Source organism: Malaclemys terrapin, chromosome 1, assembly GCF_027887155.1.
Source record: "Malaclemys terrapin pileata isolate rMalTer1 chromosome 1, rMalTer1.hap1, whole genome shotgun sequence".
Classification (NCBI taxonomy): domain Eukaryota; kingdom Metazoa; phylum Chordata; order Testudines; family Emydidae; genus Malaclemys; species Malaclemys terrapin.
Genome location: NC_071505.1, coordinates 297514724 through 297586607, shown reverse-complemented (window position 1 = coordinate 297586607; position 71884 = coordinate 297514724). Strand labels below are relative to the sequence as shown.

Genomic DNA, 71884 nt, shown 5'->3' with positions numbered 1-71884 from the left:
TGGTGGATCACAAGGGACGTTTCACCAATATCAACGTGGGATGGCCGGGAAGGGTTCATGACGCTCGCGTCTTCAGGAACATTATTCTGTTTAAATGGCTGCAGCAAGGGATTTACTTCACAGACCAGAAAATAACTGTTGGGGATGTTGACATGCCTTTAGTTATCCTTGGGGATCCAGCCTACCCCTTAATGCCAGGGCTCATGAAGCCATACACAGGCAGCCTGGACAGTAGTCAGGAGCTGTTCAACTATAGGCTGAGCAAGTGCAGAATGGTGGTAGAATGTGCATTTGGACATTTAAAGGGTCGCTGGCGCACTTTACTGATTCGCTCAGACCTCAGCCAAACCAATATTCCCATTGTTATTGCTGCTTGCTGTGTGCTCCACAATCTCTGTGAGAGTAAGGGGGAGACGTTTATGGCGGGGTGGGAGGTTGAGGCAAATCGCCTGGCCACTGATTACGCGCAGCCAGACACCAGGGCGATTAGAAGAGTACACCAGGAAGCGCTGCGCATCAGAGAAGCTTTGAAAACCAGTTTCATGACTGGCCAGGCTATGGTGTGAGAGTTCTGTTTGTTTCTCCTTGATGAAAACCTGTCCCCTTGATTGACTCATTCCCTGTAAGCCACCCACCCTCCCCCTTTCGATCACAGCTTGCTTTCAAAGGAAATAAAGTCACTATCATTTAAAAACCATGTATTCTTTATTAATTGATTATAAAAATAGGGAGAGAACTGACAAGGTAGCCCAGGTGGGGTGTGGGAGGAGGGGAGGAGGGAAGAAAAAGGCTACTTCAAAACTTGTTGAATGACAGCCTTTTGCTTGGGCTGTCCACTGGGGTGGAGTGGCAGGGTGCACGGAGCCTCCACCCCACCCCCCCCCCGCGTTCTTGGGCGTCTGGGTGAGGAGACTATGGAACTTGGGGAGGGCGGTTAAACAGGGGCTGCAGTGGCACTCTGTGATCCTGCTACTGTTCCTGAAGCTCCACCAGACGCCGGAGCATGTCCGTTTGATCCACAGTAGCCCCAGCATTGCATCCTGAATCCTCTGATCTTCCTGCCACCACCTCTCATCTCGAGCATCCCTCCTGTCCTCAGGTTCGTCCCTCCTGTCCTCACGTTCATCCCTCCTGTCCTCACGTTCACTGGCTACTTTCCTGTACTGTGATACTGTGTCCTTCCACTCATTCAGATGAGATCTTTCATTGCGGGTCAACTGCATGATCTCAGAACATTTCATCTCTTGTGCATTTTTTTCGCTGCCTTATCTGAGATAGCATTCGGGACGGAGGAGGGAGGCTTGAAAAAATTGCAGCTGCGGGAGGAAAAAAGGGAGAGAAGTATTTAAAAAGATACATTTTACAGAACAATGGGTATACTCTTTCATGGTGAATAACACTATTCACATTACATAGCACATGTGATTTCGGTACAAGGTCGCATTTTGCATCTTAATATTGAGTACCTGCGGCTTTGGTGTTAGAGATCACAGACGCAGGGCCGGGCAACACAATTCGGCTTGCATGCGGCCATGGTAAGCCATTGTCTTTTGGCTTCTGCAACCTTCATAAAAGCAGCGGCCTCCTTTCCCATACCAAGCAAAGCCCGTTGAGTGCTGCGGTTTTCATGTTAACATGCAGCAGCAGAAACCAAACTAACCCCACCGCAATCCAATTCTCTGGGTTGATTGCTTTACCCCTCCCCCCACCGCGTGGCTGGTATCAGGGAAGATCCCTGCTAGCCAAATGCGAACAGCTCAGCGCCAATACCCCCCCCCGCTCCCCGCCCCCACCGCCCCCACCCCCGCTTGGCTAACTGCAGGGAAGGATTTCTTTTCAGCCACAGGCAAACAGCCCAGTAGCCCCCTTAATTAAATTCCTGTATTTCAAGCGGGTTACCGTGAACGGTATCACTCTCCTGAGGATAACACAGCGAGATAAAGAACAGATGTTGCTTGAATGCCAGCAAACACTGGGACCATACGCTGCCAGGCTTTGTCATGCAATAATACCAGATTACTTGCTACTAGCATGGCGTGGTAAAGTATCCTACCATGGAGGACGGAATAAGGCTGCACTGCCCAGAAACCTTCTGGAAAGGCTTTTGGAGTACCTCCAGGAGAGCTTCATGGAGATGTCCTTGGAGGATTTCTGCTCCATCCCCAGACAGACTTTTCCAGTAGCCTGTATTGGCCGCGAATCCATCCCAAGTCCTCAGGGCAAATTAATCATTAAAAAACGCTTGCTTTTAAACCATGTTTTATATTTACAAAGTTACACTCACCAGAGGTCCCTTCTATGGCTTCATGGTCCGGGATACCGCCTTGGGAGGGTTGGGAGGCTACTTCAGTCAGGCTGAGAAAAAGATCCTGGCTGTTGGGGAGAACGGTGTGCTGTGTGCTCCCCACAAGCTCGTCCTCCTCCTCCTCATCATCTTCCCCGTCCGCAAAATCCTCAGGCATAGCTGAGAGTAATCCCTCATCGGAATCCACGGTCAGGGGTGGGGTAGTGGTGGCGGCCCCCCCGCTAGAATTGCATGCAACTCAGCATAGAAGCGGCATGTCTGAGGCTCTGCCCTGGACCATCCGTTTGCTTCTTTGGTTTTCTGGTACACTTGTCTGAGCTCCTTAACTTTCACGCGGCACGGTAGCGAGTCCCTGTTGTGGCCTCTCTTCATCATGCCCTGGGAGATTTTTTCAAATGTTTTGGCATTTCGTCTTTTGGAACGTAGTTCTGCTAGAACGGAATCGTCTTCCCATATAGCGATCAGATCCAGTACCTCCTGTATGGTCCATGCTGGAGCTCTTTTTCGATTCTCGGACTACATGGTTACCTGTGCTGATGAGCTCTGCATGGTCACCTGTGCTGATCAGCTCTCCACACTGGGCAAACAGGAAATGAAATTTAAAAGTTCGCGGGGCTTTTCCTGTCTACCTGGCCAGTGCATCCGAGTTCAGATTGCTGTCCAGAGTGGTCACAATGGTGCACTGTGGGATAGCTCCCAGAGGCCAATACCATCGAATTGCATCCACACTAACCCTAATTTGAACCGGCAATGTCGATTTCAGCGCTACTTTCCTCATCAGGGAGGAGTACAGAAATCAATTTTAAGAGCCCTTTATGTTGAAGTAAATGGCTTCATTGCATGGATGGGTGCAGGGTTAATTCGATTTAACGCTTCTAAATTCGACCTAAACTCATAGTGTAGACCAGGCCTTAGGAGAGATGTAAAGTTACTTCCAGGGAGGTTGGGAGTAGGTCTTTATTTATAATTCTATGCTGGGGTTTTGTTAGAGGATTCCAGGGGAGGGTCCTGTGAGTCCTGGCCCTGAAACAAGGTGGAATCTAGAGACGTTGCAGGGGACAAGGCCTGAGAAAGACTGGGTAGGAAGGAGCCCAGGGAAACAGCAGCAAGGAGTGGAACTGAGCAGACCTTGGCTGCTAGTTATTGGGTCCTGGGCTGGAATCCAGTGTAGTGGGAGGGCCTACCAGCCTCCGAGAAAGTGATATGAAGCCCCTGAGAAGGGGATATGGACCAATGGATAGCCCTGAGAGAAGGCCGTGAGGATCACAGGGCCTGGAGTTGGGGCTGAAGACATTTTGGTGAGGACATTGGAACTGTTTATTTTGTTGGCCTCTTGTTACCCTGGAAGAAATCTATTAAATTGTGACCTGGGCAGCAGGCCAAGTTAAGAGAAGACAGACCACTGCAGTGCTGGAGCAACTGTCACAGGGAATGCTAGACTGGGAGGAAGTCGCTATGCTTATCCAGGAGGAGGCGCTCCACTGGTGAGTGAATTCCTTTACAGATACCAATCTAGGAATAGAGTCCTAAATTCTATTTGTGACTGCACCACAAAATCCTGTGTGGCCTTAACCTCTCTCAACCTCTTTGTGCCTTAGTTTCCTCATCTGTAAAATGGTGATAATACTTCCATAACTGACAGGGGTTACATTTATTAATGTCTGTAAAATGCTTTGAGACCTTTGGCTGGAAGATGCAATATACTGTGTGTATAAAGTACCATTTTTCTTCTTTTGAATCGGCTGTTGGTTCTCTACAAAGCAATCTACAAACATGTTATTTACTTATCCATTAGCAAGAACAATGGTATACACATTGTGACAGTGTACCCCATAAGGGTTTGTGGGGGTGGGGGTGCTTATAAATGTATGTATGACATAACTGGAATATGTTTTATGCTGCCGGTGCCATGTAACATATCTCCGTAAAGGTTATGGTCTACTATATCTATTCATCCTATTTGTATACATATATCATTTTCTACTTGAGGTTAAGAATATGGGCTGTATACTTGCTTGGTTTCTAAGTAAGCTTTGTGAGGCATTTGGTCAGTTTCTTTAGGAAAGAATTCACAAGGTTAAGTACCTGATCAGGAAACACTTGGAGAACAATGCATCTTGGAATGCTCCAATCCACATAAGAAGTCTTCCTGGAGACATACAAGATACCATGTGGACAATGGCTTCGGCCTGTAAAGACTGAGTCATGCAGGGACATGTGACTTGCCCAGGTGACTCCAGAACTCTATCTTGGAGCTGGACTTTGCATAGGAGGGGGGTCTCCACCCACGAGAGAGTCTATTTAAACCTGTGGGAGACTTCTCCATTTTGTCTTCAGCTGGCTAAAGAAGGAGCCTCCCATCCCCCCAAGATACTTGAAGGAAACTGGAACAAAGGACAGTAACTACAGGGGGTGTGAGTGATTGCTGGACCCAGGCTAAAAGAAGATTAGCCTGTAAAAGGGAGCATTCTGGAACTAGTGAGGATCTTATCTGTATTTAGTTTAATTAAACATAGATTTGAGCATTTTATTTTATTTTGCTTGGTGACTTACTTTGTTCTGTCTGTTACTACTTGGAACCACTTAAATCCTATTTTCCGTATTTAATAAAATCACTTTTTACCTAGTAATTTACTCAGAGTGTGTATTAATACCTGGGGGAGCAAACAGCTGTGCATATCTCTCTCTCAGTGTTACAGAGGGCGAACAATTTATGAGTTTGCCCTGCATAAGCTTTATGCAGAGTAAAACGGATTTATCTGGGTTTAGACCCCATTGGGAGTTGGGCATCTGAGTGCTAAAGACAAGCACACTTCTGTGAGCTGTTTTCAGGTAAACTTGCAACTTTGGGACAAGTGATTCAGACCTGGGTCTGTGCTGGAGCAGACAGAGTGTATGGCTCAGCAAGACAGGGTGCGGGAGTCCTGAGTTGGCAGGGAAAACAGGAATAAAAGTAGTCTTGGCACATTGGATGGCAACTGCCAAGGGGGTTTCTGTGATCCAACCTGTCACACACATATTCCCTCTCTCCATACTATACCCCCAGGATCGCAGATCGTTCTATAATATTCATATTCACAACAAATTGTCTTGTTAATTCATTACATCTCTATCAACCCTTGGCTGAGCTTGTCCCAGCTCTGCTCAAGGAACTGTTGCCCATCTGTTGGTTGATAGGAAAGGTCATTCTCCTTCAGGGCCAGCTCCAAGTTTTTTGCCGCTCCAAGCAAAAAAAATGTCCCGCGCACCCCCCGCCCCCGCCCCAACTCCGCCCCTTCTCCGCCCCATTCCAACCCCTTCCCCAAATCCCCGGCCCCACCTCCTCCCCCAGGCACGCTGCATTTGCCCTCCTACCCAGTCCTCCCAGGCAAGCCTGGGAGGGAGGATGGAGAAGCGGAGCGGTGGCGCGCTCGGGGGAGGAGGCGGAGGTGAGCTGAGGGGGGGAGCGGTTCCTCTGCTTCCCCCAGGGTTATTTCCTGCCGCCCTCCCCACGCCCCCCACCACCTCAGCTTACCTCCGCTCCGCCTGCTGCCCTGAGCACGCCACCGCCGCTCTGCTTCTCCCTCCTCCCTCCCAGGCTTGCGCAAAACAGCTGATTTGCACGGCAAGCCTGGGAGGGAGGGGGGAGAAGCGGAGCGGTGGCGCGCTTGGGGAAGCAGGCGGCAGTGGAGCGGAGGTGAGCTGGGGGGGAGCGGTTCCTCTGCGCCCCCTCCCCCCCCGGCTTACTTTCTGCAGCCCTCCCCGTGCCCTCCACCGCTGCAGCTCACCTCCGCTCAGGGCCGGCTCCCTAAGCAAAAAAAAAAAAAAAGGAGCCGGAGTGCTGCCCCTTGGAAAGTGCCGCCCCAAGCACATGCTTGGAGTGCTGGTGCCTAGAGCCGGCCTGGTCTCCTTGTCTGTTCAAGTTTCAATTATTTCACTGCCTTGATAACTTCCCTTAAATATTGTGGTTGGCTCTGGCATTTAAAACTAAATAAAGCCATGACATACCACACTGGTGTAAAGAAGAATGCGCTGGAGGAAAAACAAGTGCCAGATGCTATTGGCCACTGTGTGAATGCAGACAGACCTTTTACAAAACTAAACGTAGTTAAAAAAATATTACAGGGGATAAATGGGGTGTATATGTCCATGTAACTGTGATGACTTTGTTTTCTCTGTGCAGCTCCTTTACACTTCTGAGGGCTTGTCTACATGGCGCGGAAAGCCAGGGTGTGAATCTATAGCTTGCACTAGCTGGCTGCGTGCAGTATGTCAAAGCACATTATGGAACTTTTAGCGGCAGCAGGGTCCATATGGACAGTTTAGTGAATGGCAAGCTAGCGTGCTGTAGATTCTCAGTCTGGCTTGCCATGCACTAAATAGCTGTGTAGACGAGTCCTAAGGTATCTGTGAGGCAGGGGTGAAAGTAACTTAAAGGACTTACCAGTCCTGAGTGGGGGGCGGGGCCTCATCCAGAAGGGGGCAGGGCTTCAATCAGAAGAGGCGGGGCCTTTAACTCCCCGGGCCCTTTAAATTGAGATTTAAAGGGGCCGGAGCTCCGGCTGCGGAAGCGGTGGCTGGGAGCCCCAGGCGCTTTAAATTGCTGCCAGAGCCCCGCTGCTGTAGCCCTGGGACTCCGGCGGCAATTTAAAGGGCCCATGGCTCTGGCTGCTGTGGGGAGCCCTGGGCCCTTTCAATCACCACCAGAGCCCTGTTGCCGAAGCCCCGGGCCCTTTAAATTGCTGCTGGAGCCCCAGGTCCCTGTTGCTGCTGCTACCCTTGGCCTCCAGCAGCGGGGCTCTGGCAACTATTTAAAGGGCCTGGGGCTCCAGCCGCTGCCAGGACTCCCGGGCCGTTTAAATTGCCGGCCTGGGGAAGCTGCCTCCTACTGGTACGGTCAGCTGGTACTGGCTCTTGCCGGTAAGCCGTACCAGACCTACCGGCTTACTTTCACCTTTGCTGTGTGTCAGCATTGATACTGCATGGAACAAACTGCTTAGGCAAGTCATGGAAGCTCCTTCACTGGAGGTTTTCAAAAAGAGGCTGGATACCCATCTGTCTTGGATGGTTTAGACAGAATGAATTCTGCATCATGGCAGGAGATTAGACTAGATGACCCTTGAGGTTCCTACTCATCCTATGGTTCTATGAGCATCTTAACAAAAGAGACACAAACTGTGCTCCCTCGGAGACTTTACCTTTATTCTTTCTTGTTTCCTTTAATCTGCAATAAAAGTCAGTCGGACTGAAAATTTGTGGATTGCTCCTTTAGTACAGAAAAAGACGACGGGGGGGGAAATGTTACCAGCAGGGTGAACAGCTAAATAACAGCTTTTCAACTCACATTAAATTTCAGAGCTCTCAGCCCATCCCAAACTGAGGCACTGGAAATGGGGCATGCATATGAAAAATAATAACTTTATTTGAAAAACACCCCCTCGCCCACACCAAAATGCTCTGCTAGCTGTACCATAGTGTCATAAAAGCATTATAAAACACATAAACAATTAGAACAAATAGCTGTGTTTTCATCTGCACCAATGAAATACTACACTTGACAATTTCAGCATATTCTTCAAGGGAGCAGTGGAGCAGGGAGGGACAGAGGGGATGCCTTAGTTATTACAGGATGTTGTCCTTACCCCATGTCATGCTGGTCTGCTTCCAAAACATTACCTCTATGATCTGATAAATCATTATATGCACATCTCCAATTACGGTTAATGGAAGCAATTGCTTCTAATAGCATAGGCAGTAGAGTATGCTGAATAATATGCCCTCATAATACGTTGGCTGTACTGTGCATACTAACTGGCTACAAGCCACGTTTTTCTATTAGTAAAAAAAGAAGACGCAGACTAACAAATATAGTTCTCAGTTGATCAAAGTTGTCTTGCTGGTCAGTGATGCTCTGTGTGCTTTATGTATTGCAAAATGTAAGTACCAAAACGCAAAGTAGGTTATTTTATAACAGTTCTTTATTTTTTGTACTGCTGTGTCTATCGCAATGTTTCCGAAGAACTTGTTTGAACTGCCTTTTATTGTGATAAAGGCCCAGTTTAGCCCAGGACTTAGACACGTGTATAAGTCCAACTCTATGCAGCAAGCGCTCAGGCCTGCAGAGCAGGCTGCCCTGATCCAGTGAAGCACTGAAGCCCACACTTAACTTGGAATTGACATAAATGGGTCTTAAGAACGCACCGTACAGCAAAGCGCAAACTTCAGGGTTTTGCTAAATCGGGCCAAAGATTTGCTAAACTTCCCAAAATCATAATACATCCAGAAATCCCCCTTCTGTAAATCATCCTCTTCATTCAATTAGCAAGAAGCTGAAGCTCTTCAAAAAATCAAAGTATAATTTCTTAATGTATTTTTCTCTTTATTAACCTCTAATACACTCCACTTTAAAAAGGCAAAGCTAGGTTAAATGTTTTTCTCTGATGTTATTAATAAAAATGTTACAATTACACCTTCAAATGTAATGACACATCATCTGACTTTTCCGCAGCGCTGTTGGTCATCTTATTTGTCATGTTTCGTGACAGATTGGACTATTTCCATACCTGCTATTTCACATCAGTCACAGTCCTGCCTCTCAGTTTTTGCTGTTCCATATATTTGACTGACACACAGACTCGTATAATTTATTTATTTCGTCACTTTCTTTTCTTGTTTGACACGCAACCTTTGTCTGTTCTAATTAGTCTTTACTATTCTCCATGCTTTATAGCTCCCACAAGTTAGCTCTGTACATGCGTCAGGAATGCTTTTCAAAGACAATGTTGCCATTTAAAAATGGGCAAGTGTTCTCACAAGCTATTTATTTCTCTTGCTAAAGGATTTATGCTGATCTGGCACTAATGATTTAGGCCCTTTATCATTCCCTGCAGAAGTAGTTCAAACTGTCAGCCAGGTGCTGGAAGGCTCACCCTCCTTTGACTCTATCTGCCTCCTCTAGCAATACTAAATAGCAGTCAGTAACTCCCACGTTCTTCCTGTCCTTATATATAGGGTTGTGACATTCTACAGTGAATTTCTTGCCAATTAATGGTGCGGGGAGGAGGAGGGAAAGGCGCCTTGTGCATTATATGCAGATATGACTTTTAGGTTTCTTGGCCACTCACTTGTTTGGTAGCTTGGCCCTTGGCATCCTTTTGGCGTGCTCTCTTTCCAGTGCATGAGGAGAGGAACAAGCCAAAGCAAAATGCTGCCATCTTCCACCTGTGTGACCACAGAGACAGATGGATGGTTTGTGTGCAATGTCCTGATGGTGCAGACAGCCCCTCCAAGTCAGAGGAGGAGGCAATGGAAAGGGCAAGCAGAGCCTTCATCTGTACCAGATGGCATGGTACCTTCTTCATTGCCTATGTCCAGGCTCCCTGTCCCACTGCCCTACCTTCTCAGTGTGTCCTGCAAACCCCTGGAGCAGCAGTAGCTGAGCAGTGAGGGTGGGAAAAGGAGGGGGAGACCCTCCTCCAGCAGCCTCACACCCCTGCTCCTCTCTTGTCCATTCCTCTCCCCCTTCCACTCCCTCCAAGCAGCAAAGAGAAGGCCCCAGGGAAGGTCACAGAAGGGAGGGGAGAAGCCGGAAGTGGAGCAAGCCCTGAGCTGCTGGCCTGGACACAGTCTGGAAGGCTCCACTCCCTGTTTTCCCCTTTCTTCTCCTGTGCAACATGGGGCATCCCCGACTGCTCTATCTGACTTCCCCCTCACTGCTCTCAGAGGGGAGGAGAGGAGTGGCAGTAATGACCTCCAGGGGGCAGCAGCCATTGCATTGGCATAGGGCGAGACAGGGGGACTTGAATTCATTGTCTACTGGGGTGGGAGTTTCTCAATATAGCTGGCCCCTGTAAATGAAGCAGGTCCAGCCCCTTCCCCCCGTGCCAGAACAGGTGCTCCCAGTTTGGCCAAGTGAGAGGGTGGGATAGCACCTGGGAGAATCTGAGGGGGAGGAAAGCTGATGAGAGACTGTCAGGAGGTGGGAGGAGGTCTCCGGGAAAAGCTGCAGAGAGCTCGCTGCAGGCACTCCCTGGACAGAGGAAGGAATTACCAGGAAGCCAGGGTAGGGGTGGCTTGCTAACCCAGAGAGCCATGGCCAGAGAAGGCAGGAGGGAGCTGAAGGCTGAGAGCAGCAGAGGGAGATGCCTGTTGGCACTCAGAAGGCCAGAGGGGACTGAAGGCTGGGAGTGAAGCATGGTGAGGGATCCTGGAGCCATCCTGGAGTGCTGGGCCATGGTGCTAAGGGACTCCAGAAAGGAGCTGGGGTGGAGTGCTGCTGGACCCTAGAGCTGTACTGGAGAGCTGGGGTGGGGTGCTGAGGGATGCTGGGGGACTCTACCTTTACTTGATATATTGTCTGGACTATAGTTATGAGACTTGGGCTATGGATTATGTGCTGGGGCTTTCTTTTGGACTAGCTTAACCCCCATTCGCACACAGAAAGAGTCTTTGAGCTATTTCGGGGGACAGTGAAGGAGGGAAAATGAGGCAGGTGTGCCTGTCATACCACAACAGGAGGGCAATTCTAGGTGGGGATGCCCTATGGGAGGTGGCCTAACCTGAATTAATTGCATTGGGGGCAGCCTGGGAAGAAACTATCCCTAAATCCTTCTTCTAGTGCCCAGAGAAACCCAGGCACAGCCCTTCTCCTCAAACCCCCCAGTCCCTGAGCAACCTGTCGGGACACCACCCCTCCATCTGGTTGCCAAACTTGTTATTGAACTCATACAGTGAAAAACCATTATCATTGCCAATTATGGCCTGACACGCAACAGAACAAGGGTACCCCAGACTTTGGCCATTTGTCATGCTTTGACTGTTTGTCATGCCTTTGGTGGCTTGTGTCACACATTGGCAGACTTGCAGATTAAGATGTCCGGTGTCCATCCCTCCCCAGTCTGCTCAGACTCTCCCTATGGCAAACTTTGGGTGCAAATGAAAGGACCTCCACTTCCTGAACCTTCTTCCATTGCAGAGCAAAATGAATGGTTTGCATGGGCCTTTGAGGCTATGAAAAAATATACGAGGTGTTATCCTCAACTTCCACAAGGATTTCTCTGCCTTAGCTCTTGTTTCTCCAGAAGTCAGGAGATGATCATTATGGCTCCCACCAGGAAGATGATCTGGATTTGCATGTGTCATAATCTTCTCTCCCAGATCCCTCAATCCCACCCATGCTTAATACATTGAACACTGCCAGAGACCTTTAATGCACACCCACAATTACATCACAGGGGTGCAAAACTTCATGGCTTGTTTTAAACTTAAAGCAAGAGAGGCCCCTGGATCCAGTGTGTGCAGTTCAAACACTCTCCCATTAGTCTCTGTTACATACCAACAGATCTATTCAAAATGCATGCGCTTTGGTAAGCAATCAAACACTTCTTGGCTATATTCTGTGTTATTTCATTAATGGCACTGTTGCCAAATAACCCCTGTTTTGTTTATAAAAGTTCTCAAGTGTATGGGGTGTTTCCCTGAACCTACTGTGATGTTACAGTAGCATGTTCTGAGGACTGATTCCCTACCTCCTTAATTACCCTTTCTTATAGCTGTACAAGCAAGCCCAAGAGGATATTTGCATTAGAGTGAAGTTGGAATAACTCCGCGGCAGTCCATGTCTCTGCTCCATTTCTTATCCATGTGCATTTGGTTAAATCAATGGATGTGCTCTGGGTTTGAACTGGTGTGAGATTGGAATGTGGAGGGGGGTGGCACAGCAGCTGCTACAGAAACTGACCACTGCCAGAGGACTGCTCAGTGCAGGTTTAGATCAGATCTGCACCGTCCGAAGGGAGCTGCGAATTGAGCCCGGTGTGTTGTGCTTTCCTAAGGTTCCATAGCGCCTGGCTGGATCCCTTCTACAACATAAGCACTGTAAGGTTGGCATTCTAGCATCTTCATATGCTGAATTTAGGAAGGAGATGGCTCCAAATCCTTTTTCCTATTTAATCCTTTTGGGGAGTCAGGGGCAGGGGGGAGACATGCTTTTAACATCTTTATTCCGTCTGGTATATATTCAGTTTCTCACCATGAGCTATGACCCACCTGCATCAGATCAGCAGACCTGCTTTTGAAAGAGAGAGAGAACATTTTTCTTACCTGCTAACTGTCATGGCCGTTGATCTGGTCCCATTCAGTATTCATTGCAGGGGTGCTGAATACAGCTGAACTTTCTTTCTTATGGCATTTCTTTTACTCACGCTCATAAAAAAAAAAAACCCTCAGAAATTGCCTGAATTAGGGGTTAAATTCACCGACCACAAGGCTTATGTATCATCTGAGTTCTACTTAAACCCCAAGCCTTGGGTGGGCCCTATGTACCACAGGGATTTCCCTACATCCCCCCTGAACTCCCTCATCATCCCCACCCACGCAGTGGTCAAATCAACCAAGGTGAAGACCATAACAAAAACCAAGAATATACCAACACGTCATCTGGTTCAAGTGGTGTATCTACTTCTGAACAGCGCGAGGCACACATGTAGCTACCTACTGAAGAAACAGTGTTTCCACAACCTAAAGGCAGTTCCTGATGTTTGTTGGTCAAACTTTTCCCATTTATTGAAGTTACGAAAGATGACAACTATTGCACCACTTGCAAAAAAGCTTATGAAGAAGGAAAGCTTCCTACTGCTACAATTGGTAAAACTGGAGGAGCTTGGTTTGCCAGATTGATCACCAACAAAGCCAATACTGACAAACTACATGAAAAGGCTGCAAAACCCCAAGCCTCTAGACTGCATCGACATCAAAGCCTTATAAGCCAGTCACTGTCAAAGCCAATTTTAAAAGTACTTTATGAGGTTGTTAAGAATGCTGGAGACACAACAAAGTTTATGCAAACAAACATGGCTGTCACATCTATACTGTTTAAGCAAGAGATGCCACACACTACAAACTGGAAGACAACTTGTTAACCCTGAAGTTGGACACTGGTTCCAAACAAGACTGGCAAACGCTCACTATCTTTCTGCAAGAAACTCAACTGACTGGTTAGAAGCATGCAGTGCAAAAGTGAAAGACTCAGCAGTTGAAAAAGTGAAGAACTCTTTCATCACATTCAAAAAAATTGCATACATGGCTGATGAATGTATCGATGCAAATGGGCATCAAGTATTAAGTCAGTGTGTAAAATATCTTGATGTCAGTGGGAGGCCAGTAGATGCAGTAGTCTGCTCTACTGCAGTAGTCCACTCTACTCTGCGCTGAGATAGCCTCATTTGGAGTATTGTGTCCAGTTCTGGGCACCACATTTCAGGAAAGATGTGGAAAAATTGGAGAAAATCCAGAGGAGAGTGACAAAAATGATTAAAGGTCTAGAAAACATAAGCTGTGAGGGAAGATTGAAAAAATTGGGTTTGTTTAGTCTGGAGAAGAGAAGACTGAGAGGGGACATGATAACAGTTTTCAAGTACATAAAAGATTTTCACAAGGAAGAGAGAGAAAAATTGTTCTTGTTAATCTCTGAGGATAGGGTAAGAAGCAATCGGTTTAAATTGCAGCAAAGGCAGTTTAGGTTGGGCATTAAGAAAAACTTCCTAACTGCCAGGGTAGGTAAGCAGCAGAAGAAATTTCCTAGAGAGGTTGTAGAATCTATCATTGGAGGTTTTTAAGAGCAGGTTAGACAAATACCTGTCAGGGATGGTCTAGATAATACTTAGTCCTGCCTTGAGTGCAGGGGACTAGACTAGAAGAACTCTCAAGGTCCCTTCCAGTCCTACAATTCTATGATCTACTCAACTAGCAATAGTACAAGTTGCTGAATCTTCAAAAGACATTTTAAAAGCCATAAATGTAATGGTTCTTTATACTCTTTTTTTTTTTTTCAAAAAGAGTCCAAAAAGAGCGAACATCTTGGAAAAAATATAAGATGCTCTGGGACTGAATTTCAAATTAGTCCAACCTGGGAAAACCCACTGGCTTTCCCATGAGTGATCCTTGGTTGATGTCTTAAAATTACTGCAACAATTATTGCTGGCTTTGGAAAGTATCTACCAAGATGGGACTGATCTAAGTAGTGAGGCTGGTGGACTACTTTTGTTACTATGTTTAGAGAAAACAATTGCCATTCTCTCTTTTGTAAATCTACCGTTGAAACCATTTGGGTCATTAAACAATGCGATCCAGGCATCTGCTACAACAGTAGTAGATCTTTGTAGTAGATCTTTGTCCAGCAATAGAAGCTACACCTGGATCAATCAGAGATATCCATTGAAAATGTACTGGAAGAAGCAAGGACATCAGTCCAGAAGTTGACTAATGAAGGCACTTAAGTGAAGAGGACAAGAAGTGTTAACCCAGCTGCAAAAATACACACTTGATTCTTACAAATCTACAAAAAATGACTTCTGGATTCTGCTCACCCTCTAAGTAGCTTTTATAGATGCCTGTCTTATAAAACACCAACAGTTGAGTGGAGTGAGGCATTGCCAGCAATGGGGCTGCCATGTGATCAGGACAGAATAGAGAATTTGAACACAGAGTGGACTGTCATATGATGAATGAATGAAGATTTGACTTCAAGTTCTTTTTTATCATCACTAGTGGCTCAACCCAATCTTTGTGTTCTGTTTCCTGGAATGAAAGAAGTAGGAATTCAGCTCTTGCTACTCCCGGTCATAACAGCTACAGGCAAGTGTTCTTTTTCATCATTGAATAGAATTTAGTGTTCTGAAAGAAGTCGCCTTCTGCCTGATCCTGTGAATGAACTAATGAACATATCCACTGAAGGACTGGAAGTACTGGGCATGCGAGAAGCCACCAAAGATGAACGCACTGCATTTGAGAAGTTCATTAACAGTTGTGCAAAATTACAACAAGAAACTGCAAAGGATGTAAACACAGTGCTTCACTGAAGGCTTGAGTAGCCAACTTTAATTTGTGTGATGATTTTAAAACATGAGTTAAATCTAATAAAATGGTCGTGACACATTTTTCAGATTTTACTATGGTTCCATACAGCCCACCTTTCCATCACAGTCTCATATTTTGGCCCTCACCCCCTTCTAAATTTAAACACCCCTGCCCCTTCCTGGGGAAAATGTCTGTGAAAACAGCCAATCAAGCCTATCCCCTTCTCAAGCCATAGGCTTACAAGGGCCAGTCCAAATGCCCCCTGAAATCCATGCATATTTTAAGCTAAATGTTTTTTAAGGGGAGCTACTAGAGGTTTGAAAGCATATTGGTGTATCCTTTTCTCCTACTAAACTTCTGGCTTTTCTGCACTGTGTTGTGTAACTCCTTAAGTAGCACAACCATTGTATTATAATGACAGCACTATCACCGATAACACTCTACTTGGCTATATGAGAAAAAATGAATAGGATCTTTCTTAAAAGCATTTCATGTACTTCAGGTTCTTCGTAAGGAAAAACATGTCTAATTTTAGTTTAAATGGATGTTAATTTGACATGCTGATTTGAATAATAGAGATAAATTCCCATGTTTTTTTTTTTTTTACATTAAAATATATGAAATGACAGGTGCCTTTTGAATATTCTTATCTTCTGAAGGATTTTTTTTCTTTTTGCAGTATCTAATGATACAGCTCTAAAATGTATAATAGGGAACGCTCCTGAATTTGCAGGATGTTAGACTGGATGGTCTAATGGGGCATTTCCCATATATTATTTATGACTATAATAGGAGGTTGCAAAACATTCCTACTTTGGTTGAGCCAGTTAATGAGAAGGTTTTCATGGGGTAGGTATTCATAAGGAGTTGTGTATTCATGTATTTCTAAGACAAGCCTTTGTGTACAATTTGTTCTGAATACAATAAAACAGGAGAGTCTAGCTCACCCTTCAGCAGATCACAAATGTAAAAACTGTATTTGAAGGTGTGCTTGACTTATACTGTATACATACCTAACAAATGCAGGTGTCTCCAAATTCTTTAGCAAGAATTGTAAAGGACTCTCTCATTATGGTGTAAACCTTTTAAACATAAAACACTGTCTAAACCTCAAACATGTTACTAAAGCTACCACAACGGATGCACACGTAACAACTTTGACTCTTAGTGTTTACCAGGTTGACTCTGATTAACGTTTTTCACAGTCTGCCTTTGTCCCTCTCCCCTTTTCATCTCACCTCTAGCTGCAACAACAAGGGACAAATACAGAAGATTTATTTCTGTATCAACTTCCATGGCTCTGAATTTGGTGAGTTTGGAGAAGAGCATTTTGTTTCCTCTTCAAAAATAGTCTGTGAGATCCGAAAGAGCAAGAGAACAAGGTCTGTATTATGGTAGTCATGTCTTTCCTGAAACCTGGACATCCCCAGAGTTCTGTTCAGAGTTTCTTTTCTTGCCTTTGTTGCAGACAGGGATACAGACATTGACTACATATTGCACCCAATGGTTATCTAGGATTTTCTATAAGGAGCTCATGAGGAATGAATTCCCAGGAGAGGATAGTGCTCCCTGTTTTGTGTCAGACAATGGCAGCTCTGAAGCTAGATATGATCCAGGGCTATGTATGTAGCCTTTCTTCCCACTCCCTGACATTCATGCTCCCTCCCACTACTGTCTTATTTCTCCCTTTCAGACTGACCCACTCCCACCTCTTTCTCCAACTGACATCTTTTTCCTACTATTGTTGGGTTCCTTGCTCCCTCCCAATTTTCAACAGATCATCTTCCCATGTCGTGATTCAGGGGTGAGACCCAGACAGATGGAGCTGGAGTCCCGGAAGAAAGTAAAGGATGACCAACAATGACCTATCCACATCAGACTCCAGAGACCAATGAGGAGGAAGATCAAAAGCATAATGTTGGGAAAGAGCAAGAGTTTTCTCATCGCTGACTTTAGCACAATGTCTCTTAAATATAAAGAGGGGGCCTAAAACACCACTGCCTTACTCCACTGACTCGAATTACACTGGTGGAGCAGCAGTGACTGACAGATTTATAATTATGATGATCTAGAACTCAGCTGGTAAATTCTCTTTCTCTGGTGTGTTAGCACCTACTGAACATCAACCTCCTGCTTTACAGGTGAGAGGTTTGGAAACTGGGGTGGTGCATGACAGCTTCAGGCCATCTACCAATGCACAAGATCCCAGAGCAATAAATAATGTAATGACAACCTAAATGCAATCATCTTAAAGCAAATGACACTGTAAAATAGTTCTACTGAAATTCGATTAGGCTTTTATCAGGTTTCTGGGGTCAAAGAGGCTATTTCAGAAGGGTAATCAAAGCAAAGAGGGTAACTGACTAATTCCACAGCTGCTTCATCATATGTGACTTTTCAAATATTGGTTTTGAATCCAGCAGAATAATTTACACCTTGTTTTCATTCCCTCGGGCTACCCACTTCCTCTAAGAATATCTGGGCCATGACTCCCAGGAGCATTGATAGCTACAGCTAGCAGTAATTGTTCTCCTCTCAGAGGGCCAAATGCCCCCTCCCAGATAGATTTTTCATCTTCTTGGAGGGCTTTTTCATCTTCTCGTAGGGCTTCCTCATCCTCCCAGAAAGCTCTTTCTTCTTCTAGGAGGGCTTTTTCATCTGCCCAGAGAGCCTTTTCTTCTGCCCACAGGACCTTGTCCTCATCCAGGAGAACCTTGTCCTTTTCCCAGAGGAACTGATCCTCCTTCCAGAAAGCCTTATCCTTCTTCCAGAAAGCATTATACCCCTTCCAGAAGTCCCTGTACCCCTCCCAGAAGGCTTTTGCTTCTTCCCGGAAAGTCTTTTCTGCCTCCCGAAAGGCATTTTCCTCCTCCCAGATGGGGTTTTCCTCCTCCCAGAAGGCCTGGATCGCCGTCCTGAAGGCCCTGATCTTCTCCCGAAAGGCATTCATCTTCTCCCAAAAAGCCTTGATTTCCTCCCAAAAAACTTTCTCATCCCACAGCTTCTTGATGAGCTGCTTCTGGCGGGAGGTGTAGGACATCTAGAGGCAATGGCAGTTTTATTCATTCACTTGCCAACCTTGATGAAAGCTCTCGTCTCTTACGGAACCTTGTGAGGGCAAGGTATGGTCCAAGCCCAGTCCAGCCTGTCACATCCTATAGCCCATCAGATAGAGAAGTGTCAAGATGTCAGCAATGACTATCGTAATTGGAATTGCTCAAACATATGCAGTAATTGTGTAAATCGGGGGGGTTGAAATATGGCTCCACCAGAAATACAGATGTTTACAAAGTGAAAAGCCTTCTCTTTGGACGGCACTTATATAGCATCAATTAGTGCAGTATTTGGGCAGGGATCCTGTAGCTCATTGTAGGTGTAACATCTGGACCAAGATTTTCCAAAGTGATTTTCAAAAATGATTTTGGGTGCCTCTGTTTTTTGAGTGCCCAACTTGAAATCTTGGCAGGGACCTGGGGTTCCTGAAAGTGCTGAGCACTCACCCTCCAAAAATTAGGCCCCTTGCAGGTCACTTGAAGTAGGCCTCTCAAAATGGAGGCACACAGAATCACTAATTACCCAACCAATGGAGAGAGAAAACAATCTGGTTTTCTATTGACTAGCGCTGCCTCATAATTCCTGAATTGAGAGAAAAGCTAATTACTTATTTGTACTGTTATATTTATTATGAATTATTGTACAATGCCTCAGGCTCCAGAGCAGGGTGCTTTATAAATAAAATATCTTTTTATTATTTGATTATGCACGATTTCCTCTACCCTTTGCTGGAAACTTAGGAGAGGCTCCAGGGATAGCAGGGGCAGTGCAGGGAATGGTGCCTTCTCTTGCCAATGGTGATTATCAAGGAGATGGGAAGTGTGTGATACCTTAAACCCCCTTCTTCCTTGATTTCCCCTCTCCTTATGTGAGATCTAGGTGTTTAAGGGACTTACCAGGATAGTACCCAGTAGGTCCTTCCAATAGCCTTTGATGTGGATGTGGGAATCTATGGGGATGGTCTTCTAACATCATCCATTCCACTCCTGCCATCCACTCCCCATCCCACTGCTACCAGTGATCACTGGGGCGAGTGGGGGCAGAGTGAATGAAAGAAGCCACTTCTAGACTCTCTCACGGCCATTAGGATGAGCTGTGTGTCTAGCAGCCCCACAGTTGGAGAGAACCACCGCCGGGAGTCCTGTGTGGATGAAGAGGAACTATTGGTTCTCCTGGTCTCACCTACTCCTCTGATACTGCTTTGCTACTCCTCTGGCCTTCTCCTGAGAAGGAAGATTAACCATTCACTGGCATAGCAAAAGCTGGGAGGCTGTGAATGTGCTGCCTGGAGTGGGGAAGAGAAGGGGGGGATAGAAGTGATGTTCCACTGCATCCTTGCAGGGCTCCTAGCAGCACACCTCAATCCCCACTCCCTGCGAGCCTCTCAGTAGTCACTGAAACAACAGCGATTTCTCAACAAAGGTGATTGCTGGCAGTGGCTCCTCTGCACCCACCCCTCCTGTGGGACTCCTGGGGAGGCAAGTCCTTTTCATCTAGGAGACCAGTAAGTAGCATCTCCTCCTTTCCCACCCTCTGGGATCCCTGTTGGTGGCAGTCAGTGGGATAAAGAAAGTTCAATCCCATTTATCTCCATACTAACAAGAAGCTGCCTGAAAACAAAGGGGAGAGGGCGCTAGACCTGACCGCAACATATGCTCTATGCTGGGGAGAGGAAGGGATCCTTGGAGGAGCGGCAGTGACAGATCAGTCCCAACTCTTTGGGAGACTTTTGAAGAGCAATGACATAGCAGCACCAGGAGGTGAATTTTGCCATTCCATGCACTGCAGCTGCTTTGGCCTGGTCCTTCCCTGAGGGTCCAGGAAGGAAGGATTCAGAAGCAGTTAGCAAACAGACGACAGGATTGTTTGAGTCTTTTAAATAAAAGACCCACACTTACTCACACCCTACCTTGCCTCTGAGTGAGTGTCAGCACTCGTTCCATTTGTTCATACTCACACCCTTACCATGCTTTAACTTTTATCTCTCAGGAGGAACCTTTTCCTCCCACATCTCTTCCTCTCTTCCAGCAGAGGATTGGAGGAATCCAAAGGACACGATTCCCCTACCTCAGGATAAAAGTAATTCACACAGAGCTTTTAATGGGAGTTATTGTATCATGTAGAGGGAGAATCAGATACTGTATTAAAGGAGAAGGATTTAATTCTGAGTTTCTTACACTTAACAGTCTAATCACCAGTAGACTGATGGCAGCCAATAAGGAGCTCAAATATAGCCAGTCTTCTTTCAGATTAAGTATCTCACATTTGATATTTCTATTACTAGGCAGCAGGTTTAAAACAAACAAAAGGAAGTATTTTTTCACACAACGCACAGTCAACCTGTGGAACTTCTTGCCAGAGGATGTTGTGAAGGCCAAGACCATAACAGGGTTCAAAAAAGAACTGGATAAATTCATGGAGGATAGATCTATCAATGGCTATTAGCCAGGATGGGTAGGGATGGTGTCCCTAGCTTCTGACAGGATACTGGGCTTGATGGATGTTTGGTCTGAACCTATATGGCCGTTCTTATGTTCTTCTCTCTTCTTTAGTTCTCAGTGTCTCACCTCCTGGACTGCATACTTTTCCCTCTCCTTTTCTCTTTCTTGCCCTACCTCCAACCAACAGGAGCAGAGTGAAAATGGTATCTGCCTTGTTAGTTTCACTTTGCTGGTCCTGTTGGGCCACTAGAGAAGTGCTATGTGCAGAGCAATACATTCATTATCCTGCTCTACCCAGCATGTTCATTTCCAGTGTTTTCTGGCCTGCCACAAATCAGGGATAATTGAGGTAATCGGCTCTTGGCAATTGGTTTTGGCACATTTACTTACCTAATTTTGCCTGAGCTATAAAAACAATTGCATGAGACACGCTTCTATAGTCCAGCTAAGTGAGGCACATAACCAATGTCTCACTGTATTTAATGCAACCTGATGAACTGATTTTTACCTCATGCATGTATAATTTGTTAAATGGTAGAAAGCAAAGACAAATCAGACATCTTCTGGTTGCTTAGTTCTACCTCTAGGGAAGTCATAAAGAAGGGTTTTACTGATGCTTCAAGAGCAAGGCCTAAAATAGACAATGAATATACAGTGGGGATCTTTTCCAAATCAGATCTGGTGCTTAGAAGACCAAATTAGTAAGCCATCAGTCCCCACTTGGAACCTCCCTCTCCATGACATGCATGTAAAATGCAAAGAAAGGGCTTGAAAGCTCTTTTTGAAAGGCTCAGTGAAAAACAATTTCATTTCTTCTTATATCATGTTGCTGGACCACCCTTACAAAAATGCAGGCGTAACTTTTTTCATTTTGTACATCATAATTATCAAATAGAAAATATGACTAAATTATATCATTTTGTTCCACAAATCTGCAAACACTATTTCTATTAGGTAAAAGTAACAGTTGTTGGGTCATTGCTGATCTCTCTAGATGTGTAGTAATGGCTGACATCTTTGATGACAATCTGAGTTTAGCCTTTGACATGCAGAGGCCTTATGGATAGATTGATAAAATAATTTCTTTACCCAAAGAGATTTTTTTTCTTGATGGTGTGAACATCTCTAGACTTCAGGAAGTCAGACTCCAGGGAAACATAGTAATTCTGCTTAATAACAATACATGTACTACCAAAACCATAACATTTGTAACAAATTTAAGAGAGACTGTACAATACTTACACAAGTGTGGGCCTTAACCCCACTGGATGTCTGATGCCCTCTGGGGATTGCCTAGCTAAGATTCAGGTCAGCTATAGTGATGTCATTTCACAAAGTACAACACCAATGACCCAAAGCTAAGTAATATTGAAGTGAGCTTATGGTGGTCATTGGGGTGGAGGTGAATGAGGGAGGAGCCAAGAATGGATCTGGGTTCCCCTCTCATACCTTACGGTAAAGGATCATCCATTCATGGGTTGTAATAAATAGAACTATCAAACCCCAATAAACTATGTAGCATCTCAGCTTGCATGTTGGGTTAAGGATTCCTGCTGAGGGACCTTAACAAAACCGGCTTGCCTCAACATACTTTAAATATTAGGCAAATATAAATATTTTGGTTTTATTACTATATGTATATGAAGCTTGAACCTAACGTAATAATCACACTATTGCATCTCCCATTTAAAAAACACATTATATGAAGAAAATAGAGACATACCTGTCATGCTGGAGCTATAACTAAGCTTAATGGGCCCAGCTGATCATAAACCTGTGGCATAAAGACCAAGATATAAAGAAGTAAAGCTGGGCTCCTAAAGCCATATGTAGGCACCTACTGTAAATAAGTGACCTGATTTGTTCGAAAGTGTTGAGTACCCACCAGCTGCCACTGAGGTCAGTGGGAGCTGCTCGGTGCACAGCACTTTTGAAAATCAGGCCAATTATTGACAGTAGGTGTCCAAATATGGATTCAGGTTCCTGTTCCTGAAAACCTTGACCAGAATGCTGATTGATTTTAGTGGGGCTTCTGCCCACAGATGGTTTTCAATATCTTCGTTATCTACAATGTAACAATATACAGTATAATATAAATACTCATGCTTTGGCATGTATAATAGCTACTTAACTGAAAGGAGAGATTGTCAGTTTGTTTTCCCCATGATTAACCTTTAGATGTAGAGGAGTCTATCTTTTGTGTTTCAGCTAAGTTATAGAATGTGAAAGAGTGAGTCACAGTGTTCTTTCCATTATAGCATCTTTGAGCCAGATTCACCTGTATGCTTCAGCTGTGTTGATGACAAACAGATAGCGCAGAGGAGAATCAGGAAGGAATGAAATGAAGTTCCAAGTGGAGAGTGAGAAATTGGAGCCAGAGTGTGTAAAGATTGCTGGGGGGCTTTTAAGGGAGGATGGAAAGTTGGGGCCAAGAAAAAAGAAAACAAACAGTATAAAGAGCCTGAGAGGGAGGAACAGAGAGGGTCTCTATTAAGCAAACGTACAATGTACATATCACAAGCAAAATAACTTGTAATGTATTAGTGAGTAAATGGACTGCTGCCCTCTATTGGATCAAATCATAATTGTTTAATTGTGTGTCATAAGCCTTGTGCTGCTAACAGCTCCTTTTCCTTTAGCACAAGTGATAAGTGCCTGTGGTTATTTTGGAGAACACGGATTTCAGATCTATCCTTGCTTCCACTATGAAGTTCCAAATAGTCAAGATATGCAGCACTGAGAAAATTATCAAGCTCTACAGGAGAGAGCCACAAATTTATTACAGTGTTTTTAGTATCAAATGTTGACGTTCCCAACTAGCTTCTGAAATTTCCAGCACATCAAGAACAAACCACAAGTTATCCAGTCAAGGATGGGGTGCCTGGGCTGGCTATGGAGAGACTTCTCTGATCTATTCAGTTATTAAAGTTGCAGTTGAAAATGTTAGATCACCATCAGCGTGAGAATAAAGATTTCAGATATCCTTTTACAAGTGAAAAATTCAAAAATTGGAGTGGACATTTAGCAAATTTGTGGCAGTATCCCAGAGATGAAAATAAAATTAAACAAATATAGTAACAAATCTAAAAGGAAAAACTCATGCTCTTAAGCTGTTTTTGTTTGTTTTTTCTTCTGAATCTCTGTTAGGGATTTATTACAGTCCTGGGATCAAAAAGATAGATAAAGCTCTGTTCACATGAGCTGTCATTCCTTCATTTCCTATCCAATACAATATTTATACCTTTCTCTAGTTTGCGGAATGTGGACATGACCGCCATCAGCATTTGTCATTGCAACTTCAGGTAAATGCTTTCCATCTATATGCTCCTAGGCACCAGTTACACCTTCCCAAAGGACTTACTTCTTCGCCTTCTTCAGAGCTTTCTCCATCTCCTGAAGTGCACATTTTTTCATCGAGAAAACATCTTCTTCCACCCAAACATCTCTTTCTTCAATCAGGATGATTCAGAAGTCAATTTATATGAAGGCCAGTTCCTTATTCCAGAACACTTCAAACATGTTGCTTTAGACCAAGACAGCTTCCTTATCTTCCAGGCAGGTCTCTTGTTTCTTCTAAAAGGCCTTTTCTTCCTCTCATATGGCTTATTGATGGCTTGAACTTGTTCCCAGAAGACCTGGTAGGTCTTTGTCTTCTCCCTATCGGTCTTAGCCTTCTCCCAAAAGGCCTTTACATCTTCCTAGAAGGTTTAATTTTCCTGCCTTTTCTGATCTCTCTCTTCTGGGGGGTAGTATAGTTGAAGGAGGATGCCAGTGGATGGAAACAGCAAAATGTATTCACCCACTTTCTGAACTTGGAGAAAATCGTCACTTATCCACATGTGAGGGGACTGTAGCCAAAGTCCTGTTTTGTCTGTCACATCTCATGATTTATCAGATAGAAAGTGAATGACTGGGAATAGAGGTGATTTGTGAAGCAGGGAACTCTTGGAATTCCTGACTACCCAATCTGTTCCTACTCTTGCTGTTATCGATGGAGCTGCTGGCGATAATGGTAAGTTTCCTCCTCTCCCCACTCCTTTAATGATCTCTTTTTGCCCGACCAAATCAAATTCAACGTCTAAGGGGCCGAACAGACCTGGGCTTAGATTCTGCAGCCCTCCTTTCCTCCCGCCAGCAGTGGCAGCCCCACAACCTGGGACTGATGTTCAATACCAATTGTCCCTCTCACTGCCACCGGTTAAACATTATTGGCCTGTCATATAGAGCTGAAGAGGACTGACTCCTTCTCACAAAGCATCAGGGTAGAAGGTTAGAAGGAGCTGCTGTAACAAATATTTTGGGGAAGAAAGGCCTGGGGGAGAGAGTGAGCCAATTTTGGGGACCTAGAGGGTTGGTAGGAAGCTGCATGGAGCAGAGAATGTGCCTGGACATTATTTAGATCTGAACAGACCTGCTTCTTGTCTCCCACGTAGATTGCTCCTGTATTGTGGATGCTGCTACCATAGCAACAACTTCATGCAATGTGAAAAGGTTCCAAAAGACAAAGAGCCCACAGTGTTCCATTGTGGAATGCTCCACTCAATCATACCAGCCATCTATAATTATTATTTATATTGTCGTAGCACTTAGAGCCCCTAATTAAGATAGAAGCCCCATTCTGCAAGGTATTGTGCAAACACCTCACAAGAGACCATCCCTGCTGCAAATAGCTTAAAAAATAAAAGCAACAAAGGGAAGCATCTTTATGTCCATTTTGCAATGAATACTGAAACACAGTTTAAGTGACTTGACCAATGTTGCACAGGAAGTCTAACAGAGCTAGGAATTGAACTCAGATCTCCTGAGTCCCGGTCCGTATTTTAACCACAAGAACTTAAATCTCAAAGCTATGAATAACGAGTTACTTTTTTTTTTAAACTGCCTCTGAACCCACCAGCTCCCTTTGGCCAGTTGCACCAGCCAGTCTGTGTCACCAGTGCTGACTGAACATTCTAATCATACACAATTCATTAAGTAAATTTCACAGCCACTGTGAGGCTTGGGATATAAAATAACTGTTATCCACCCCTGGCCAGGGATGGAGCACAGGAAATGATGCAGAAACCTGTATCCAAGTGACCATACAGAATGACTGGAATTCCCCAAACTGGGACTTGGCCTAATACTGGGCTGAACCTTGGAACCCTAGGTCTTTGTTAATTATAAGTGGCTGAGACTTTCAGGCCACAGGATCATTTTGTTTCCAAAAATACTTGAAATATGGGGTTTAGAATGGAGATGATGCACCTGGGAGGCTCTCACGTCCCACATGGGACTGAGGGAAGCATTTCACTCACTCTCACACCACAAGGAAGCAGCAAGTTCTGAGGAACATGAGCATATGGAGCCATGCAAGATGTTAGCACTCTGACATGTTCTAGACCCCTCATCCCTTCACAGGCGTTCAAAACACTTAGCTCAGAGAGTCAGTATTAGCTCCATTTTACAGATGAGAAAACTAAGACACAGAGGGAAATGACTGACTCAGCCAAAACCATGCAGTGAGTTAGCAGCAAAGCCAAGACTAGAATCCAGATGTCCTGGTTCTTGGGCCCCTGCTCTGATCACTGGACAACTGGCTTCTCTGGATTCCTGCATTTCATGTTCTGAAACCAACAGTCCATGAAACAGAGGAGGCTGGTTGGGCAGCCTACGCTCAGCTGGGAGCCTCGTGGCCCTGACCTACTCATCACAGACAATGATGACGCAGCGATGTGATTTGCACAGTTGCTGCTAGCAGTCCCAAAACATTTTGGTCTCAGAAAGGGGCAGAGCAAGGTGAGTCAGTCAAGAGCCAAACCGAGGTTGTGCAGCGGGAAGGACAGGACTTTTATGCCATTCCTGCCTGCTTTGGGGTGCTGTGCACCCCAGGGGGAGAAGTAAAGATGTAGAGTGAAACTCCTTGTGCCCTGCCTTCAGCAAACATATCTCAGGGCTAGGCAGAATCTAGCCTAAATTATTGGGGAGAGCTAGCTCAGTGGTTTGAGCATTGACCTGCTAAACCCAGGATTGTGAGTTCAATCCTTGAGAGGGCCATTTAGGGATAGGGGGGAAAAATCTGTCTGGGGATTGGTCCTGCTTTGAGCAGGAGGGTGGACTAGATGACCTCCTGAGGTCCCTTCCAACCCTGATATTCTATGATTATTTTTATAGCTTCATCTAAGCAATTGTATGTATTGATGCTGGCACTCTGTAATTCCTGGAACATGGAGCAAACAACTTAGGACACTGCAATTTTTCATGTCAGTCCTTGGTTTTAAACTTTTTCTTTTTGAGGCAGCAGTGGTGAGTGCAAACTATAACACAAATCCTGGATAACCCAATTCTGCCTCAGTTCAACGTAACATTGAGATAATCTGTTTCTGTTTTGGATTTCTGTTGGAGACCACTTTAAAGACCACTTTCATGGCTGGGAACCCTAAAACTAGTTCTGGCCATTTTCAATCACTAGTGCACATATCAGATACCACTCTACCCTGTCTCTCTACTCTGTGAAGATAGGGACTGAAATATGCAAATATCCAGCTCCTCTAGACATTTCAGCCCTCTGTCTTCCCTCAAATAAATAAATAAATAATAAATAAAAAGGAATAGAGAGACGGAGGAGAAGGACAGCACAATGTTCACAGCCACCATCATCAACATCAACTCACTCTTCCATTTCTGTCACTCTCTGTCTGCTTTCCCCTCTCCCCTCTTTTCATTTCTTTATTCCTCTTCCTGATCAGGCTGGATTCTAAATTGAGGCCTAGATTCTTTGCAACATGTGTTTACTTGATGTCACACAAGAGAGTGGATGGATTCTGGCTAGAAATGGCCAGAAGAGAATTCCTTTTGCAGAAGGGAATTCCATGCTAGAGTAGCGCTGCTGGAGGCAGCAGGACCAGCTCCTGTGACACCTGCTTATGAAACACATCAGGCACAGACTGGGAATGCCATGGGGTGGAGCAGAGATTGATTGTACTGATTCTCCACTGGTATAAAGTTCCTTAGGTACCTTTTGCCAGTGGTGTAAATTAGAGCAGCCCCATAGCTGTTCTAACTAATGTTGGGGCCCAACCAGCACTGAGTCAAGCAACTGCAACTGGCTCCCTGATACTCTACCCACTTCTCTGCACTAAGATGATACAAAGCAACAAAGGGTCTTGTGGCACCTTATAGACTAACAGACGTATTGGAGCATAAGCTTTTGTGGGTGAATACATGCATCTGATGAAGTGGGTATTCACCCATGAAAGCTTATGCTCCAATACGTCTGTTAGTCTATAAAGTGCACAGGACACTGTCGCTTTTTACAGATCCAGACTAACACGGCTACCCCTCTGATAAGATGATACAGGTAGATTTGATGCTTGGCTCTTTCAGCCATGTAATGGGCTTAGATATTTATCATCAAACTAACTTGCTTTTTCTCTCCCATGTTATGGCTGCTGGAACCAAGGCAACAAGTGGCTGGATTCTAAAAGAGAGAAGATTCCCAAAATCAAAGTGCCATTTCATAACACTGGCTTCCCAGGAATTAAACTGAAACTAAGTCATAGCCATTTTGAGCTGTGTCACAAATTTCCCCAGAGTAATGGGAGGAGGAGGAGAAGGTGGCTGTCTTCTTCAAACAGGCAATCAGGAAGAACATCCCCGAACTCTGGGACTTCACCCACCGGAGCACGGGCAAGAAAATGTTCTGCTGCCCTGACAAGAAAACAGTGAGCTCTGAACATGGGAGAAAGTTTTGAGATGTGTGGTTGAGTGAATGAATGCTCCCTCAGCTCAACCATCTATTTGTGTCAAAGACATCATTTATTCTTCTCTTCTATTTACTTAGAAATAGGGAGCATTTATGGATTATGCTGAGAGGTGTTGAGCTTCATACCCTGAACATGTATCACCACCACTTTCTATAGGAAAGTTGGTCAGTAATTGGTATCTGTCAATCACTAGTCATTCACTTAACTGTCTTTACTGTGGTTCCCAATGCAGCATCACATATTCATGCAATCAGTTCCCATCCCAGCTAGTGTCTCACAGGGACATACTTGCCCACTGAGTGAACCTTGGAGCACAGTCCTACCTGGTGAGATTCCGAGGCGCTACTGCACTGCTGTGCGCTGCCCGTGCCTGCAGGTGCCACCTCCTCAGCTCCCATTGGCCGCGGTTCCTGGCCAATGGGAGCTGCTGAGCTGGTGCTGGGGGCGGGGGCAGCACGCGGAGCCCCTGTGTCCATTCCTCTTCTTAGGAGCCACAGGGAGATGCTGGCAGCTTCCCGGGAGCTGCGTGGAGCCGGATAAGGAGCCTGCCTGCACTGCCAACTGGACTTTTAACTGACACCTGGCAACCCTACTGGTGATTGGAGCAAGAGTCAGGCCTAGTGTTTGGAGGAGTTAAGGGTCAGAGCCAGAGACAGGAACCAGTAGTCAAGCTGAGGGTCAGAGCTGGAGTTAGGAGGAAGCAGGATAGGAACAAGGCAGGTACAGAAATGATCACAGCTGTGGGCATAAGTGTTGAGCAGCCAGTTACCTGCTGCTGCACTTAGGAGCAGGCCTGCTAGCTCCCTTCAGCCAGTCAGGCAAGCTGGCCAATGAGGTGATCCTACCACAACTCAGCTGAGCCCATTAATCTGCCTGGAGGCTGGGCTGGCTAGGCCTCAGGCTCAGCTGAATGGGTTCGCTCCTGACACCTGAGGCATCACACAACTCTGACAAATGGGGGCTTTGTGCCTTTCCTAGAAGGTGGAGACAACAGCTTGGCCAGCTCTTCAAAGCATTTCCCCTTTCTGACCAGCACTACTTCAGTCTTGCTTGAGCCAGCTCTTCTCCATCCCAGAGCTAATTTCCTCTCAGTATTCTGGTGGTGGTTGCAGAGAATGAGATATGTAGTCAGGCTTGGCAGAATTTGGGGTTTGTTATATTAGCAATTTTAATGGTTAAGATTGATTTTTAATTTTAATTCCCCCCCCCCTCCCAGTTTGTTTAACTGTTTTGATTTTTACAGTTGTGGGAAATGAAGCAGCTGGGGCTAGGGTTAGGGCAGTGTTGACAGCAGGACTGCAGGGGGCTCCCTGTGTGGCCAAAAGGCCTAAGACACCTGGGCACAAGGTGTGGGGGAGGTTGTGGTGCTGGCCCAGTGGAGCAGAGGTGGAGGCGAGCCCTTGGTGGCAGGGCAGGCCGCCCTCTGCTGAACTGCCGAACAGTTCCTGCCTGAGGATGGCCCACATGCTCCTGGCTGGTGAGTGAGCCAGAGGGGTTGTGGAGCTGCAGGGGGCTCCCTGCATAGTCACGGGCCTGATGACACTGGGTCCCTGCAGGCGCAAGGGGTGGGGAAGGCTGTAGGCTTGGCGGGCAGAGCAGAAACCCCTAGCCTGGGGTGCAAGGAGAACAACGATACTCCAGCTGAGGGGGAGACCATCCCTGCTGCTGAATGGCTCCTGAGCCAAGTAGCAGTGGGATAACCTCCCCCATGGCCAGGGGCATATCCTCCTCCACCTTTTTGCAGTTGTGGCCAGGGGTCTCTGCTCTGCCTCACTCGGTCTGCAGCCTTCCCCACACCTTGTGCCTGTGGGGATCATGGTCACTTGCTGCAGTCCTGCTGTCACGACCCTGCACCCTCACTCCAGTGCAAGTGAGGCTGCAGAGGGCTTCTGCACTGCCACAGGGCTGGTGACACCAGATCCCTGCAGGCACAAGGTAGGTGGGGGAAGCCGCACTCATTGTGTGTGAGCTGAAATCAATGTTTACCGACATCTTATCGATTTAAACTGAATCCTGCCAAGCCTACATAGAGCTGAGTGTTAATGGTGTACTGCTGGCAGCTACCCCATGGTATCTCACTGTCTCTACCAGCGGTCTCATGTAGCTATTAAAGAGAAGCAAAGATAGTGTGGATCCCTGGCGGTGTTGCCCATCTCGTCTCTGAGTTCTCACAGAGATGGCAGTTGTAATTACAGTGAATTCGAGCAGAATCAACTGTGCTAGCTACAGCATTGACTGCTAGTGAACACCAAAATGTCGTCTCTGGTTTGCAGGAATCTAGGCCTGCTACATCTGCAGCATTGACTCTTTGCTGGGGGGATTGGCCCTGATTCATTCCTGTTGTTGTTTTTTTTTGCAGAGATGTGATTGTAATAATTGCATGCTGTAATTTCTGGAATTCCATTTGGCTTAGCCGTTAAATGCTATGGAAAGCAGTTGAAGTGATTTCACACATACCCCTCCACTGCTAACCAAAGCAGCTGTGAGCTAAATATTCACGTCTTGCCTTGAACAATGGAAAAATGAAAGATGTATTGAATTTCTTTTCTTATAACTACCTGTGTTGCTATTAATAAATGATAAAAAGCTTTTTTTTTTAAAGCATTATGATAACATGATCGTTTCTATAATAGAAAGTAACTCTATTTTATTCATCAGTTTTAAAATTACTGCTGTCTCTGTCAACCTGTGGACAGATTCTCAAATTAGATGGAGCCATTTCCTGAATGCACTCACTGGGCCTGGTTCTCTGCTGACTTGCAGCATGATTATATGAACCTGTACAAAGTGAGGGTGAAGGCAGAGGTGGGCTCAGGGAGGCTTGTTTCCACATTGTGAGCCAGCCTTCGCTAGGGGAAAAGGTGTGATCTTTTTTTATAACAAGATAGCTAACTCGAGTTAGCTCTCTTGTTTTAAAATCCAAGTGGAGACAAAGCACGGGGCAGTTTCACCTCAGTGTGGCTGGTTGAGGTAAACACTGGTGGGGGAGGGTCTCAGGTTTTCTCAACCAGCAACATCAAGGCAAAACTATCCTGTGCCTTGTCTCCGCTAGGAATTGACAGTGAGTTATTCTGAGTCCGATTTGGTATTGTAAACACCAACCCTTTTTCCCTAGTGACTATACAACACTGATTTCATTCTCCATGATCTGTTGTAGAGTGGGATGGACTCACAAGTTTTTATCTTGACTGGGCTGCTCACAAAAGAGCGGTGATCCTTTGGGACCCAAGTTTATTTCTGGTTCCTCACACATTTGTGAGTGAGGTACTACTACTCCTCACATTCCTTACAGGGCACACCGTACAGGAGGGCTCAGGAATCTACTTTTACTGGACTGACTCTCAATTAACTTCTCCCTCTTCAGACTCGCAGCTGGCCCAGGAGCAGCAAGCATCTGGAGTTAGGGCAGTGCCCGGATGCAGCCTCTAGGACCCAATACAGTGACCACTGAAGTCAATGAAAAGACTTCTATTGACTTCAGTGGGTTTTGTCTCTATCCCTACGGAGGAACCAAGAGGCCACATGTGTATGTATACAGGTAGCCAAGTCACTAAACACCCAGTTGTGCACGCAAACATGCAGTTGTGTAATTATTCAATTTGTATACGAAGATGGCTAGACAAATGGATGGATGTACGTGTAAATTATACAGGTGCCTTTTTGGAGGTACTTTGAAAATCTGGCCTTTTTGCACCTTAATTTTGCCAAATCCTTTCTTTTTTTTTTTTTTTTTTTTTTTAAATAACCAATGAATTAGGAGAATTGTAACTCTATTTGGGTATTTTGGCTTGTAAGTCATCCAGTCATGAGAACAAAGAAATTCAAACTGGAAATAAAATGCAACATTCCTAAATGAGTGTCTCCATCTCTCTGTACTAAGCACTATTCCCAATTAAATAGCCAGGGAAAGTCACATTGGCACTGCTGAAAGAAGAACAGAATCACCCTGTTCATGTGCTCAGACTTCCAGAAGCTATGGGCTTGGAGCATGAATTACTAGGTGACACTTTATGATCTATGTTGTGCAAGAGGTCAGACTAGATGCTCATAATGGCTCCTTTCAGCCTTAAAATGTATCAGTCGTTTAGGAACATGGGGTTTTGACTATGCTCTCAGACACATCAGTATAAATTAGCAGTAATCACTAAAGTCACCAGTGTAAGCAAGACCAGAAGTGACCTTCTTATACCTTATGCCTGTGTGAACTCACCAGTGTAAGCAAGATCAGAATCTTATACCTAGTGAAACTGCACTAGAAACTGAACAGAACAGTTCCATCCCCACTGTTGTCATCATAAAATGACGTGAGGAGCAGTGTTCAAGACTAGAACTTTCACCAAAGGTTTGCCTGGAGAGATAGCAAGACCCTCACAGGAACAAAGTTACTTTTATTGAAGATGATATTTTAAAGTGGTGATTCTACACCAGAGGTGGGCAAGCTACGGCCTGTGGGACCGTCCTGCCTGGCCCTTGAGCTCCCGGGAATGCTAGCCCCCAGCCTCTCCCCTGCTGTACCTGTCCCCAGCAGCAACGCCACCGCACAGGCAGTGCTCTGGGCGGCGGGGCTGCACGCTCCTGCCGAGCAGAGCAGCAGCATGTCTGGCTCCGACCGGGCGGCGTGGCTGCCAGACATTCTGTTCTGAGTGGCATGGTAAGGGGGCCGGGGGGTTGGATAAGGGGCAGGAGGTCCCGGGGGGAAGTCAGGGGACAGGGAGCAGGGGGCGGTTGGATGGGGTGGAGGTTCTGGGGGGTGGATGGGGGATCGGGGGGCTTGGATAAGCGTGGGAGTCCCGGGGAGCCTGTCAGGAGGTGAGGGTATGGATAGGGGTCAGGGCACAGGGAACAGGGGAGGTTGGATAGGTGTGGGATCCTGGTGGGCCTGTCAAGGGGCAGGGGTGTGGATAGGGGTCAGAGCAGTCAAGGGACTGGGAGCAGGGGGGTTTGCTAGGGGGTGGGGTCCTGGGGGCGGTTGGGGAGGAGTACCGGGAGAGGGCAGTTAGGGGACAAGGAGCGGGGAGGGGGGTTGGATGGTGCAGAGGTTCTGAGGGGGGCAGTCAGGGGGCAGGAAGTGGGAGGGGTTGGATAGGGGGTGGGGGTCAGGCTGTTTGGGGAGGCACAGCCTTCCCTACTCGCCCTCCATACGGTTTTGCAACCCTAATGTGGCCCTCGGTTTGCTCACCCCTATAGATAGCAAAAAGAAGGGCTAAAACTCCTTTCTTGTCTATCCCCAACTTTCCTATCTTCCTTTCTCCAGTTTCCCATTCCGCCGTCCTTTACCATTGTTACATGACATAAAAAAGAATCACTGGAAGAGTTGCTTTCTTGAAACGCTGAACGAGGTGCTTTATTATAATAAAGAAAACAGAACTATCTTTAAAACTACTCAGTTCTTCTCTTCGAACTTTTTCCTAGACTTTTCCGCAGCCCTCTCCTACCTGGTTTCCTGCTACAGATTTAATGAAACACTAAATATATCCTCACACTCCCCTTCTTTTTCTCACTAAAATGTCCTTGCTCCTAAGCTGAGGAACATTCTACTTGGGAATTTACCATATTTTCCTTCTCCCATCCCCATCCAACTGTTAACTTCTTCCCTAAGGTTTGTTAGTACTCTATATTGAATAGATTGCTTATGAAAAGGGTTGTATTAGCTGTGGAGAAAAGCTTGAAAAGTTTCACCCTAAAGTTGCAATCAACACAAAATAAAGAAAAAGAAATCCTTAGTGATTATTTTTTTTAGACTCTCAGTGCTTTTAAGACAATCTCAGGGGGCTAATTTATGATTTTGGAGCATTTGGGGTAGCAATGCTGCAATTACACTGGGGACAGCTGCCATGGCAGCTTTCCCCTATTGCTGTGCCTTAATCTTGTTCAGAAAGGATCACGTCTAGGGGAAAGAGTAGTTCAGCCCCCCATATCAATTCAATCCTCGGTCCCTCTGCTGGCAAATCTGACAGAGGTGCCAACAAATGTCAGACATGCAGGTGATTTTCATAACACAGACAACTGTGTAGCAAAGAGAAGATTTCATTATTCTACAGCTTCTTGTGGCATCTAGAAACTAGTTTCACTCACCCACTTCCTTTACTCTGCTTGTCCCATGTACACAGTCATCTGTCATGGTTAAAAGTCAAGCTAAAATCATAGAAACTGGAGATGGAAAAGACTTAGTAGGTAACTTTGCGTACCCCTTGGCCAATATAGGCTTGCTCCCAAGTGCACGTTCAGACTAATTTTTAAAGATTCATGCAAAAGGATTTCTATCATTTCCTTTGGGATTCTATTCCATGATTTTGTAGCTATTCCTGATAGAAAATTTTATTCAGCTCACATTTTTCTTTGTTCATTTGCATCTGATTTCTCTTAGTTACGCTTGCTTGGACTAATCCAAACAATTCCCCTCTCTCCTTGCTATTCCTACTTTTAAACACTATGATGTCCTGTCTAACTTCCAACTTTGGTAACTAAATTCGAATTACTACTGTTTCAGTTGGTGCTTCCCTTCTCTTCCTAAAAACAGTTGTGCAGTGTTGTGTTGTTAGCACATGTGTCATACCAGAAGTGGCTGCATTTCAGTGGTGAATTAGTAATATCAATGGGCACAGTTGTAGAGATCTTACCCACTTGAGTGCTCCCCTTGAAATCAACATGAATACTGGTGAAGCAAGGTATTAATCAACATGAGTAAGGACTGCAGAATCAGAGCCTCTGTACTATGCACAGAATATACTCTCTATACTATTTAACATTTAAAGACCATTGGGTTCCTTCATAATGAAAAACGACATTATACATTATTTTTTGTGCATACTAGACAAATTGCATGTAAAAAAAATCTTTAAGCCGTGCAATTTTCTTTTCCCCAGTAAACTCAACCATGGACGTCATCCTCCTAATGCATAGCTGTTAGCTTTGCTTCAACATTAGAATTATATTACATATGAATGCTGTGCAAACATGAGAGCTGAGTTCACTATTGTTTCTCCAAAGTTTTGGCAGGTATTTTGTCAGTTCCCTAATGATGATTTTAACAGCTGGTAGCCTTTTTTGCAAAGCCTTTTATAAAAGGCCCTAAATATGTGTAGATCTTCATTAATGCGGTAGTTGCTCCCAGAGAGATTTATCTGTCAAACATAGTTTCCTATTGTACAAAAGGTATTGCTGTCTAGCTAGTGACACAGCACTTATTATTAGACCTGAGATTTCTGACAGGCACCTGCTAATGAAAAGAGAAACTGGCGAATAACTATTCAAAAAATAGATCTCTAGGGAGGTAGTATAGGATATATGGAATAAACAACATCCAGTAGCTAACACTGAAAGCTGTGTATGTGGCAGCTTTGTAAATCACAGAGGACTATTTCAGGCCATTGCAAAGAGCAAAGGGACAAAACGGTATCATAAAATAAACCAGGCATCAGCTACTAGCTGCTGATTTATGGATAAACCAAATCTACTGAAAGATTTTTGCAAAGGAAATATCTTTTCTTTCACCTTCACAAGTCTTCTATGGGCTCCTCTGCTGCCCCCTGATGGCACTGTAAAACCCTGCAATTGCTGGGTTGGGGAGCAAGCCGAATGTGGGAGTATATAGGAAATAATTATAATCCCTTCTCCTCACAACTAGAAACAGCAGAGGAGCTGCTTGGCTGCAGCAGAGGAGATTGAGTAGCGATAGAGAGAAAAGGTGTGTGCAACAGAGAGAAAGAGATGGAATGAAAAGAAGCCAAGATCGCTTAAAGCCAGCTAACTGAAAGCAGAGTCCCTGGAAGCGGAGTATGACTATAGTCTAACACAGGATCCGACTTTCACAATATACTTTTGTCGAAGAATCTATTTTGTGATTTCTCATTCCAGACTTCCATTGGTTTAACAAGGTGAGTTAAGACAGCACTCAAATGTCCTTTCAGGTATGAGAAATTCATTGGAAAGATGCTGATTTGCCAGGAATGTTTGCAGAATAAAGGACAATGTCACATTTTGTAGTTTGTCAGGAAGAAATGGACTGCAAACCAGTATGGTAGAAATGGTTTTCGGAATATTTAAAAAATCCTCAAGAGTCTATGCAGTGAGATGAACGTGTTTCTGTTGCTGAAGGTTTTGGGGTCTTGGGGCAAAGCCTATCTGATTGAGCTATCAGGAACTTTAGATCTACAGTGCAGCAAACTGAGAATTTAGAAAGCAACAGAGTGTCTTCCTGTTTTATCCCTCAACAGTGTGAGGTATTTGGAATTGATTGAAAGTGCAGCTTATTTTATGCAGCCAAAGTATATTTCAAGCAATCAAATAATAGACCAATTTGGAATCTGTTCTTTAATTGGATAACTAGTGATGGGAACAGTGTAAAAGGGGACTTACAAATGCAGAGGGGTCAGGCATGCTCACAGGAGAGAGGATCATTCTTATTTTGGTGAACACAACTCTGAAAATGTAAGGTTAGGACAGAAACCAACAGCAGCAAACCAGTTCAAAGTTAAAGCTACCCAGGGCTGAGAGTGGGCTGGGCTGGGTTTACAGAGGGGTCTGAGCTACAGAGACTTCTCATTACTGCCTGGAGGAATAAGGGACAGAGTTTTAAAACAAGGGGAGCAATATCTGAGAAAGTGTTAGCATGTCATGAGTTTGCTGCAGTTCAAGCCTCCCCTGAAGCCAACAGTCTGGGGCAACCCTGGCCCCCCTCCATCAGCACAGCTGGCACAAAAGGGAGAGGGGCTGGAGCAGGTCTGCTGTGCTGAGACTGAGCAGGATGTGGAGAGAAAATATATCCCCATGAGCTTTGCTCTATGGATTCCATCTTTGCTATCACATGGGAACAGCCGGCCAGGGGGTGACCAAAGGATCTGCAGCTATGTAGATCCACCAGCCAAATTTCCCCATATAGGGCCATGCAGCTGCTTTGACAGCTACTGTGACCATCCCCATGGTGGCTGAATAACTTGTCCCCTTGGCTCGACACGCTCTCCCTTACACCTGTGCAGCAGAAGAATAATTTCATTTGAGGCAATGAAGTACACCAGTGTAAAACTGAGGTAAGGAGGATCACAGTGTGGGCCTTTGTCTCTAACTTTACCCAGTTGTGTCTGGGTTTTTTATTACCTGTGGTACCATCAGGTGATTTTCTGAGACCCACTGCAATATCTGTTGTGGGCAAAATGAGGGTGCCTATCTGCATTACTTTAGCATTCTAAAAGCCTCTACACTCTACATTGATTCGGTGTAGTTTTTAGTGGTCATTTAAATTTTAATTTCTTATAATGGCAGTTTTCCAAAGGAAATTACCCCTTAATTTGCCTGGCAACTGAGTTGCTCCTTCACATCTGTTATAGCTAATTACATACAGTAAATGCTTTTGTCCGTAATATGCATTGTGCTCTGTCAGATAGGCAGTTTTTTGGCATGTTTACCCATAGACTTTATAGCACTTTCCAAAGCAGTAGATCAATCATATAGGTTTTAAATCCACTCTGATAAATGGGTGCATGTCACCTGTAATCTGGTGAAATTATCTCGAGGTTATGTGCCTATGCCCTGTTGTGTGTGTACCTATGAAACCATCATGCCTTTGCTTTCTTAGTACTACGTCTTCACATCTTTTAAGAACTCTCCCTCTGTGCAGAACTCAGTTTTAGCCATGTAATCAGATGGCTGTAGTTGCTGAGGCCAGCCACTAGAAGGAGACATGATCACACATACTAAGTCTATTTATTGCATTTACTTTTCTTTATTGTAGTTTTTCTTTAAAACCAAAGTCATTTTAGACTGAGGGTATGTTTTGCTCTCTCTGTGTGGAAATATAGCCTGAACAACCACAGGAGTCATTCATTGGTCCATGATAATTTGGTATTCAGAGGTGTGAGGGTTTTTTAATGCATTGTTAAAGGATAGGTAAAGTAGTTTTAGCAAAAAGTACAACTATAAAAGTATTTTCTGTTGACTGCATTGCCTGCTTTAAAAAAATAAAAATATTTGAGTGTTTATATTTTTTCTCATAATGGCCAAAGTGATTTAATTAGATCATTTTATGGATATGTCACTAGCCATGTCTTGATTCTAAAAGCAAAGTCTAATTTTGGGTTTCTCAGGAATAAAATTTACAACCAATGCCCTCAGTTTAATCCATTCTTTTCTACACTTGAAACTGACCTCTCATGTGGTTTTATGAGTATATACTCTTACTTTGGTAAAGAGTTATGAAGCCTTTTGCTCTGCATTGTTGTTTTGAGCCAGTGGGTCTTGCTAGCATTTTGAAAATTGTATACAACCTACCACTACTACATTGTTACCTCCACCCACCTTTGCCCACTAAGTGCACTTCACTGCCAGTTTCTTTCTTTTAAAAACCTGTCAATTGTTGCAATCCAAAAGCACAATATTTGCTCTTCAGAAGTATCTTTATGAGCCAGGGATGGTTTAGTGGCATGCTGTGTGAGCGGGGGAGGGGATGGGGTGAATTCCCCCAGAATCAGGTCACTTCTGACCAGCCATCATCTTATTGTGGCCAAATGAAAAGAGTCGGCTTTTGCCAAGTTACCACACAGCGTTTTCTGAGATAAAACAGTCGTGTCTTCTGAGAGTGGGGGAAGGGTGGTAACACAGATACAACTGTGTAAAAATTGCTGGCAAATGACTTTTTAAATGTATCCCATTTATTTATTATGGACACCAATTTTACCTTTTTAAAGATCACGATCTTTCTTAATGGTGGCCTTGATCCTGCACAGTGCAGACAGGGATTGTAGTACACGGTATAAAGACATGAGCAAGACAGGGAGCGCAGGGGAAGCTGATCGTGCATTAATGAAAGCTCTGCTGTGTGGTTGCCAGAATGCTCCTGACTAATAGCACAGCAAGGCCAAAGGGGAGCAGTTAGCTAAGTGCCTTCTTTGCACTCTGCGGATGGCACTGAATTCCTCTTTTTCAGACACACCCAGTTGTGCACCCCCACATCACCCCCCTTTTTGGCCATGCATGCTACTCCTTTTCTATACAGTCTCCTCTCACTTACACCCATGTCACACAGTTGATTTCAGTGGCGTTACTCCTGATTTACACCAATGTCATGTGCGAGGTGAATCAAGCCTTTAACATTCAGTTTATAGTGGGGCTAGATTTGCTGGTATGCTCTGGCTACTTGGTTCTGCTCCAGCAATCTGGGTGTGCAGCTGCTTTGGGTGACTGGGGTAGGCGCAAAGCTGCTAAAGCAAAGCAGTGGATCTGGCCCATCATGTCTAGTTCATTACAAACACAACTTATTATTGTAATACCCTTATTATTTCTATCTCTAGAGCTACACGAGACAGTGATCACCAATGGCTGCTGGCCTGGAGAAAGCTTGTCACCGGTGCATATCTAAAATTGCCAGTAACGGTAAGTCACAGCTGTAGAAGTAATCACCTTCTATTACTTAAACGGCCCTGTGGTTACTATAGTTAGAAAAATGGGCTAATACCAAATTCATTGCAAGTTAAGGACATGAGAGTTTAAGCAGCCGTACCACCTTCTGCTATGATCTCACCAGAACTGACAAACTAAGGGCCTGATCCAAAGCCCAGGTAAGTCAATGGAGGCTCTGGGCATTGGATCAAGCCCAAATGGTCTACTCCTGCCTGGTGCGGAGTAATGACAACTCCTACCTAAATCAATTAGCACCTCACAGGAGGGACTCAGCATGCTGCAGGATTGGGTCCTAAACGCAGGTGGTCCTGGTCAGTACATAGATGGAGGAATCTCAAACTTCTGATTCTGCCTTCTGAGTCAGCACTAAACCAATGTCCCAGCATGGTGTTAGGAGGCACATTGGTGCTGCAGATGTGATGTAAAACTGAGGTCCAGGTACGGAACAAGGTATGTTAACTCTAGTGTCCTGGTCAAATTAAATTTTATAAATACACCTTAAAACACTTTACAATGTTCTGCACTGCAGAGCCAAATCTGGTGTAATTCTTTTCAAATGGGATCCGACACCACAAGGTGCGGGCGGTGCTCTCACGCGGCGCGAACCGCAGCAGCCCCAGGGCGTCCCCCGCGCATGATGCGCTGCTGCTGCCAGGGCCGGCTCTAGGCTTTTGCCGCCCGAAACACACACACAAAAAAAAAGGCCAGACTGCCACCCCTGAAAATGTGCCGCCCCAAGCATGTGCTTGGTTTGCTAGTGCCTAGAGCTGGTCCTAGCCACTACACTCCTTCTTCCATAGCAAAATGACCTAAAATTCACAACCCCCTGAAATACAGTCTTCCACAAAGATTACGATAAAATGCACAGACTCTCAAAAGCTAAATTATACTTTAAAGTTACTGATTCCAGTACATTAGAACTTCAGCTAAATATTTCCCACCAATCTCCTGTCCAGTTCTTCAAATGTAGCCTAAAATAGTCTGACTGAAAGCAATTCAGTCTGAAAGACTTTGCTGCTATTAAATCACCCTACTGCTACTCTATCAAATGGCACAGCAAGAGCCCACACTGAATCTTACCTTCTCCCCCGAGGAGCTATCAAATACCAACTGCCTAGGTGAAAAACCCCACCAAGCTACAGAGGGCTGTCATCTAAGGGCTTGTCTTCACTACCCGCCTGGATCGGCAGGTAGAAATCAATCTCTCGGGGATCGATTTATCGCATCTCGTCGGTACGCGATAATCGATCCCCGAATCAACGCGTGTACTCCACCAGCCCAGGTAGAAGTAAGCACCGTTGACGGGGGAGCCGCGGCGGTCGATTTGCCGCCGTCCTCACAGCGGGGTAAGTTGGTCAGATACATCAAATTCAGCTACGCTATTCCCGTAGCTGAATTTGCGTATCTGAAATCGATCCTACCTCCCCCCCCCCCATAGTGTAGATGTAGCCCCCCCCCCCGAGTGTAGATGTAGCCTTAGGAAGGGCTAGGCCAGACTTGACCTAGGTTGTGAAATCTGACAAGATCCCACTCTGAGGAAATAGAACTGTAGGCAATATTGTTGGGCCGGATTCTCTGTTCCCATCTCTTCTCTTTGCGTTGTTCCAATGACACAAAGGGACTAGAAAGCAGAGACCAATCCCCACTGACTGACTGAGGATTCACATGGTGGGGAACAGTCCCCAGCTCACATAGAGCTTCTATGTCACCCCCACCAATAAAGAGCATAAGGAGTAGTGAGGACGATGTCCAGAGCACTCTGTGATCTGGCTTTGCTTATTTCGCAAGTGGCTGCTTGGGAGCTGTGACCATCTGGCGCAGTTTAGAGCAGTCCCCAGACTGCTCTAAACTCCACCGGGGCAGTGCCTGGTTCAGAACTGCGTCAAGAAACAAGATGCTTCAGCAACCGGACAGCTTTCCATCACCTCTGTCCCCCCCTGTGGAAACCATGCACAGCAGAGAATCTTGGCCATTATTTTTACCCCTCTCTGGATTTCAGGACAAAGAGGGCAGAGGCAGTGTATTTTCAGATTTCTGTTCCTACCACAGAAACAATCAAAATGTTCCTATTTTCTGCTGGTGTTATAGTGCCATCAGGGCTTCAGGGGTGACTAATGGAATAAATTACGCAGATATGGGTCCAGTTAGTGTCATCTGACATATTTAGATAGCCTGCAGAATTATGTGGAAAATATGTGAATGATTTTAGGGCCCAGTCCTGCAAACACTAACACAAATTATGCACAATGGGTGAAATTCTCACACATGCCTTCCCCCTCATAAGGCCTAACTGCCACTTAAGTCCCACTTACTCTTCAAAATAGGTGCCTAGGCCTCATCGTGTCTCTCTGCACAGGGGTGAATTTCACCTGGTGTGACTACTTATGTACGTAAAATCACATATTTGCAGGGTTGGAACCTTATTGAACAGATTCCTTTTACACTGTAAAATGACTGTGCTGTTATATATTATCATAAGTGTTATGTAAGGCTTGGTCTACACTAAACCCCCAAATCGAACTAAGGTACGCAACTTCAGCTACGTGAATAACGTAGCTGAAGTTCGAAGTACCTTAGTTCGAACTTACCTCGGTCCACACGTGGCAGGCAGGCTCCCCCGTCGACTCCGCGGTACTCCTCTCGTCTGGCTGGAGTACCGCAGTCGACGGCGAGCACTTCCGGGTTCGACTTATCGCGTCCAGACAAGATGCGATAAGTCGAACCCAGAACTTCGATTGCCAGCCGCCGAATTAGCGGCTGGGTGTAGACATACCCTAAGTTTACAGGTGGAAAAGAGCTATTCAATTTATGAATCCACGTTCCTTCCAGTGCAGGACTGCTCCCTACAGGATACCCTAGGGTGGTTTTTCTACTCCACTTTTAAAATGCTCAAAGGATGGAACTTCTCAACTTCCTCTGCAAGACTATTCCACTAGTAGATCTCACTATAAGGACGTTTTTCTTGATGTCCAACGTAACCTTTCCTTTGCTCAATTTCATCCCATTTAGGGCAACCATATTTCCTAAAGTAAAAACAGGATGGTTGGGGCTTGCCTGAGCCCGAGCTGCCCCCCACATACTCCCCATAGGGCTCACCAGAGCCACTCTCTCCCCCCGAGCTCCATGCCCCATGCCACCAATGGCTGGTACTGATCCCCAAGCCCCCGCTACCCGTGGCTGGGGATGGGGCTGACACACACACCCCGAGCTTGGTGCCCTGTACAGCCAGAGGCTGGGGCTGACCCCCCTCCTGAGCTCCACACCTCCCAGGGCTGGGGCTGGTGCTGAACCCCCGACCCTCCTCCCCTGAGATCCGCGCCGCCTGGGGCTGAGCCTCATGCCGCCTGGGGCTGACCCCTAAGCCCCACTGCCTGGTACCTCACATCGCTGCTCCCCACAATGTTCCTCTGCCCCCCTTCCATGGGAAGCACACCCAACTTTTTTGGTAAACTGGGCATTTGTTTTTTGCTCTTCCCAACTGATCAGGACGGCCAGGACAGAGCTTAAAAACGGGACTGTCCCAGCCAAAACAGGATGTATGGTGTCATAACTATAAAGGGAAGGGTAATAGCTGTCCTGTGTACAGTACTATAAATCCCTCCTGGCCAGAGACTCCAAAATCCTTTTCCCTGTAAAGGGTTAAGAAGCTCAGGTAACCTGGCTGGCATCTGACCTAAAGGACCAATAAGGGGACAAGATACTTTCAAATCTTGGGGGGGGAAGGTTTTTGTTTGTGTTCTTTGTTTGGGAGTGTGTTCGTTCTCCGGGAATGAGAGGGACCAGACATCAATCCAGGTTCTCCACATCTTTCTAAACAAGCCTCTCCTATTTCAAACTTGTAAGTAAATAGCCAGGCAAGGCGTGTTAGTTTTCCTTTGTTTTTCTCAACTTGTAAATGTACCTTTTACTAGAGTGTTTATCTTTGTTTTCTGCACTTTGAACCTGAGACTAGAGGGGAGTCCTCTGAGCTCTTTAAGTTTGATTACCCTGTAAGGTTAATTTCCATACTGATTTTACAGAGATGATTTTTACCTTTTTCTTTAATTAAAAACCTTCTTTTTAAGAACCTGATTGATTTTTCCTTGTTTTAGATCCAAAGGGGTTTTGGATCTTGATTCACCAGGAGTTGGTGGGAGGAAGGAGGGGAATGGTTAATTTCTCCTTGTTTTAAGATCCAAGGGGTTTTGGATTTGTTTTCACCAGGGATTTGGTGAGGGTTTTTCAAGGTTTCCCAGGGAGGGAATCCATTGAAAATGGTGGCAGCCGAACCAGAGCTAAGCTGGTAATTAAGCTTAGAAGTTTTTATGCAGGCCCCTACATTTGTACCCTAAAGTTCAAAGTAGGGATCTCAGTCCTGACATGGTGGCAGCGGTGGGATCATTTTAAACCCAAAAGCCAGTGAGATTTTTTTTTCCTTCTAGCTGCTTGGAAAGCCGAGCTGGAAGTAGATAGATGCATATCTTATCTCTCCTTGCCTGAAGGCAGAGGTGTTAAGTTTTTTTTACAGGTCCTTTGTTAAGAGAAGGGTTCAATTAGCAAATGACTGGTAAAAGGTATTTACAAGCTGAATTGTTTTTTTTTTCTTTTTACATCCTCGGGAGTAGCTAGTTAGAAAGTTACTGTTAACTCTGCAGCAGCCAGAGCTGAGAGCTTCCCAGTTTGTCAACTGCAAAGGGGGTTACCCAGCACAAGAAAACAGGAAAATGACTACCAAAGAAGTAGCTAACAAAATAGAACTGGCCAAACTAGAAGCAGAAGAAAATGAAAGAAAACATCAGAGACTGCTTCAATTAACAAAACTCGAGACAGAGCAGAGAGAAAGAGAAGAAAAAGCCAAAGAGGAGGCCCACAAGAGAGAGATGGAGCTGAAAGAAAAAGAGATGAAGATGAAAGAAAAAGAGATGGAGGAGAGAGAAAAAGAAAGGAAGCATGAACTGGAAGTAGCAAAGGCTAAGCAGGATGCACCAGCCAATGCTAACAACCCCCCTCCAGGTACCACTTCCCATCCCAGAAGATTCCCCACCTACAAGGCAGGCGATGATACTGAGGCCTTCTTAGAAAATTTTGAAAGGGCCTGCCTTGGATACAGCATCGCTACAGACCAGTACATGGTAGAGCTGAGGCCGCAGCTCAGTGGACCCTTAGCAGAGGTGGCGGCTGAAATGCCTAAGGAACACATGAACAGTTATGAACTTTTTAAAAACAAGGCCAGACTCAGAATGGGGCTAACACCCGAGCATGCCCGTCGGCGGTTCAGAGCCCTAAAGTGGAAACCGGATGTGTCATTTACCCGTCATGCCTACCACATTGACAAAAATTGTGATGCCTGGGTATCAGGAGCAAATGTTAAATCTCTGGAAGATCTGCTTTCCCTAGTAAAAATGGAGCAGTTTTTAGAGGGTGTTCCTGAGGAAATAGAAAGGTACATCCTAGATAGGAAGCCCAAAACTGTAACTGAGGCGGGGGAGATTGGAGCCCAGTGGGTGGAGGTGGCAGAAAAGAAAAAAACTAGTAGCAGTTGGAGCGAATATCAGAAGGGGCAAGCCGAAACAAAACCTTACCACCGGGGACAACCCAAGGCCCCACCCACATCCCAAGGGAAACCCCAGACGCCTTCTCACCCCACCACACCAGTCTCCACCAACCAACCTCGTCCCGGTGATACCTTAGCAGGGCGATGTTTTAAATGTAATGAACTGGGACATATAAAGGCTCACTGCCCCAAGAACCCTAACCGATTACAGTTCATTACACCCCAATCACACCAAAGATCCCCAAACCCAGATGCCTCTCTCATACCCTCGGAGCGAAGGGAAACCTTGAGAGTGGGCGGAAAGAAGGTTACCGCCTGGAGGGACACTGGGGCTCAAGTGTCAACTATCCACCAATCCCTAGTGGACCCCAAACTCATCAACCCAGAGGCTACAGTGACAATTCAACCCTTCGTGTCACAATCTGTAACCTTGCCTACAGCCACGTTGCATGTCCAGTACAAGGGCTGGTCAGGAATGTGGACTTTTGCAGTCTATGACAATTATCCCATTCCCATGCTGCTGGGGGAAGATTTGGCCAACCATGTGAAGGTAGCCAAGAGGGTGGGAATAGTCACCCGCAGCCAGGCTAAGCAAGCTTTCACCCCCATCCCTGTTCCTGAGCCGTCCACCAGGGCCCCGTCTGTGTTACCGGAGACCCAGACAAAGGTGGTGGAACTGGATCCTCTGCCAACGACTGCAACAGCCGTAGTGGATCCAATCCCAGAGACCCAGCCAAAGCCAGTCCCAGAACCGGAACTGGCAACGCAACCAGCACCAGAACCATTGCCAGCCCTGAGTCCAGCCCTTGCAAACCCGTCTACAACTCCAACGCCAGAGGGCACCAGCGAGCCTGAACTGGCAGAAGCAGCAGATAACCCTACCCAAGAGGCTCAGCCAGAGCCTGAGTTACCACATAGTGCACCAGCGGACAGCGGTTCACAGTCAATGGAAACAGCCCCAGCACCTGCATCGCTTCCAGAGGGACCAAGCCCCAGTCCACAGTCCAAGGAGGAACTGATGTCTCCAGCATCAAGGGAACAGTTCCAGGCCGAGCAGGAAGCAGATGACAGCCTTCAGAAAGCTTGGGCGGCGGCGCGGAGCACCCCACCGCCTCTCAGCTCTTCTAACCAATCCCGGTTTGTTGTAGAACAAGGACTTTTATACAAGGAGACTCTTTCTGGTGGGCACCAGGAAGACTGGCATCCTCAAAGGCAGTTGGTAGTTCCCACTAAGTATCGGGTAAAGCTCTTGAGCTTAGCCCATGATCATCCCAGTGGCCATTCTGGGGTGAACAGAACCAAAGACCGGTTGGGGAAGTCCTTCCACTGGGAGGGAATGGGCAAGGACGTTGCTAATTATGTCCGGTCTTGTGAGGTGTGCCAACGAGTGGGAAAACCCCAAGACCAGGTTAAAGCCCCTCTCCAGCCACTACCCATAATTGAGGTCCCATTTCAGCGCGTAGCTGTGGATATTCTGGGTCCTTTCCCAAAGAAGACACCCAGAGGAAAGCAGTACGTACTGACTTTCATGGATTTTGCTACCCGATGGCCGGAAGCAGTACCCTTAAGCAACACCAGGGCTAAAAGTGTGTGCCAGGCATTAACAGACATTTTTGCCAGGGTAGGTTGGCCCTCCGACATCCTTACAGATTCGGGAACTAACTTCCTGGCAGGAACCATGGAAAACCTGTGGGAAGCTCATGGGGTGAATCACTTGGTTGCCACCCCTTACCACCATGAAACCAATGGCCTGGTGGAGAGGTTTAATGGAACTTTGGGGGCCATGATACGTAAATTTGTAAATGAACACTCCAATGATTGGGACCTCGTGTTGCAGCAGTTGCTTTTTGCCTACAGGGCTGTACCACATCCCAGTTTAGGGTTTTCACCAATTGAACTTGTGTATGGCCGTGAGGTTAAGGGGCCATTACAGTTGGTGAAGCAGCAATGGGAGGGGTTTACGCCTTCTCCAGGAACAAACATTCTAGACTTTGTAAGCAACCTACAAAACACCCTCCGACATTCTTTGGCCCTTGCTAAAGAAAACCTAAAGGATGCTCAGGAAGAGCAAAAGGCCTGGTATGATAAACATTCCAGAGAACGGTCCTTCAAAGTAGGAGACCAAGTCATGGTCTTAAAGGCAATCCAGGCCCATAAAATGGAAGTGTCGTGGGAAGGACCATTCACGGTCCAGGAGCGCCTAGGAGCTGTTAACTATCTCATAACCTCCCCCACCTCCAACATAAAGCCTAAGGTATACCATGTTAATTCTCTTAAGCCCTTTTATTCCAGAGAATTAAACGTTTGCCAGTTTACAGCCCAGGAAACAGATGACGCGGAGTGGCCTGAAGGTGTCTACTACGAAGGAAAAAAGGATGGTGGCGTGGAAGAGGTGAACCTCTCCATGACCCTTGGACGTCTGCAGCGACAGCAGATCAAGGAGCTGTGCACAAGCTTTGCACCAATTTTCTCAGCCACTCCAGGATGGACCGAACGGGCATACCACTCCATTGACACAGGTAATGCTCACCCTATTAGAACCCCACCCTACCGGGAGTCACCTCATGCCAAAACTGCTATACAAAGGGAGATCCAGGACATGCTACAGATGGGTATAATCCGCCCCTCTAAGAGTGCATGGGCATCTCCAGTGGTTCTAGTTCCCAAACCAGATGGGGAAATACGCTTTTGCGTGGACTACCGTAAGCTAAATGCTGTAACTCGTCCTGACAACTATCCAATGCCACGCACAGATGAGCTATTGGAGAAATTGGGACATGCCCAATTCATCTCTACTTTAGACTTAACCAAGGGGTACTGGCAAGTACCACTAGATGAACCCGCTAAGGAAAGGTCAGCCTTCGTCACCCAGGCAGGGGTGTATGAATTCAATGTACTCCCTTTCGGGTTGCGAAATGCACCCGCCACCTTCCAAAGACTTGTAGATGGTCTCCTAGCGGGATTGGGAGAATCTGCAGTTGCCTACCTCGATGATGTGGCCATTTTTTCTGATTCATGGGTAGAGCACATGGAGCACCTGGAAAAAGTTTTCGAGCGCATCCAGCAGGCAGGACTAACTGTTAAGGCTAAAAAGTGTCAAATAGGCCAAAACAGAGTGACTTACCTGGGGCACCAGGTGGGTCAAGGAACTATAAATCCCATACAGGCCAAAGTGGATGCTATCCAAAAGTGGCCGGTTCCAAAGTCTAAGAAACAGGTCCAATCCTTCTTAGGCTTGGCTGGATATTATAGGCGATTTGTACCCCACTACAGCCAAATCGCCGCCCCGCTGACAGACCTAACCAGAAAGAAACAGCCAAATGCAGTTCAGTGGACTAATGAATGTCAAAAGGCCTTTAACCAGCTTAAGGCAACACTCATGTCTGACCCTGTGCTAAGGGCCCCAGACTTTGACAAACCGTTCCAAGTAACCACAGATGTGTCCGAGCGAGGCGTGGGAGCAGTTTTAATGCAGGAAGGACCGGATCAAGAATTCCATCCTGTCGTATTTCTCAGTAAGAAACTGTCTGAGAGGGAAAGCCATTGGTCAATCAGCGAAAAGGAATGCTATGCCATTGTGTATGCGCTGGAAAAGCTACGCCCATATGTTTGGGGACGGCGTTTCCAACTACAAACAGACCATGCTGCGCTACAGTGGCTTCATACCGCCAAGGGAAATAACAAAAAACTTCTTCGGTGGAGTTTAGCTCTCCAAGATTTTGATTTTGAAATACAACACATTTCGGGAGCTTCTAACAAAGTGGCTGATGCACTCTCCCGGGAAAGTTTCCCAGAGTTAACTGGTTAACAATTGTTTTTGGAATAAAACATATTGTTAGTTTTTATATAATCAGTAGTATGTCTAAAGGTACATGTGTCTTATTAACTCTGTTTTCTCCTAGAACTCCAGGGAAAAATCACAGCCAGTGTGGAACCGAACATCCAACACTATCTGTGATTTGGGGGGCGTGTCATAACTATAAAGGGAAGGGTAATAGCTGTCCTGTGTACAGTACTATAAATCCCTCCTGGCCAGAGACTCCAAAATCCTTTTCCCTGTAAAGGGTTAAGAAGCTCAGGTAACCTGGCTGGCATCTGACCTAAAGGACCAATAAGGGGACAAGATACTTTCAAATCTTGGGGGGGGAAGGTTTTTGTTTGTGTTCTTTGTTTGGGAGTGTGTTCGTTCTCCGGGAATGAGAGGGACCAGACATCAATCCAGGTTCTCCACATCTTTCTAAACAAGCCTCTCCTATTTCAAACTTGTAAGTAAATAGCCAGGCAAGGCGTGTTAGTTTTCCTTTGTTTTTCTCAACTTGTAAATGTACCTTTTACTAGAGTGTTTATCTTTGTTTTCTGCACTTTGAACCTGAGACTAGAGGGGAGTCCTCTGAGCTCTTTAAGTTTGATTACCCTGTAAGGTTAATTTCCATACTGATTTTACAGAGATGATTTTTACCTTTTTCTTTAATTAAAAACCTTCTTTTTAAGAACCTGATTGATTTTTCCTTGTTTTAGATCCAAAGGGGTTTTGGATCTTGATTCACCAGGAGTTGGTGGGAGGAAGGAGGGGAATGGTTAATTTCTCCTTGTTTTAAGATCCAAGGGGTTTTGGATTTGTTTTCACCAGGGATTTGGTGAGGGTTTTTCAAGGTTTCCCAGGGAGGGAATCCATTGAAAATGGTGGCAGCCGAACCAGAGCTAAGCTGGTAATTAAGCTTAGAAGTTTTTATGCAGGCCCCTACATTTGTACCCTAAAGTTCAAAGTAGGGATCTCAGTCCTGACATATGGTCACCTTAAGCCCATTTCTCGTACTGCATTTAAACCTCTAGGAACACCCCAAATAGTCCATCTTCCTCTTGGGTGCTTGCGCCCTTCAGAGACTATTGTGTCTGGCCAAGCTAACCAGATCGAATTCTGTTCCTCATAAGTTAGTCCCTTCAAGTTTCCTTGCTGTCCTCCTTTGAATTCCATCTCATTCATTGACCTTTTTCTATTATTAAAGGGCCCAGAACTGCATGCTGTATTCTCAGGTGCCCAACATATTGACGGTTGTGCTGATGTTTTTTGTGGTGTGGATCTATGTCCACTTAGCATCTGCACTGAGACCACTTACTCATTAAACATACACCACTCGAACAGTCACCAGTGGGCAATGAATTGGGTCACGGCCAGCGGAGGATAGGAGCTCAAGAGGAAGGAGGGTTTTATATTTAAAACACAGGCCTAGGGAGTTAGGAAATCTTTATTCTGTTCCTGGCTCTACCAGAGTTCCTGTGCGAACTTTGATCAAGTCCCTTCACCTCTCTGTGCACCTGTTTTCCCCATCCAGGAAATGAGCATAATAAATACCTATCTCTTCACTCAGAGGGTAACTCATTAATTATATTTTGTAAATGAACAGCTTGGTTAGTACGCTGGGAATCAGGAGACCTGCATTTTATTCCCAGCTAAGCCACTGACTTGCTTTCTGATCCTGAGCAAGTGTCACTTAACCCTTACCCTCTGTGTCCAAGTCTCCCTGTCTGTCAAGCAAATTACAGACTGGGAGACTTAATTAGAGATTAAATCCCCTGAGCCATTCTCTTATGTCTCTTACTTAGGACATGTCTACACTACAAACTTTTGCTGATGCAAATGAATTTGGCATACAGCTGCTGCAGTTAGTATATCGCTTGAGTTCTTCCACCAGCGCTTTGAGTACTCACAAGGAGTGCTGTTTAGATGCACTGTGTGGTGCACCATGGGTAGGTATCCCAATGTGCCACCATCCAGCACACTGTGTTTTGGGAAGTTTTGGCAACGCATGATGGGGCAAAAATGAGTAGTGTTGGGGTAACTGGGACTGCAGGCTGAAATTCCCATCATGCAACCTTCTCCTCCCCATAATGCCATCTCTATCCCATCATTTTCATGCCTATTTTGAAAATCCCACAAACCCACGCAGGATTTGTCGCGGTCCGCAATCTCTGACAGAAGCATAGAGCCTGCAGTGCTCTGGACTGTTGTCATGAGCGTCCCAAGCACAGCGTGCATGATCTTCCAGTATTTGCAGAGCTGCAAGAAGAGTCTCAAGGAACACAATGATTTCCTGGAGGGCAGCTTGCTGTGGGACATAGCCCGAACCAATGCAAGGTTGTTGTTGGTGTTCACAGAGCAGCTGCAAATGCTGGAGCGCTGCTTCTGGGGCCTGAGAAACTACCACCAACTGGTGGAATCACTTCATAATGCAGGTTTGGGATAACAAGCAGTGGCTGCAGAACTTTTGAGTTCTTCCCCACCTGGTTTCCCAGCCTGGCTCCTAGTTCCACCTATGCACTCTGCAAACTGGAAGGCTCTTCCCCGCCACCCTCTGGGACTGTCCCAGCCCCGCCATTCCTCCTTCCATGGGCAGCTTGAATGAAAGCAATGCCACCCAATGGAAGGTGAGCATGGCATCTCAGCTGGCCAATGGGAGCTGGAAGTTGCTGGCCTCTTCCAGGTGTGAGGGGAAGGGGTGCGAGGTGGCGGGTGGGAAGATATCTAAAACTGCAGGGCAAAGAGACCAGTAAGTCTGGGGGAGTCCTGACCCTGCACCCCAGCTCCCAGGGGGCCCCTCCCTATGCCCTCAGGTCCCAGCCCGCCAGCTTCCTCGAGGGGCCTTCCCTGGGCCCCCCAGGTCCCAGTCCCTCTCCATGCCCCCCCAGCTCCCAGGGGGCTCCTACATGTGCCCTCAGGTTCCAGCCCAGCAGCTGCCCGGGGCCCCCTACCTGGGCCCCAGGTCCCAGCCCTGTTCCATGCCTCCCAGCTTCCAGGAGGTCCTCTCTCTGCCCCAAGCTCCCAGCCCCCAAGCTCCTGGGAGGGCCTTCCCTGTGTCCCCTGGTCCCAGCTGCCCTCTATGCCCACCTAACTCCTGGGGTCCTCTCCCTTTGCCCCCAGGTCCTAACCTCTCAGTTCCCAGTTAAAAGCAAATACATCATGCAAATACATTCATGGAACAGAGATTAAAGAAGAGGAAGGGACAGTCAAGTCTATTTTAGCTACACATACATTAACTGTGGCTCTCACAGGTCAGTGTATGTGAAGTGGTGGTTGTCCTTACTGTCCCCTAGTGTGGAGTGGTAGGGGTAGGGATGCAGACCCTGATGCCATGTGCAATGCTGAGGTGTGTGGTGGGGGGATGGAGGTGCTATACTGGAGTTCTCCATGGATTGCAAAGGGAGGTGAGCCCATGTTTGCTGAACCTGTAGGTCCATAAGAGTCTGAGCATCTGTGTTTGCTGCTAGAGAAGCCCCATTATGTCCTAGTACATCTCCCTCTCCCTTTTCTTCCTGGGCCTTTTTCTTCTTTGCTCTTTCCTTCTTCATGCAGTCTGCAGTGTTCATCTTTCAGGCCCTCTGCTCACAGTCTGATGCAGCACGAACTTGCAGGCTCTTGTGGAAAATGTCATCTGGAGTTCTCTTCTTTCTCCTCCTTATCTGGCTCAGGTGTTCTGTGGGGATGGAGGGGGAACCCCTGAAGGCCAGAAGGGCAGCAGCAGCTACAGATAAAACACATCGAGGTACCACTGTGGAAAGCGAAAGTTAAGATTCAGAACTCCCTTCGCTTGCTCCCCTAAAGCTTTATACTAGACATGTTTATTGACGCTTCTGCCTCGGAGTGCTTGGCACTGAATACTGGCCCCATTTTCCACAGGCAGTGGTGATCGTTACCCTCAGGAGTGAGTTATCACCTACAAAGGCACATAGAGCACAGCTGCTGCTGGCATCCCAAAGCCACTCAGGCTGTATGCTGCTAGCCTGGGTACTGAAATGGAGCCAGCTAAAGTTATCGCTGACTGGCATGGGACAGAGTCCTACCTCAGAAGAAGAAATAAGGCAGCCATCCCTAGAAATCTTCGGGAGAGGATTGCAGAGTTCTTCCATGAACATTTCATTGAGATCTCTCAGGAGGATTCAAGGGACATCCCTGTGTACCTAAACAAACTGCTCTACATGGCTCCCTGGTAACTTTACAGGGGAAATGAAGCAGATAACAACGCTACCTCCCTTTGTTGTACTGCTACCTGGTCTAGTAGGAGTAACTTAATGAAAAGTCGAGGGCTGTGTCCTGCTAACAGGGCCAGCTCCAGGTTTTCTGCCACCCCAAGCGGGGGAAAAAAATAGCCACGGCAGCACGATCGCAGCAATTTGGCGGCAGGTCCTTCACTCCAAGAGGGACTGAGGGACCCGCCGCCGAATTGCTGCCGAAGACCCGGACATGCCACCCCAACAGTGGCCGGAGTGCTGCCCCTTGGTATTGGCCGCCCCAAGCACCTGCTTCTTTAGCTGGTGCCTGGAGCCAGCCCTGCCTGCTAAGTTGCGGGAGTCATCACCGTAATGGGAAATAAATTTACACACATACCCGAGGTTCCTTCCCCTGCCTCAGGCTCACCTGTGCTCAGCTGCTGGGACTGTCCGGACTGCAGTGGAGTCTCAAATAGTCCTGGCTTGTGGCATAGCTGGAACCCCTGGCTCCATGTCCCCCATCCTCATCCTCGCTGTTCATGGCAGGGGCCTGTGACTTGGGCTCCTCAAAGGTATCCAGAGTGGTGGTGGGGGGGGAGTGTCTCTGTCAAGTCTGGCATGCAGCTCTTTGTAAAAGCATCACCTCTGGAGCTCGACACCAGATTGACTGTTGGCTTCCCTGGCCTTCCGCTATGCCTGCCACAGTTCCTTTGCTTTCACGTGGCACTGCTGCTGATTCCTGTCGTACCCCTTGCCCTGCCTGCTCAGTGCAGTCTTCTCATAGATGTTCACATCTCTATGGCTGGTCCATAGTTGTGCCTGCACAGCCTCTTTTCTTCACAGGCGCTGGAGAGCCAATATCTCCTGTCTGCTCCAAGCCAGAGTGCGTCTGACTTGCATAACTGGCATGGTCAACTGGGCAGTTGCACACAACAGTGAAGAGCTGCTGGGTGTGGTCACCAAGATGGACAATCAGGAAAAGGCATTTCAAAAATTTGTATGGCTGTTAAGGGGGCGTGGCTTCCACTGTCTGGGCAGTGAAGTTCACAATTGTGACCCGAGTGGTTAGTGTGGGGAATTGTGGGACAGCTGCTGGAGGACCATTAGGGTGAACATAAGAAACTCAATGTCTACCTTTGTGCTGCATCAACCTCTGTACGTTGACCATGGCTTAACGCCAGTTGGGGGGGTGGTATTACAATATCAGTGTACTGGAGCGTTTACAACGATGGAAGACAAATTTAAGTGTAGACACATGCACAGCTAGATCAACGCAAGGCGGCTTATGTTAACCTGACTTTGTAGTGTAGACCAGGCCTCACATACACCATACACTCACAGTTACACCAACCTCCACCCAACTATATCAGATCTTCTTTCTAAATCCCTAACCCTGCTCTGGAGAATTGCTTTTATTACTGTGAAGCAATAAAATATTAATAAATGTATCTACACATTGTGCACCCAAGCCCCGTTACATTGCCACTTTCCACAGTTACATTTGATGAGTTCACAGTGCTATAGCAAAACACTTAGGTAAGTATGGAATTCATCTGGAAGTTGGTGGTGTCCTGCCAAGGGGACCCCTTGGATCTCTTAGCAAATCGCTGCAGACTCCTACGAAAACACACAGCAGGCTATAGAACAAACAGCATTTAGGAGTGATGGTAAAAGTATGGCCAGCAACATGACAGGTAAACATGGGAGAGCTTGTAACCTGGTCCATCTGGGTTCTTATACCACATGCACGTCATCATGGTATCTAAGAAAGGTGGGTGGATGGGCTGTGCTCCTCAGCCACTTTTGAAAATTCTGACACATACCACAAAGCAAACTATTATTTAGCTTGTCATTTTAGCACTGTATTTTGGATTTTTTTTAAAAGAAGTAAACCTAATGGCTTGAGATAATGTGAAACCTCAAACATTCTTTGAACAATCATAGTAACACAATAAAGGCTGAGGAGCCCACAAATGAATTGGCATCATTTAAGTACTCTGTGGTAACCCATTTCCTTCACAGGATGAGAGAGAGGGGTCGGCTGTGCGGCCTAAACCTCAGCATGTAATTAGAGACAGCAAAAGCGTGCTGGAGGAGAGGCGAGGACGGGCAGGATGGAGAGCGGTGGCACAATGGCGTTGCTAGGGACAAAGTAACAGCTTAGATCTCAAACCATCAGAGGGAAGAAGAGAAGGAGAGAGTCAAGCAGGAGACAGATCAGAAACTAGTAACTCTGCTAGACAAAGGGTCAGAGTCATGGGTGGCACATACACCCCAAATTCAGGGAGGCTAGCTCCCTACCCTGCCCCTTCTGCCCAGGTCCTGCCCCTACCCCTCCCCTTCTACCCAAGGCCCCATCTCCGCTTTCACCTGCTGGGGCCAGAGGAGCGCTGAGCCCCGCACTGTGGCTGGAGGAGCTCCAGGCCAACCCGCCTGAGCCGCCCAGAACCCCAGCTGGCCGGCCTGAGCCACCCCGCACGCCAGGCTGGGCTGCCCCGAGCCCCAGCTCCCTGGAGGAGCTCTGAGCCCTGCCACAGCCTGGGCCTGGGGCTGTGGCGGGGAGTGTTAGCAGAGGTTTGGGGAGGCTTAGCCTCCCCCAGCCTCCATTATGCTCTGCCCATGGACAGAGTCACTGTGGTGCCTGAAAATTCAGTGTCCACGCCCACAATTCAAATTCTGCTGTTGACCGCAAAGTTCAGAGAATGGGCAGAACCTAACCCAGCTGCTTCCTTATGGTTGCACTTCCAGGCTCCCAGAGCATGAGCTCTTCCCAGTCATCCACTTCCCAACACAGCAGGCCCTCTCCATTAACGGGCTCTCTTTTGGGCCAGACACATGGGAACAAACTTCTCCTCCTCCCTGCAATCCAATGAGACATTCCCAGAACAGGGGGCTTTCTTGACTACCTGCCTCCCCACCCAGTTGTCCAGGTTCCAGGTATGGGTTCCCAGAACACAGTTTCTTCTGGACCAACCTTGGAAAATCAGGAAGCCATCTCCCCTTGTCTTGTGAGTGTGCTCCCAGAACACAAGGCTCCTTTTCTTGCCACTTGCTATGAGGGGTTGGATCCTAGAGGGTGGGTTTCTCTCGCCCAGCTGTGAGGAGATATGGCCACCAACACAGAAATGTTGCCATTTCACTTCCATGAACTGTCGTAAATACAGAGCTATTCCCAGCTCTAGGAGCATGGCACTGTCTGCACGACCTTTGCATACTGCAGTTAAAAAAAGGTTTTCCTGGGCAGCTTAGCCCAGCTCCACAAAGGTATTTAGGTTCCTAACTTTCCATTGATTTGTCCGAAGTCCAGTCAGGGGCAGCACAACCTAGACAAAACAGCCAGTATCTATCTGTGCCATTAGAGGAAAACTCCACAAGTATCAGGGAAAACAATCTTTAGTACTGCTAGTGACGCTTTGTGACTGGCTACAGAACCCTGCCAATTGTATAGTCAATTGTTGAGTATCTCACTTTGTTAAACATGAATCTGGAAACATTCCCAGACTGTGCATCTGCTGCTTCAAAGCGAAATCTCAGAGCATGAGGCTGAATGGGGCGATAATGAGGAAATACATTCCCAGTGACTGCTTAGGGAAGAGAATTCATTAACCATTATCTTTCTTTTTCTCTAGCTCTGAGTGGTCCCTGCTGCCTTTTTCCTCCTCCAAAATCAAGCTAGCTGATAGAAAGCAGGCAAATACAAAACCAAACACCTGTGTGCCAGATGTGCAGTTCTACATGTACATGTGCCCCGCCAAGCCATTTATAGAGTATACTGGAGCCTATTCCAGTGTTTTTTCTTTGGAACTGATCATAGAAAATATCCATTGCACATTAAAGAATCATGATTCTTCTTCCTACGATTCTCTTTATTCTGTACCCACGTGGTGAGTGTAGGAGAGGGCTGGAGAGGGAAAATGGCAGTGGAAGAGATGACCTACCTTCTGCTACACTAGTCATGCTACTTACTTATAACTCCAGACAGTTAACTCAACTACTGAACACCTGAACTGTCCTCTCTGGAATATTAAGTAAATGGGGTTACCTAGGCAACTGGTAGTGTTCACAGGTAAGGTTTAGAGTTCAAAATCATTCCAGTGTATTAGAATAATAATCTGGGTAATGGAACAGTGAGAGGGTCATAGTATAGAACTTGGCATCCATTGTTTTAATGAGAGGTTGTCTATAAAGGCCATTTGAAAGAGCTTAGCCAAGTGTCGGCCTCTTTGCAAACACCTGACACACAGGGAGAATTGCTGCACTGGGAGGTGTTTGAGAAAAAGAGAGAGGATGGTGCAGAAAAAAAAATGGAGGGGGGATGAAGAAACAGAAGTGCTTTCTTCATCTCGAAATACCTTCAGCCCTTTTCAGCTAGTGGATATGTTACATACACTATGTTTGGGGCTGAAGGAGTGAAGCGTAAGAGCTCAGATCTCAGTATGCACCTAATAAAGTTAATGTAGTGTATGGGAGGTAGCATTGTCCAGTGGTTAGAGCCCAGGGCTAGGAGTCAGGAGACCTGGGTTCTGTTCCCAGATCTGTTACTGCCCTTGATTGTTATTACTCCCTTGTGTCTCCATTTCTCCTTCTGTGAGATAGCGATAATAATACTTACCTTCAGTTGGAAAGCACTCTGAGGTCTATGAACAGGACATGCTATATAATAGCTACGTGTGCCGATGCAGTTGCTAACGTTGCTGGGGCTCCATCCGTTCCTGTGCACTGAGACACGAGGAGCGGGTTTGAACTAGCAGGGCTGAGCTGTGCAAAGCTACCTTGGGGACTATGCCCTACAGTTCAAGGTTCAAATTTGGCAAACTCGGACCTCCAAAGGAACCTCATACTGCCTTTCTCTAGAGTGGCTTTTTTCTATCCTCTGAGCCACCTCGACCTCCTTGTAGTGCTCTTACTCACCACTGGGATCTGTTTGCAACCTGAGCAACATGTGACCCCTGGAACTCCATAATAACCTTTTTACAGTTACTTTGCAGAGCAGAATTTCACTTTAACAATGCTGAATGCCCATCATTAGGCTCCAAAGTTGACCATTATTGATAAGAATAGGGAGAGTTCACACTTATCTTGCTGCAATTGTTTCTGTCATCTTGCACAGGTAGGCAGACACTGCTGCATTGGGATGCATTTGGAAAACTTTTGTTACCATTACAAGGGCTGGAAACATAATAATTTGAAAATGAACGCTTGAATTTTGCAGAAGATGATGAAGCCCCCACCAGTGCTGGTATGGTGCCTGCTCCACAGCCCACGGAGTTCAATAGAAGGACTTCAGGCCCATGATGAATAAGCTATTACTGGCTGCTCCAAGGTGGTGAGACTGCTCAAGTATCACTGTAAAATTCAGTGTCAGCAGGTGAAATACACCACAACCCAGTCATCACTGATCCCACGCAATCCAAATGAAGCTCTCATTGCATTGGATTATGGACACTCCTTGTCCACACGCGTGGTGCAAGGGGACATATTTAATAGGACGTGGTATTTTTTGAAATACTGCCAGCTGAATAACCCACCATTCTTGTTTCTTTACAGCATGCTTTATTTTTGGGCTTCTTGCTTTCCTTGCTTTACCACTGTCCATGGCTTTTACAGGTAAGCTGTCTATCTAAGACGTTTAAAGAGAGGAGCTTGGTGGTATTATATAGTTATATAGCAATGCCACCTGTGAAAAGATTAGTTTGAATCTGATTTATGACACAAGTTTACCTGACTTTGGTGATGTCACCACATATTGTTGTCGACGTCGTACAGTACATACTTGTCACTACATCTGTTTGTCCACGTCATAAAACCACCACAGAGCTTGCTATGGTTGTTGATATCTGCTTCGGTGATTCCTTGAACTGGCGTGGGGTGTGCAGGTCATTATCAAAGCAGGTTGGCAGTTATGTGGGAAAAGCATGCTGAATAGGAGTCAGACTCGTAATGATAAACTCCATCCCTTCCACTATTATTTTTCACCCTGTAAGCTTCTGGGGCGATATCCAGGCTACCACAGCAGCCATTTATATGGGGAGCCAGAAATTCCGGCCTTCTAATCCCAGTTCTGATGACTCCTTCTGTAGTTTTGGACAACCCACCTAACCTCTTTTCCTAAATTTCTCCATCTATGAAATGTGGCTCTTTTAATTTTCTTATCTACCTCACAGCAGTGTCAGGAAACTTAATTAGTAGCAAAATACTGCTCACCTTACCCATTTGGCAATCCTGTTGACTCCAATGGGATTATTCATATGACTCAAGCAGGATTTGGCCCAGTTATTGGAACCTGAGTTGAAGATGAAAACAACCATATAAGTGCTAAAATAATACTAATACTGATAATAAATAGCAAGAAACAGGTACAAAGGCAATTTCACCCAGAACTTGCATCCTGAATAAAAGACATGGTTCAAGTAGGGTGACCAGATGTCCTGATTTTATAGGGACAGTCACGATTTTGGGGTCTTTTTCTTATATAGGCTCCTATTACCCCACACGCCCTGTCCCAATTTTTCACACTTGCTCTTTGGTCACCCTATGTGCAAGTCATTGAATTGCTTGTGAACAAAATAGAGTGCACTGTACAGTATATGTCCAGTATACGAATTCACCTCCAAACAGCCAGAAAAGTGAACTGCTCTTTCTGATCCACTGAACACTCTTCAGGCTGTAGTTGAAAAAATATTCATTTCAAACACAATTCACATGCCTCTAAGTATAAAGAAGGCTGGGTATGGCTGGACTCAGGTCTGAGCTACAAACTAAACAAACAAAAAGGTGAATGTTGCTCTTTCCTACAGTGGTTTGGTTGCACTATAGGAATAATTTCACAGTTAAAGTACTTTTATGAACACTGAGAAGTATGACAGGTTTCAGAGTGGTAGCTGTGTTAGTCTGTATCAGCAAAAAGAATGAGGAGTACTTGTGGCACCTTAGAGACTAACAAATTTATTTATTTAAAGCATAAGCTTTCATGGGCTAAAACCCACTTCATCGGATGCATGCAGTGGAAAATACAGTAGGAAGATATATTTACACAGAGAACATGAAAAAATGGGTGTTGCCATACCAACTTTAACGAGACTAATCAATTAAGGTGGGCTACTATCAGCAGGAGAAAAAAAACGTTTGTAGTGATAATCAGGATGGCCCATTTCAAACAGTTGGCAAGAAGGTGTGAGTAACAGTAGGGGAAAACTTAGCCTGGGGAAATAGTTTTTACTTTGTATAATGACCCATCCACTCCCAGTCTTTATTCAAGCCAAATTTAATAGTGTCCAGTTTGCAAATTAATTCCAGTTCTGCAGTTTCTCTGAAGGACGATCCCTCACTCTCACAGATCTTGGGAGACAGGCCAGTCCTCGCTTACAGACAGCCTCCCAACCTAAAGCAAATACTCACTAGCAACCACACACCCCACAACAAAAACACTAATCCAGGAACCTATCCTTGCAACAAAGCCCGATGCCAACTCTGTCTATTCAGGGGACACCATCATAGAACCTAATCACATCAGCTACACCCAGGGCCGGCTCCAGCTTTTCTGCCGCCCCAAGTAGAAAAAAAAAAAAAAAAGACGAGCGGCGGCACTTCGGCGGAAGCTCAACTGTGCCGCTTCTTCTGTGGCAGATCGGCGGCAGGTCCTCCCTCTCTTTCTCTTTGACAGCAATTCAGCGGCAGCTCAAAGAGGAAGAGAGGGAATCAGGGACCCCCCCACCGAATTTCCGCCGAAGACCCGGACATGCCGCCCTGATACCGGAGGGAGTGCTGCCCCTTTGAATTGGCCGCCCCAAGCACCTGCTTGCTACACTGGTGTCTGGAGCCGGCCCTGGCCACACCATCAGAGGCTTGTTCACCTGCACATCTACCAATGTGATATATGCCATCATGTGCCAGCAATGCCCCTCTGCCATGTACATTAGCCAAACCAGACAGTCTCTATGCAAAAGAATAAATGGACACAAATCAGATGTAAAGAATTATAACATTCAAAAACCAGTTGGAGAACACTTCAACCTCCCTGGACACTCAATTACAGACCTAAAAGTTGCAATTCTTCAACAAAAAAACTTCAAAAACAGACTCTAACGAGAAACTGCAGAACAGGAATTAATTTGCAAACTGAACACCATTAAATTAGGCTTGAATAAAGACTGGGAGTGGATGGATCATTACACAAAGTAAAAACTATTTCCCCAGGCTAGTTTTTCCCCTACTGTTACCTATGATTCAGCTAAGGGTCTATGCTGCCCCTGGCCTCAGCTCTATGTCCACTGGGTGCTACTGCAGAGACTATGTGTCCCAGACAGTCAGGAGATGCATTGATTCAGCATATCTCGAAAACTTATCCTGACTGAGCTCTTATATAGACCTGGCCATCACCTAAAACTGTTGCCTATCCCAAGGGAGAGTGGTGATGGGGTGAATGCGACAGGGCTGCAGGGACCAGGCTAGTGCAGGGAGGTGTCATTACACCATGGCATAATTTACACATTGGCAGCCAGCCTTCAAAAATGAACAGGGCCAGTGCTACCATTTAGGTAAACTAGGCGGTTGCCGAGGGCGCCAAGATTTGGGGGTGCCAAAAAGCGGTGCCCCCAATTTGTTTTTTACAGCGTTCCTATGCCCCCTCCCCGAGCATGCCATCACTGCTCCACTTCTCCCGCCTCCCAGACTTGCAGCGCCAATCAGCTGTTTGGTGCCGCAAGCCTGGGAGGGGAGGAGAATTAGAGCGGGGACGGCGTGCTCGGGGAGGAGGTGGAGCAGAGGTGAGCTGGGGTGGGGAGCTGCCGCATGGCTCCCTGGGCCGGGACGGTGGGGAGCTGCCACGGGGGTGCCTCGGGGGGGCGGGGGAGCTGCTGCAGGGCTCCCCACCCCAGCTCACCTCTGCTACGCCCCCTCTCCGAGCATGCCGTCGCTGCTCCACTTCTCCCGCCTCCCAGGCTTGCGGCGCCAATCAGCTGTTTGGCGCCGCAAGCCTGGGAGGGGAGGAGAATTAGAGCGGGGGCGGCATGCTCGGGGAGGAGGTGGAGCAGAGGTGAGCTGGGGTGGGGAGCTGCCGCATAGCTCCCCAGGGGGGGAGCTGCCATGGGGGGGGGGTACCTCAGGGTGGAGGGAGGGTGGGGAGCTGCCGTAGGGCTGGGGGGGGGCGCAAGATGGAAGTTTCACCTAGGGCGTGAAACTTCCTTGCACAGGCCCTGGGCTAGAATCTAACCTTTTGTTGTTAATACCCCCTTCTAGTAATAGATTTTAATGTATGAAACTTCGAGGTGAAAATGTGGCATTTATTCTAGGGGATTAGCCCAGATCTGTGGGTAACTTCCCACATCAGACGCAGAGTCCTTTTTTCATGACTTGCTGAAATTAAGAGAGACTGTCAGTGTAATACAGCGTTGTCACAGGATAATGGTTTCCGACAGCTACATATCTGCGAAGGCATTTTAAGGAGAATTAAATGTCAAGGCGAAATGCAGACATTTATTATCTAAGCAAGGGACTCGAGTTCTCTGATAACATTCTGTTACAATGATCTCTCACAATGACTTGATTTCGATAGATCCGATTATTGATGTGCATCCAATCATTTTGGCTCTCGTCAAAGAGAGAATTTCTAGATATTTATCTAATATTAACAGATCTGTAACTATGCAAATAATAGTGCCGATCAATATTCATGAAGAACAGCCAATAATTCCTAACTATAAACATTTGAGATCTTTTCAACCCCTTGGTTATTTATCTACTTTCAAATTTTAACAAGTAGGAATGAAATTTTGTCATTAAAAATTCCAAAAAGCAAAGCTAGAGATGGAGTGACCCTTTAGATCAGAGTCCATCTCCCTGACCATGCAGGATCATTCCTGGCAGCATTTCCCGCGCTTTGTCCACACTGCAGTGGAGCCAGGAAGCCCTGGGATTGCTCCCCAGGTCCGAGGCTCTTGGTTCACAGGCTGCTGAGGAGCTGGACAGACGACCTGGCAGGAAACAGCTTAGGGTCCATCCGAAGTTTGTTGAAATTGTTGGAATTTTTCTGACCAGCTCTATATTTAATAATACACGTAACAAAAGATGAACAGAGCCATAAAACATGCACCTGGCTCAAATGAGTAACCCCATAATCTTGATATTGTGACTTTCGTTCTATTTCGTCCCTTCCCTGCCTTTTTGTTTGTTCATTATCCTCATTTGTGTTGTGTCTGATGCAAGGCCCCTTTAATTCAATCCCACTGACCTTAATGTTAATTGGATCCGAAGCTTATTTGTAAGTACTACACTGCACTTATTGCATCTTTATTTTTTTCTGTAAAGCATATACTGGTATTTTGGCCACTTACGGTAATTAACGATATTATATTTTTGGTACTCAGGAATGAAGTTTTTGGAAGACTGCCCACTTCAACCACTAATTCCCTTATATCTGTTGGTGGGTGGTGTTGTCGGCAGTGTAAAGGTACTGTGCATTGTATGTGAAAAATGTTTTATGTGCCAAGACTTTGACATTATAAAGTATGTTTCAAGTGAGCTGTGTTCAGACAGGATACTTAAGAATTTACATTAAATTCTTATGGTTGATTGAGAGCTAGGCAACTGAATGATATCACAGGATAATAATTCCTTGCTGCACCACAAAATAGGCACATTTATCTCCAAAGCAAGAGGCATTGATCCTGTGGAAATGTTCTGCTACAATGATTTGATTTCCATTTTATCAAATGATAGATCTAGAATGAATAAATGAATGTTAGTACAGGAAAGTAACAACTTCTCACTATACAGTACCATGACGGACCTGCTGGTGCATTCAGGAGAACATAGTAATTGTGTATCTCAGCCAATCAGAGAGCATCTGAGCCATAAAAGGACAATGGCTTCTGGTTGGCTGAATTTTATTTCTTTTATCAATGAGGACAGGAGAACCAGGCAGCAATCTCAGTGGCTGGCACAGATGTAAGTGATTAATGTAACATCACATGCTGCATGTAAATGATGCTAAAACTTTGTAAGGTTGGAAATCCTGTACTAGTGGTCTGATCTCCCTAGACACAGAGTGAAGATTCTTGCCCTGAAGCCTCTCCAGGAATTAACTGAAACGCTTAAAACCGCTAGATTAAAACAGGTAGCTTTATTTAGTCAACAGGACGTAACAATCAGAGTTAGCATCTGTTCTGAAATGTATCTGCCCCTGCTTTGGAGGCTGACAGGAGAGGAATTCCGCTGTCAATGAGCCTTATTCACCTTGCCCTGATCAGTATGTAGTTATTCCCACCAATGCAAAGTGGGCATAAAATACACCAAATCAGAACGGTTGCATTTCACATGCTCCATGCACTCCCTTTGCACTGGTGGAAATGACTACACCAGGTGCAGGGCAATAATGAATCAGGCTCTGTCTCTTCTAACAATCCCCCCAACTCCTCAGACCCTGCTCCTTCTCTTGAGGAGACACAAACTGAACAAAAAAATAGTGAAGCTGTTTCTCTGTTCTGAGCTACTCTACAAATCTCATTGTGCCAGTGTGTGCTTGTCTGACAGGGTTATCCCTGTAGCTGGGTGACATCCCAGGTAATGATGGAGACTGTAATGCTGTAACACAATCTATAACAGGGGTGGCAAACTACGGCCTGTGGGCTGGATCTGGCCCACCAGCCATTTTAAGTCAGCCCTCGAGTTCCCGCTGGGGAGTGGGGTCTGGGGCTTGCTGCACTCCGGTGCTCTGGCGCTCCAGCCAGGGAGCAGGGTCAGGGGTAGTTCCATGCAGCTCCTGGAAGCAGTGGCATGGCTCCCCTTCGGCTCCTATGCACTTCAATGGCCCCCTCCGGTGCTCCAATGGGAGCTGCAGGGGCCGTGGCTGCGGACAAGGCAGCGTGCAGAGCCACCTGTGTAGGAGCCGGAGAAGGGACATGTCACTGCTTCCAGGAGCCAGTTCAGGTAAGTGCCACCCGGAGCCTGCACCCCTCAGCCTCTCCCCATGCCCCAACCCCCAGCCCCAGTCCTGATCCTCCTCCTGCCCTCCAAACCCCTTGATCCCAGCCTGGAGCACCCTCCTGCACCCCAAGCCCCTCATCCCCAGCCCCACCCCAGAGCCCCCACCCCCAGCTGGAGCCCTCACCCCCCACACCTGCAACCACTCCCCCGCCCCAGCCCAGAGCCCCCTCCCACATCCTGAACTCCTCATTTCTGGCCCCATTGCTGAGCCCACACCCCCAACCAGAGCCCTCACCCTCTCCCGTACCCCAACCCCAATTTTATGAGCATTCGTGGCCTGCCATACAATTTCTATTCCCAGATGTGGCCCTTGGGCCAAAAAGTTTTCCCATTCCTGATCTATAACCATGTAGTGCCCTCTACACTGCAAACAAAAACCCATGGCAGACGCCCCTAAGTTGCTTGCTGGCACAGGTAGTGTTGTCATGTAGACAGAGACTATGGTATATATGGTACGATATTCCCAATTAGCTATTCCATTTAGTCTCCCTCACTTTTCCATGGAGAATCTGATTGAGGTAGGAGTCCCCTGCTGTGAGAAACTAATGTTCCAGGCAAGGGAAGCCTGTCTCCTGAAGTCAAGGCTGCCAGTCTCTTACCTGAGAACAGTAGCATTGCACGCTGCTACACTCCCCTTATGCATGTCTCTTGCCTCTTTTTTGTGCCAGGATCAATGAAGAGAGAAAAGGCAGAGAATGCTCTTGTTAAGAGGTCTCTACACACCCTACACTTGCCCAGCATAGATTCAGTATATGGTCCCACTAATGAGAAATGAATAGTCCCCATCAAGGGGCTGTGGTCAGTATCTTCAGCAAAATAGGTGAATGGGGAAAAGAAAGTACTTAAGCTTGTTAGAAATCATTTGCTGTGCATGAATTCCACCGGTTAAATGCTCAGTCATTTGATTGCTCAGCTGGACTTTCCTGCAGCAATAGCATAATCAGAGGATTAGATTAATAACAGCTAAGTTTTCCTTTAGGAAAATTAAATCGGAATGGGAGTTTTTCATTGTAATGAACTGGGACCCTCATCAACAATGCTGACATCCACAGTTTTAATATGATTGCTTGAAACTCTCCTAATATTGTTGACCAGAGATTAATAAAGATTTTAATGAGTAATAAAATTGTGCTAGCCATTAGTGATTAGTCTGTCGTCAATTCTCATTAAAAATGACACTATACATGGGTCCAATGCTTCTCCTACTGAAGTCAATCAGGGCTCTGCCTTTGGCTTCAATGGAAGCAGGATTGGACCTATATTTTGTAATGTGGTGACCAACTTGATTTTAATAATTTGATTAGAATAGTTCATGTTTTAACATAGCCCCTCAATAGCACCTTGTTTATCAGCTTAAATCCAGTTGGTTCAATTCCACCCTCGGTTATACTCATATGTAAGAACATAAGAATGTCCATACTGGATCAGACCAATGGTCCTTGTAGCCCAGTATCCTGTCTTCCAACAGTGGCCAGTGACAGATGCTTCAGATCAAATGAACAGGGCAATACTGAGTGATCCATCCCTTGTCATCTAGTCCCAGCTTCTGGCAGTCAGAAGTTTAGAGACAGCCAGGGCATAGGATTGCATCTCTGACCATCTTGGCTAATAGCCATAAATGGACCTTGCCAAGCTGTCCTGCAGTGGCTCAAGGGTAGACTGTTAAGAACCAGGGCACAAACCCCAAATTGGTAGTGAGTTCTATACTTGGGGCTTGTCTACACTACACAGTTAGGTCGACATAAGGCAGCTCATGTTGACCTAAGTATGTCAGTGTCTACACTACAGCCTTTCTCCCGCCAATGTAGGTGCTCTACTACACCGACATAATAACCCCACCTCAATGAGAGGCATAAGGCTTACGTTGGTATAGTTAGAGCGGTGCAGTGTCTGTGTAGTAGGCTGGAGCACCCAGGGAAAAAAATTAGTGGGTGCTCAGCACCCACTGGCAGCCAGCTCCCTCCTCCCACCCCAGCACCTCCTGTCCGCCAGTGGCCCTGCTGATAAACTCCTCCCCCTCCCACCCAGTGTCTCCCATCCACTGTGATCAGCTGTTTTGCGGCATGCAGGAGGCTCTGGGAGGAATAGGGAGAAGCAGGGAGCTCAGGGAAGGAGGTGGAATTAGACGGGGCAGGGGTGGGGGTGGGGGCAGGGAAGGGGTGGGGGTGGGGGCGGGGCCTGGGGTGGAGTGGAGTGGTGGGGAAAGAGGTGGGACGGGGTGGGGGTTTGGGGGAAGAGGGCAGATGGGGGCAGGGACTGGGGCAGAGTGTGGGGTTGAGTACCCCTGGGTCCGGACGAAGCTGGCACCTATGTGCCACATTATTGTTTTAATTTTGCTGAAGGCTTTTATAGGGGCCAGTCCTGACCATTCTGAGCAGTTCTTCAGAGTTGCTGAGTGCTCTCTGCTTTTGCTGAAGTCTATAAGAGGTGAGGGCTCAGCACCTCACAGAGTTGACCCCTTAAAGCCAGTGGCTCTGTTTATTCACTTTCTTTGTCTCTACAACATACAGGTGACTCTTCTGCTTTATGACTCCACCAGGATGCGGCAACTGCTTTCCAAATCTGTCGTGATTGATGATGACGACGACGATGAATATCCATGGCGGCAGAATGCTCACAAATACTACATCCATCTTACGCTCAGCCTCTTCCTCTTTATCTGGTTCATACTTGGGAACTATTGGGTGTTTTCTGTCTATCTGCCAAATTTCATTCCACCTTTCCACCAGCCCCAGGATTATTGTGATAAAACCCTGTACATTTTTGCTGTTGGAGTTCTTATCATTAGTCATACTGTGCTGTTTTTGCTTATCTTTTGTAGCTTCTGTATATATTGTTTTTCTAAGCGAAGATATGCTGCAGAAGAGGATTAAAAGCCATAGAAACTAAACCACAGCTGTTAGGTAAAGAGTGTCCAATGAAAAACAAAAGGCAATAATTTACCAGTGTGTGTGTATATAGATAGATATATATATATAATAGCAGCCAACTATACTGAGGAAATTGTGCAAGCCAGTGCCATCTGGCTCTTTTAATATAATACATCATAGTAATGTAAAATTGCTGCTATAGATGGCAAGCTGCTCTCCCGCTAACTTTTACATCCATTTTGTTAGGGGTTTCATTTGAAGCGTTGAAATCTGCAGCTGAGAACTGCAGACAGCAAACCCCTCTCAAACCTTATTCTTAGACCTTTAGGAATTCTTTTTCAGCGTAATACATTTTCCTCTCAATTTGTATAGGTAGTATGTGGTCTATCACCATGGTATCTGAGCACCTCCATATCCATTAACCTTTTGAGGATGTATCATTGTCCCTATATTACAGATTGGGGGAGGGATAGCTCAGTGGTTTGAGCATTGGCCTGCTAAACCCAGGGTTGTGAGTTTAATCCTTGAAGGTGGCATTTAGGAATCTGGGGATTGGTCCTGCTTTGAGCAGGGGGTTGGACTAGATGATATCCTGAGGTCCCTTCCAACCCTGATATTCTATGATTTTATGGGGAACTGAGGCACAGAGAGATTCAGTGATGTAGCCAAGGTCAGCCAGGAACTGAACCTAAATTTTTTGACTATCAGCCCAGTGCCTCAACCACAAGATCATCCTTCCCTTCTGGGAAAAAAAGGGAAAGCAAAGTTTACATGGGGCAACTTTACTTTCTCTCTCTATTTGTACAATATAATTTAATAGCATCTAGGTAGAACAAAGAGTGCTTTAAAGCCCCCCTGATGAAGTCCACAGGGAAATTGACTATTTTCATATTTTTGGTATGTGACAACTTCAGAATGAGGTGGGGCATGATATCAGTATTACAGATGAACGTGTTTACTTTGGCAGTGCATTGGTTGTGATTTCAGGGGGTCCTTTTGATTTGTTTCCCTTAATGATGTACATGTGTAAATCTATACTTAGTGGATGGATGTGATGACAGCAGAAGTATCCGCTTTAGAAGCACCAGCATGCATGGAGGCAATTGTCCTGTGGTGTATAATGAAACTAACTTATTATTGGTCCTGGTAGATGCTGTTTTTCTGTTGATTAACGCATGTGAAGTGCTCCTTCTGCTTTTGCTCTTACACAGTTACCTTAGATGATCAAAGCAGAGTATTCCCTCTGCCTAGATTTGACACCTGTGCTCAGACATGCAGGCATTCAACAGCACCAAGATAACAGAATGTGGACATGCATTTTGGATGTTCTTTTTATTAAAGACCATGCAACCAATAACCTCCCCTTGTACCACATAGAAATAGTGCAAAATTAGGTGTTTGTAAATTAACCTCTGTTTGCACTTCAACCTTTGAAGTACCCCATAGCTTAATCTGATCTGTTTGGCCATTCATTTGTGGGCCCAAGGCTGAACTTTGCTTAAAGTTTTTGGCAACAGTTCTGCTTTCAGCCATGAACACACAACTCCTAATAAAGTCAGTGGCAGTCGCATATGTGTCTTGGAGCACAAGTGGGTCCTTATTGTTTATAACTCAGTCCATGGCACTAAGAAGTGCATGTTAGAAAAAGATCACAAGTCATTCCACAGAGTTTGATTTTAAATAGGAAGTGGGACAAGAGGTGCAATTGTTTACTAAGTGGCCGGGTAGTGAGTTATTAGAGAGGCTGCTCTCTCCCTGCTGGTGTGGTTTATTCCATCAAGTCAGAGCTAAGGTTAGGATCAACTGTAAAATTCTCCAGCCCTTAAGCAGCCACTCGAAAGAAGCTATAATTTGATGGACTATGCTCAGGAGTGCAGGGAATAGGGACACCTAACACTGCTGGCAGCACTTACTGTCTCAAAAGGTGCATGTCTGTAGGTGGAGAGGTGTGGCCCTGGAATCCCTTCCCCTGTTCCAGAGCACCAGCAGAGGAGCATGAGCCACACTTTTCCAAAAGTGTATCAAGACTTGCTTCTTACCACACTCTCCACAGTCTCTCTGGAGGCATTTTATATCGCCTAGGCTTGATTCTTGCCACTGATGGAATGCTAGAATTGCCTCCATTGACTCATAGTTTTGGCCCTTGGATTGCAGTGCAGACAGATCTGTTCCATAAAACACAGTTCATCCTGTCTGAATAATTTCATCTTACATGTATAGCACCTTTCATTCATCAAGATCCCAAAGTGCTTTACAAATTTTACCTAAGCAGGAATCCCTTCACCCACTACTGAAGTGCCATCACCTCTGAGTCAACCACAGCAGCTGATTAACAGTGCACAACAACATTAAACAAAATCTTAGGACACGACGTGAAGAAAAAAATCATATTCAATTGTCACTGCATTGGGAATTTAAAAAGGCAGAAGATAGTTACCCAAACTACATTCATAAGACAGAAGACTCCAGCGCTAACAGTTCCCACACTCACAAAAAGTTTCCTAGGATCTTTAATGGCCACAAGTTATGAAGTCTCATTCAAAAGACAGTAGGACTGGTTCTCAACTGTCTTTCACTTTGGGCCTGATTCTTTAGCAGCTGGAACCTTTTGTGGTCATTTTACACCTTTGCAGAGTGAATGTAAAATGCTCTGAAATCAGACAGGTAGTGTTTTACACTCAGCACAGGTGCTGCAGAGCAAGTGTGAACACTATCATCATTATGAGATGAGAATTCTGATTTGATAGTGGTTTGTACGCATCTGATCCAGAAATAAATGAATGCACGCAATGCAAGGTTTGCACGTGAACACCTCCAAAGCTGTGCTAGGGCACTGGTCCAGTACTGACTCAGATTTAAACATGCAGAATCACCAACAGCTTTTCCTTCAGCATCTTGGGTTGTCCCAGGTGGTCTCCCAGTCAAGCATTAGCAAGGCCTAACCCTGCTTAGTTTATAACAGCTGTCAAGTTTGCAACCCAAAGCTGAATCACTGAAGATACAAAATATACCTTTTGTTAACATTTTGAATATTTTGTAATTTAAGGGATAAAATTACAGTAGTTTGAAAATCAGCCATGTCCCTCTTTATTTGTAATTTCTTCTTGAAATGAAACAAAAAACTATTAGGCTAATTCTTTTGAACCAGCCAGCATTATGATTGCGGTAGAGGAAATCAGTTGCAATTGTGCTTCTTAAATCATCATCTCTTCTTGAGAAATAAATGTAGCTTTTAAAGGAAAAATATCCATGATTTCCATGGGCTAGATATCCTGTACGATATTAGTATTCATAGTACTGTGTATTATGGAAATACACACACACACACACACAGTGGTGATATCCATGTGGTAAATTACATTTATCATACACTGTTGACCACCTCACCTTCACTCTGCCCACTAATCCACCTTCATTGGTACTACGCCTAACATTCCAGAACCCTGTGCAGCAGTTTCAAACAGCAGTAAAACAATCTGCCAGATAAATGTTTCCTTATTTCCCCCCCACATGTGGAATCCCACCCTTCCTGCACCCCCACTGCCCCCACGAAGAGATGAACAATGCACATAATTCAGTCCTGTAGCAAATTTGAGTTCTGGCATTATGTTACCCCGGCCGGCTCCAACATTTCTGCCGTCCCAAGCAAAAAAAAAGCTGCGATCGTGATCGGCGGCGGCAATTGGAAAAAAAAAAAGCCGCGATCGGCGGCGGCAGTTCAGCGGCAGGTCCTTCGCTCC

At 46.0% G+C, this 71884-nt stretch overlaps 2 protein-coding genes across 2 annotated transcripts; one reads left to right on the top strand and one right to left on the bottom strand.

The window, feature by feature from the left end:
• Positions 1–17594: 17594 nt before the first annotated feature.
• CCDC70 (coiled-coil domain containing 70) lies at positions 17595–18179 on the bottom strand. Its single transcript, XM_054024282.1, has one exon. The coding sequence runs from the start codon at positions 18177–18179 to the stop codon at positions 17595–17597; it is 585 nt and encodes a 194-aa protein (XP_053880257.1).
• A 17858-nt stretch (positions 18180–36037) lies between these two features.
• Positions 36038–71312, top strand: TMEM272 (transmembrane protein 272). Its single transcript, XM_054015200.1, has 5 exons — positions 36038–36256; positions 39665–39746; positions 58840–58899; positions 63657–63739; positions 67785–71312. The coding sequence occupies exons 2-5, from the start codon at positions 39689–39691 to the stop codon at positions 68145–68147; spliced, it is 564 nt and encodes a 187-aa protein (XP_053871175.1). The 5' UTR covers positions 36038–36256; positions 39665–39688; the 3' UTR covers positions 68148–71312.
• Positions 71313–71884: the final 572 nt, after the last annotated feature.

What these genes read in the sequence shown, in the direction of transcription:
- TMEM272 (XM_054015200.1), top strand. Translation starts at nt 39,689, where the DNA reads ATGGCTGCTGGCCTGGAGAAAGCTTGTCACCGGTGCATATCTAAAATT. An exon ending in ACTGTCCATGGCTTTTACAG is followed by an intron (nt 58,900 to 63,656) that starts GTAAGCTGTCTA and finishes TTTGGTACTCAG; the next exon opens with GAATGAAGTTTTTGGAAGAC. An exon ending in GTGTTGTCGGCAGTGTAAAG is followed by an intron (nt 63,740 to 67,784) that starts GTACTGTGCATT and finishes TACAACATACAG; the next exon opens with GTGACTCTTCTGCTTTATGA.
- CCDC70 (XM_054024282.1), bottom strand. Translation starts at nt 18,179, where the DNA reads ATGTCCTACACCTCCCGCCAGAAGCAGCTCATCAAGAAGCTGTGGGAT.